The sequence below is a fragment of the Triticum aestivum genome, chromosome 4B (assembly GCF_018294505.1).
Source record: "Triticum aestivum cultivar Chinese Spring chromosome 4B, IWGSC CS RefSeq v2.1, whole genome shotgun sequence".
Taxonomy (NCBI): domain Eukaryota; kingdom Viridiplantae; phylum Streptophyta; class Magnoliopsida; order Poales; family Poaceae; genus Triticum; species Triticum aestivum.
The window spans coordinates 248653063-248725151 of record NC_057804.1 but is presented as its reverse complement, the minus strand read 5'-3'; the positions used below and the strand labels follow the sequence as shown (position 1 = coordinate 248725151).

Below are 72089 nucleotides of genomic sequence, written 5' to 3'. Positions count from 1 at the left end.
TGCAACTAGTATACTTGGTGTACTTGGGGATCACGGAAAGAGTGCTCGGCATTTTTTTCACAAGTCGGTTGTACAAAGAACCATGGAGCCAACGGGTACCAGGTTTGAGGTGGAGATGTTCGACGGAACTGAAAACTTTGGGTTATGGCAGACAAAGGTGAAAAATATTGTTGCCACAAGAAGCATGCTTGAAGGCGTTGCGGGATGTCAAGCCAGATGGACGATGAGAACTATGAGGAGTTGCAGATGGTTGCAGTCAGGAAAGTTCAGCTGGGTTGGACTAGATGGGTCTAACGGATCAACGCAAGTCGGTTGGTATAGAAGACGGTGGTGGGATCAGCAACGACGACATAGGAGTATGATGTTGATGGTGACCGACTTCTGGGGAGTGGAAACACGTGGCATGCTAAGTCTTGAGCTTGCGTTGATTTTCCTTGAAGAGGAAAGGGTGATGTAGCAAAGTAGTGTAAGTATTTCCCTCAGCTTTTGAGAACCAAGGTATCAATCCAGTAGGAGGCTCCTCAAAAGTCCCACGCACCTACACAAACAAACAAGAACTCGCAACCAACGCAATAAAGGATTTGTCAATCCCTTCACAACCACTTGCGAAAGTGAGATCTGATAGAGATAATATGATAAGATAAATATTTTTGATATTTTTATAATATAGATTGGAAAAGTAAAGATGCAAATAAACGTAGATGGTAAACTTATATGATAAAAGATAGACCCGGGGGCCATAGGTTTCACTAGTGGCTTCTCTCAAGATAGCATGAGTATTACGGTGGGTGAACAAATTATTGTCGAGCAATTGATAGAAAAGCGAATAGTTATGAGATTATCTAGGCATGATCATGTATATAGGCATCACGTCCGTGATAAGTAGACCGACTCCTGCCTGCATCTACTACTATTACTCCACACATTGACCCTATCCAGCATGCATCTAGAGTATTAAGTTCATAAAGAATAGAGTAACGCATTAAAAAAGATGACATGATGTAGAGGGATAAACTCATGCAATATGATATAAACCCCATCTTTTTATCCTCGATGGCAACAATACAATACGTGCCTTGCTGCCCCTGTTGTCACTGGGAAAGGACACCGCAAGATTGAACCCAAAGCTAAGCACTTCTCCCATTGCAAGAAAGATCAATCTAGTAGGCCAAACCAAACTGATAATTCGAAGAGACTTGCAAAGATAACTTAATCACACATAAAAGAATTCAGAGGAGATTCAAATATTTCTCATAGATAAACTTGATCATAAACCCACAATTCATCGGATCTCGACAAACACACCGCAAAAAGAGTTACATCGAATAGATCTCCAAGAAGATCAAGGATAACTTTGTATTGAGATTCAAAGAGAGAGAAGAAGCCATCTAGCTAATAACTATGGACCCGAAGGTCTGTGGTAAACTACTCACAACTCATCGGAAGGGCCTTGGAGATGATGTAGAGGCCCTCCATGGTCGATTCCCCCTCCGGCGGAGCGCCGGCGAAGGCTCCAAGATGGGATCTCGCGGATACAGAAGGTTACGGCGGTGGAAATAGTTTTTCACGGTGCTCCTCGATGGTTTCAAGGTACGTGGGTATATATAGGAGGAAGAAGTAGGTCGGTGGACGCTCGAGGGGCCCACGAGGGTGGGGGCGCGCCCACCTGTAGGGGGTGCGCCGGGCACCCTCGTGGCCGCCTCCTCTGTTGCTTGACGTCCACTCCAAGTCCCATGGATCACGTTTGTTCCAAAAAGATCGCTCCTGAAGGTTTCATTCCGTTTGGAATCCGTTTGATATTCCTTTTCTTCGAAACACTGAAATAGGCACACACACAAAAAGCAATTCGGGCTGGGCCTCCGGTTAGTAGGTTAGTCCCAAAAATGATATAAAAGTGTAAAGTAAAGCCCATAAACATCCAAAAACGGGTAATATAATAGCATGGAACAATCAAAAATTATATATACATTGGAGACGTATCATGGCACAAGCCCGAGGCTTGTGTGGCTTCGACAAGACTATGGCGCGAGGTTGATTCGAGTGTGTGCACACAATGCTTGAAGTCGACGAGGTGCGAGGGTGGATTAATCATCTATCATGGAGTCATGTTGAAGGTGGAGCTGGATTGAGGGGCTACGGTGTAAGGATCCAGAGTATTGAAGCCTATTCAACGGGAAAAAAAGTGAGTGACACGTAATTTGGGCTGGAGCCCAGTGGTCTGATGGAAGCGTGAAACTCGTCATCGGTCGGTGATGATCGGTGGTACTCTGCAGTGGGGGTTGAGTGGTTATGATGCTCGGGTAATTAAGCTACAGTGATCCTCTGCTAATGATGCCACGTCACCTCGATTACTGTTCCTAATCTCGTGTTAGTTCATAACTAATTCAAATTCAAATTCAAAATCAACCAAAGAATAAAAATTTTCGAATATTAAAACTAAAATGTTCGGAGTGAACCAAATATTGCATAGGTAATTATGGTGTGAAAAGCACACCTTTATAAAATGTTTAAATACCCTTAAATGAATAAAATAGTAACAATAGTAATTATTTAAATGCTTTCAAAATGTTAAACAATTTCAAAACTATTTTGCTTCGATGCTAAGTGGTTTGTGGCTGTGGCTTAGCTTGCAACCTCTATTTTCTTGCCACTGTAGTATTTTACTAAAATGAGAAATAAAAGAAAACAAATAAACAGAAACTATAAAAGAAAATAAGGTTTAACAAAATGGAAAGCCCCAGGCCAACTGGGCCATCCGGCCCAACTCCTCCCTGGCCCAACCGGCCTCCCATATCCCCCCACCCTAGGAAACCCTAACCCAACCACCCGCACCCCCCCCATGTCATTCCCTTCCTCCCAATCCAATCTGGATCGGGGACGACACCCCCCACTCCCCCACGATCCCCTTCTCCTCCCCCCACCGATCTGGATCGGGATCGGCCCCGATCCCGTCGACCCCGACGCCCAGCGCTCGCCGCCGCCAGGCCTCGTCGCCGCCGAACGCCGCCTCCTCGCCCTCCTCCTCGCCGGTCTTCCCCGACCGCCCCCGAGCCCACTGCCCCGTTGCCCTACTCCCCCCCCCCCCGTGAGCTCCCCCTTCGCCCTCCTCTCCCCCTAGGTCGCCTCGGCCGTCGCCGCTCGACGCGCTCCGGTGCCACCGTCGCCCGCACCGGACCGTTCCGCCCGCGGCCACCCCGCTCAGCCCCTGGTCGTGCTCCGGCACCACCGACCGCGCCCTCGACCCCGGCCCCCCTCTCTCTCCGTCTCGCGCGCACTCGCCCTGACCGGCGTGCCTCCGCCCGCGCCGGCCTCGTCTTGCCCCGGACGGCGTCGCCCTCCGCCCTGGCCGTCGCCCTGCTTGGCCTCGCCGGCGTCCGCGCTCACCGCGGCTCCCGTGCGCCGTCCCCTGCACGTCGTCGCCGGCCCTCCACCGAGTCGCCTCCACCCCGGCCCCTTCTCCCTCCGGCGACGCCGACCCCCTGAACCCTCCCCTCCTCTCTATCGCTGGCCGCCGGCGCCCGCGCCCAACTCTCCCTCGCCGCCTGGGCGGGCTACGCCGCACCCGCCGTCGCGCCCTGGTGCCCTGCTACTCCCCCCCTCGGCGATTCCCCTCCGGTGGCCGCCCGGCCATGCCCCGGTCCTCCTCGCCGCCGATTTGGGGCGAGCGCCCAGTCGGGCGCCGCAGTGCCCGACCCGCAAGCCCCCCACCCCCCGGGCCACTGACCACAGGGCCCCGCCCCAAAATGTTTAAAAAAAGGAATTAAAAAATAAAATAAAATAAATATAGTTAATAAAATAAAAATGATTTAATAAAATTAATTATTAATTAATTAATTAATTAATTAATTAATTAATTAATTAATTAATTAATGATTTAATTAATTAATAATTTAATTAATTAATTAATTAATCCGGTTTAATTAATTTAATTAACTAGTTAAGTTTAATTAAACTGTAATTAGATTAACCTAAACCCTAATTAACCTAATTAGAGGTTGACAGGTGGGTCCCCCTGGACCCACATGTCAGGTTGACCAGGTCAACGGTCAACGTTGACTGCTGACATCATGCTGATGTCATAAATCCATTTTCGAATTAATTAAATAATTAATTAAATTTCAGAAATTAATAAAATCTTTAGAAAATCATATCTTTTAATCCGTAACTCGGATTAAAATATTTTCAACATGAAAGTTGCTCAGAACAACGAGACGAATCCGGATACGCAGTCCGTTCGTCCGCCACACACCCCTAACCTATCGAACCCGCAACTTTCCCCCTCCGGCTCCTCTGCCCGAAAACACGAAACACCGGGGATATTTTCCCGAATGTTCCCCCCCCCTTAACCGGTACCACCTCATACCACGCTAGGGCACGCCTAGCATCGTTACTTGTCTTGTCATGCATTGATATGCATCTGTTTACATGGTATTTATTGTTTCTTCCCCCTCTTCTCTTCGGTAGACTACGAGACCGACGTTGCTGCTACCCAGTTCGACTACGGAGTTGACGACCCCTCTCTCTTGCCAGAGCAACCAGGAAATCCCCCCCCCCTTGATCACCAGATATCGCCTATTCTACTCTATACTGCTTGCATTAGAGTAGTGTAGCATGTTACTGCTTTCTGTTATACCTATCCTGATGCATAGCATGTCCTTGATACTACTGTTGTTACCTTTACCTGCAATCCTGTATGCTTAGTATAGGATGCTAGTATATTCATCTGTGGCCCTACATTCTTGTCCGTCAGCCGTGCTATACTATCGGGCCGTGATCACTCGGGAGGTGATCACGGGTATATACTATATACTTTATACATGATACATGTGGTAACCAAAGACGGGTCGGCTGGTGGAGCACCCGCGAGTGGATCTTTGTGGCGGAGCGACAGGGCAGGTTGAGACCGCCTAGGAGAGAGGTGGGCCTGGCCCTGTTCGGCGTTCGCCGATATTTAACACGCTTAACGAGTTCTTGGTATTTGATCTGAGTTGGCTACGAGCCTATACGCACTAACCAACTACGTGGGAAAGATATGGGCACTCGGCGTCATGGTATCAGCCGAAGCACTTCAGACGTCAGCGACGGAGCGGCGCGCGCCGGATTGGACTGGAACGCCACTAGGCTAGGTCTGCTTTCGGCCGCCCACGCAACGTGCAAGTGTGCTCAGGGCGATGGGCCCAGACCCCTGCGCGCTTAGGTTTAGACCGGCGTGCTGGCCTCTCTGTTGTGCCTAGGTGGGGCTGCGACGTGTTGATCTTCCACTGCCGGGCATGACCCAGGAAAGTGTGTCCGGCCAAATGGGATCAAGCGTGTTGGGTAAGTTGGTGCACCCCTGCAGGGAAGTTAATCTATTCGAATAGCCGTGATCTTCGGTAACAGGACGACTTGGAGTTGTACCTTGACCTTATGACAACTAGAACCGAATACTTAATAAAACACACCCTTCCAAGTTCCACAGACAACCCGGTGATCGCTTTTCCACAGGGCGACGAGGGGAGGATCGCCGGGTAGGGTTATGCTATGCGATGCGACTGGAGATGCTACCTGGAGATGCTACTTGGAGATGCTACTTGGAGGACTTCAATCTATTCTCTTCTACATGCTGCAAGACGGAGGCTGCCAGAAGCGTAGTCTTCGACAGGATTAGCTATCCCCCTTTTATTCTGGCATTCTGCAGTTCAGTCCACCGATATGGCCCTTTACACATATCCCCATGCATATGTAGTGTAGCTCCTTGCTTGCGAGTACTTTGGATGAGTACTCACGGTTGCTTTTCTCCCTCTTTTCCCCCTTTTCCCTTTTACATGGTTGTCGCAACCAGATGCTGGAGCCTTGGAGCCAGACGCCACCGTCGACGATGATTCCTACTACACTGGAGGTGCCTACTACTACGTGCAGGCTGCTGACGACGCCCAGGAGTAGTTTAGGAGGATCCCAGGCAGGAGGCATGCGCCTCTTTCGATTTGTATCCCAGTTTGTGCTAGCCTTCTTAAGGCAAACTTGTTTAACTTATGTCTGTATTCAGATATTGTTGCTTCCGCTGACTCGTCTATGATCGACCACTTGTATTCGAGCCCTCGAGGCCCTGGCTTGTATTATGATGCTTGTATGACTTATTTTATTTGTAGAGTTGTGTTGTGATATCTTTCCGTGAGTCCCTGATCTTGATCGTAGACATTTGCGTGCATGATTAGTGTACGATTGAATCGGGGGCGTCACAAGTTGGTATCAGAGCCGACTGCCTGTAGGAATCCCCTTTCCAACTCCTTGGCCGAAGTTGAGTCTAGCCATTGCAAAACTTTTACTAACTTGGCTGTGTGCCTTACGGGCCCACGTCGCCATTGGGTGGTATTAGGATCTTTTACTCCTCGTCTATACTCTGGGACTCTGATCTCTCTTCTAGTCGGGTTAAATGATTTTCTAAAATCTAACTTTAGGTTCTCGAAAACGCTTTCTCCCGGAGGGGCCCTTCAGTCCGGATGATCACCGACTGCACCAGAAGATTTTGGAGATACTCTTTGATATTCTCTCGAGACTTTGTGCCCATCACTTTTGCTATTCCCGACCACCGATAAATCCGTATGGAAAACTACTTACACTTGCCATTCATACGATCATCCCCCATTGATCTTGTTATTACAAGATACCCCGAAGTTTTCTCTATTGTTCCGAGAATACCTTGTGCCTACTGCCTAGCAGTTCTTTGCCACATGAATACCCCTTCAAATAATTTCTCGCACTTATCGAGTATCCACTCATCCCAAGTTGATTCTTGTATTTCACAAAAGTCTTCGAAATGCCATTCGATCTTCCGAAAATCCCGAGAAGCCTATTCCTCTTGAAATTCTTGCTTGCTTGCATTATGGTTAGTCCCATAAGTCTCATAGTCTTATTGACATTCCTTGTCATTATCATTTTGAGTCTGTTGACTCAATATGTTTGCGAATACCCGCAAACATCATTGATCCTTATAAATTACCTTTCCGGCTGAGCTGCCATTCTTTTAACTGGAATTGGTTCTCGACCAATCCAATTGTCGTTGATTGTACCCTAAGGCTATTCAACTTATCCATCCCTAATCATAGCATTGCTTCTGATCCCTTGATTTGGATATCATAATTCCTTTGCATTTGACAATTGAGTTAGTCAGTTGTTTCTATAATTTGATCTCCTTGCACTCTTCTTCCTCTAGTTGAGTACCGATGCTCACGTCAGATCCCTTGTGGACCATCAGGTCCATTGTTGGATTTTATCCGTCAGCATCCTTCATATTCAATAACCTTGTGAGCCTTCCCTTGGATACATAATGCCCTTGGTAATTGTATCATCTACTTTCTCAACCTTGCTCTACTTTCGAGCTTGTGATATCTACTCTTGAAACTTGTGGTATATGTTTCCAAGAAGCCCCTATAGGTTGAACCTATGCCTTCCTTAATATGTGTGAACTCGAAAGTTTTCACGAGTCATACTCTTCTGGTATTTTGCCAGATAAAATTTCAACACTACGACTTCATTGAACGCGAGAAGTGAATGAAAGGTTGTGCATTGGAGAAGTGGGAGTCGACCTTGAACTTTGTGTTCATGCCCATGGACACGATGTACATCTTCTCATCGAAGCTTCTTTTAAAATTAATTTTTCCCTTGGTATAAGTTCATCTTATAGCTGAGATCTGGCCTTTTTGCAATCGTGGTTCCGACCATGTCCTCCTTTAAATACCATTTCTTGTGCAAGTTTAAGCACTTGTCTTTTGCAGAGCAACTCCCCAGTCCAACCTCTACTTTGATTCGTCGTCGAGTATTACCCTCCTGGTATCTCGAGATTATCTTGGAATTGCATAACTTCTTATGAGTTCTTCATCAAGTACTACATTCTCACTGATTACAGTTTTTCACGGGCTCGGAGTTATTAAACACTCATGGACATCGATAACTGAATCGAGTCCGCCTCGCGATTAAACAACTCGTAGAAATCTTCTTTGCTTACGAGTTTGTACCCATTCCTAGCCTGTTGGGCTATATCATTGTCGTGATGATTCTAACTGTGCTACCTGGTCCTTATTCTCGGAGCACCGATTTGCGACGATAGCTAAGCTTACGCCGATCTCCCTCATCATTCCATTTCTCCTTGAACAACAAGCTTGATTTCAAGTTTGTGTCCTACCCATGGTTCCAATAACGTTCTGCTTCATCATTACTTTGTCCTGATGTCATCGCTGATTGAATCATCTTCATGAAATCCCTCGACAAATGTGTCGTGATCGTCATCGACCTTATGAGCTCTTCCAGGATATCAATTGAGTTCATGATGAGAAATATTATCCTTGCCCCCGATGATTTGTGTTAGTTTTGACCACTTTATTGCCTTCCGGTCGACACAAACGTGTTCGTGTTTTGTGTTATACCTTGAGTTTCCTGCTATCCAGCATTTGTTCTTCCTTACCTTGGAGTATTACCACCTTTTAAATATCAAGGATGTTGTGAGGATTGCTCCACCTCTTAAGAATTCTTGGAATAGTGATACTTCTCATCATCACCATTCTTTCTTGGTCCTCACGTTGATTCCAACCGGGGTACCAACAAGAACGGTGCTGTTTGGATTCTGCCTTTCTAGCAACCCTATTACTTTGAAGTTAATGGCCGGCCATTCCTTCTTAGACTATTGATTATTGAATCACCATTCTGACATTGGTCGTGCAGCCCAACCCATATTTCGGGCGCACCTTTCTACCAATGTTTAATTGTGTATGTTTTCCTCAAACATGCTTCATTATATCATTTGATCCGACAAATGATATTTCCTTGTTCACCTAATTGTGGAAACCCATCTTTTGTTAATCTCGATGAATTACCGCTGATTCCATCAGCTACCTCCTCATCCTCTCGTTGGTTTACTGATGAACTCATGTTTCAAAACTCACTTCCACAGTTCATTTCCTAAGAATCTTACAATGGCATCTCGTCAATTTGTGTCGCACCTTCTCTTCTTAGGCATCCTAAGTCTGAGGTATCCTGATTCCTAACATCGATCAGATCTGAATCTCGGTCAGATATGATGGTTGTGACATATTTCCAAGAGTTATAACATTGGTCCTTATATATCGGTAGGGCGATGTCATGCCTATCACACCTGGCCGGAGGACTTGTTATTATAGTTTCTTCTTTAGCAAGTTTAACCATTCTTCCTTGAGGAAATTATAAGACTTATTCTATAAGTTGTTCCTGATGGATCCTTTGTGCATCCAAATTCTGACCCTTACTTGATAACCATGTCAATGCTATCTCGAAGCATGTCTGTGGTACTCCGATTTTCAATAAGAACATTTGAAGCCCGATGCTAAATATTTCTTGCTCAATTATCTAGACAACGTTGTATGGATAATGTCATGAAATTCCTCTCCCCTTACCTAAAAGGTTTTCTAGTTTCTATCGTGTCATGGATATCATGCTCTACTTGTCCTTGGGAAGGATATAACCTTGAAATATGTGTTTAAACACATTTTCCTTTCCATTGTTCTGCTCAACCTGATAACCATATTTTCCTTTCCATTGGTTGGGTTAACGTTTCTTGTGATCTATATGATCTAAGCAGTAATAATTCACTGCTTATGCAAACACCTTGTTGTACCACTCTGTCAGTAAGACCCTGTTGCTACTGATGATGACATTTCAGTAACCACCGATGGACGAGAACTTTGCCTATTGGTCCGCCTCGTTCAACGAGCAGGAAAATGGTTCTCTTCATCCCTCGCCCTTATTACCGATGTTGTCGTCGACATAACCGATAGACTACCCTCTGGCATGCCTGGCTTACATGATCGTACAAGATGTCAGCGGCCTTCATACTTTTAACCATATGGTGGGCCCATAACCCACAGTTACACAGGATCGAAACCTGACTCTCCTGTACACCCTGTTGTCAAAGTTATTCCTCGCGCTTGACTTCTTATGTAATTCACGGGCCACCTGCCAAGTGATCTATTCTGGTATCAGACACAATACTTATTCTCGTTGCTCTAGACCCATTTCACACTTCGTTTTAGGCAATGAACGATTGCCTATCCTCTCAAAACTTCTTATTGCACCGTCTTACTTGCTCTCGGTGTTTTCTTAAATTGCAATTCGAGAGTTACTTTCCGCCACCATCCCCGATGTTATCAACTAGATAGTCAACCTTTCAGAGGTCCGTTTTTCCAAAGTTACCCCTTGTCCTTCATATGTACAATGAAAACTCAAAAAAAAAATCATCGTGAGGACCTGAAGCCGTGGTATGGAGACATCAATGTTATGGATCGACCTCTTCGAGAAGACGAACCAAGACTGAGAAGATTCGTTAGGATTTCGTAACCAGACCTTTCCCCCTTAGTCCCCCTCTTAAATCTCGGGACGAGATTTCTTGTAGTGGAGGAGAATTGTGACGCTCGGGTAATTAAGCTACAGTGATCCTCTGCTAATGATGCCACGTCACCTCGATTACTGTTCCTAATCTCGTGTTAGTTCATAACTGATTCAAATTCAAATTCAAAATCAACCAAAGAATAAAAAAATTTGAATATTAAAACTAAAATGTTCGGAGTGAACCAAATATTGCATAGGTAATTATGGTGTGGAAAGCACACCTTTATAAAATGTTTAAACACTCTAAAATGAATAAAATAGTAACAATAATAATTATTTAAATGCTTTCAAAATGTTAAACAATTTCAAAACTATTTTGCTTCGATGCTAAGTGGTTTGTGGCTGTGGCTTAGCTTGCAACCTCTATTTTCTTGCCACTGTAGTATTTTACTAAAATGAGAAATAAAAGAAAACAAATAAACAGAAACTATAAAAGAAAATAAGGTTTAAAAAAATGGAAAGCCCCAGGCCAACTGGGCCATCCGGCCCAACTCCTCCCTGGCCCAACCGGCCTCCCATATCCCCCCACCCTAGGAAACCCTAACCCAACCACCCGCACTCCCCCCCCCCATGCCGTTCCCTTCCTCCCGATCCAATCTGGATCGGGGACGACACCCCCCACTCCCCCCACAATCCCCTTCTCCTCCCCCCACCGATCTGGATCTGGATCGGCCCCGATCCCGCCGACCCCGACGCCCAGCGCTCGCCGCCGCCAGGCCTCGTCGCCGCCGAACGCCGCCTCCTCGCCCTCCTCCTCGCCGGTCTTCCCCGACCGCCCCCGAGCCCACTGCCCCGTTGCCCTACTCCCCCCCCCCCCGTGAGCTCCCCCTTCGCCCTCCTCTCCCCCTAGGTCGCCTCGGCCGTCGCCGCTCGACGCGCTCCGGCGCCACCGTCGCCCGCGCCGGACCGTTCCGCCCGCGGCCACCCCGCTCAGCCCCTGGTCGTGCTCCGGCACCACCGACCGCTCCCTCGACCCCGGCCCCCCCTCTCTCTCCGTCTCGCGCGCACTCGCCCTGACCGGCGTGCCTCCGCCCGCGCCGGCCTCGTCTTGCCCCGGACGGCGTCGCCCTCCGCCCTGGCCGTCGCCCTGCTTGGCCTCGCCGGCGCCCGCGCTCACCGCGGCTCCCGTGCGCCGTCCCCTGCACGTCGTCGCCGGCCCTCCACCGAGTCGCCTCCACCCCGGCCCCTTCTCCCTCCGGCGACGCCGACCCCCTGAACCCTCCCCTCCTCTCTATCGCTGGCCGCCGGCGCCCGCGCCCAACTCTCCCTCGCCGCCTGGGCGGGCTACGCCGCACCCGCCGTCGCGCCCTGGCGCCCTGCTGCTCCCCCCCTCGGCGATTCCCCTCCGGTGGCCGCCCGGCCATGCCCCGGTCCTCCTCGCCGCCGATTTGGGGCGAGCGCCCAGTCGGGCGCCGCAGCGCCCGACCCGCAAGCCCCCCCCCCCCCCCGGGCCACTGACCACAGGGCCCCGCCCCAAAACGTTTAAAAAAAAGGAATTAAAAAATAAAATAAATATAATTAATAAAAATAAAAATGATTTAATAAAATTAATTATTAATTAATTAATTAAGTTAAGTTAATTAATCCGGTTTAATTAATTTAATTAACTAGTTAAGTTTAATTAAACTGTAATTAGATTAACCTAAACCCTAATTAACCTAATTAGAGGTTGACAGGAGGGTCCCCCTGGACCCACATGTGAGGTTGACCAGGTCAACGGTCAACGTTGACTGCTGACATCAGCATGTCATCATGCTGATGTCATAAATCCATTTTCGAATTAATTAAATAATTAATTATATTTCAGAAATTAATAAAATATTTAGAAAATCATATCTTTTAATCCGTAACTCGGATTAAAATATTTTCAACATGAAAGTTGCTCAGAACGACGAGACGAATCCGGATACGCAGTCCTCTGCCCGAAAACATGAAACACCGGGGATATTTTCCCGAATGTTTTCCCCCTTAACCGGTACCACCTCATACCACGCTAGGGCACGCCTAGCATCGTTACTTGTCTTGTCATGCATCGATATGCATCTGTTTACATGGTATTTATTGTTTCTTCCCCCTCTTCTCTTTGGTAGACTATGAGACCGACGCTGCTGCTGCCCAGTTCGACTACGGAGTTGACGACCCCTCTCTCTTGTCAGAGCAACCAGGCAAGCCCCCCCCCCCCTTGATCACCAGATATCGCCTATTCTACTCTATACTGCTTGCATTAGAGTAGTGTAGCATGTTACTGCTTTCTGTTATACCTATCCTGATGCATAGCCTGTCCTTGATACTACTGTTGTTACCTTTACCTGCAATCCTATATGCTTAGTATAGGATGCTAGTATATTCATCTGTGGCCCTACATTCTTGTCCGTCAGCCGTGCTATACTATCGTGCCGTGATCACTCGGGAGGTGATCACGGGTATATACTATATACTTTATACATGATACATGTGGTGACCAAAGACGGGTCGGCTGGTGGAACACCCGCGAGTGGATCTTTGTGGCGGAGCGACAGGGCAGGTTGAGACCGCCTAGAAGAGAGGTGGGCCTGGCCCTGTTCGGCGTTCGCCGATATTTAACACGCTTAATGAGTTCTTGGTATTTGATCTGAGTTGGCTACGAGCCTATACGCACTAACCAACTACGTGGGAAAGATATGGGCACTCGGCGTCGTGGTATCAGCCGAAGCACTTCAAACGTCAGCGACGGAGCGGCGCGCGCCGGATTGGACTAGAACGCCACTAGGCTAGGTCTGCTTTCGGCCGCCCACGCAACGTGCAAGTGTGCTCAGGGCGATGGGCCCAGACCCCTGCGCGCTTAGGTTTAGACCGGTGTGCTGGCCTCTCTGTTGTGCCTAGGTGGGCTGCGACGTGTTGATCTTCCACGGCCGGGCATGACCCAGGAAAGTGTGTCCGGCCAAATGGGATCAAGCGTGTTGGGTAAGTTGGTGCACCCCTGCAGGGAAGTTAATCTATTCGAATAGCCGTGATCTTCGGTAACAGGACGACTTGGAGTTGTACCTTGACCTTATGACAACTAGAACCGGATACTTAATAAAACACACCCTTCCAAGTTCCACAGACAACCCGGTGATCGCTTTTCCACAGGGCGACGAGGGGAGGATCGCCGGGTAGGGTTATGCTATGCGATGCGACTGGAGATGCTACTTGGAGATGCTACTTGGAGATGCTACTTGGAGGACTTCAATCTATTCTCTTCTACATGCTGCAAGACGGAGGCTGCCAGAAGCGTAGTCTTCGACAGGATTAGCTATCCCCCTTTTATTCTGGCATTCTGCAGTTCAGTCCACCGATATGGCCCTTTACACATATCCCCATGCATATGTAGTGTAGCTCCTTGCTTGCGAGTACTTTGGATGAGTACTCAGGGTTGCTTTTCTCCCTCTTTTCCCCCTTTTCCCTTTTACCTGGTTGTCGCAACCAGATGCTGGAGCCTTGGAGCCAGACGCCACCGTCGACGATGATTCCTACTACACTGGAGGTGCCTACTACTACGTGCAGGCTGCTGACGACGCCCAGGAGTAGTTTAGGAGTATCCCAGGCAGGAGGTATGCGCCTCTTTCGATCTGTATCCCAGTTTGTGCTAGCCTTCTTAAGGCAAACTTGTTTAACTTATGTCTGTACTCAGATATTGTTGCTTCCGCTGACTCGTCTATGATCGACCACTTGTATTCGAGCCCTCGAGGCCCTGGCTTGTATTATGATGCTTGTATGACTTATTTTATTTGTAGAGTTGTGTTGTGATATCTTCCCGTGAGTCCCTGATCTTGATCGTACACATTTGTGTGCATGATTAGTGTATGATTGAATCGGGGGCGTCACAGTGGTGTGGGTACGCGACACTTGAGACTCGACCGGGATAGCAGAGGCTCGACGTGATAATAGCGGCGAGGCGTGCGGCATGCACGGGGCATGAAGACGGGCCAGGGCTCTGGTGGTCATACATGTGGTGAGACAACTACGAATTTGACTCGGGATGACTACAAGCAATGGTGAAATTCTTTCAAGTTTTGGACAGACGGTCAAGGAAGAGCGGTGATGTTGAGTTCAGGTAACTCTTATGTGTGACACCCAATATGTGAGTTGTTCACTTTCACGCAGGTCAGTGATCGGTGTGTGATAACATTGAACGGATACTCTGAAAGTTGGGAGCACAAACTAGAGTAACAAGGAACTTAATTTTGCTCGAGTGTTGACTTGGTCAAGAAAAGAAGGGACTACAAGTTGCAGGTGGAGTCACATGGAGTCTTGGAGTAGCAGCGGTGCTCATGGGGAGCTCAAATCTAATGTACATGGAAGTTTGACACATTGACGAATTCAAGGTGGTGGAGAATATTCGCCAAGTGGAGTTTGTTAGAGTTGTGTCGAATATTGTGTACATGGTAGGTTACAGTCGGACTTTGAGTAGTATTGTGTTTAGATAGGATATGGAGTTGTGTCCAAGTAGGACACTTGTATCCTGGGCCTCTCATATATAGCGAGGATAGACACACGATGTAACATATGCCAACATAATAGCACCGGATCGCAGGGGAAGCCGGCAGCATGTGCTGGCGTCCAGAGCGACCGGGTGCGGTATTGTAGCGGTGTCACGGGGAGGAGCGCCCATAGTCAGGCCCGGGGATGTAGCCATATCGATGAACCTCGTTAACAAATCTTGGTGTCGTGCTCGTGTGATTGCTTGGTCCTCGGATGATCGACGATGGCCTTAGATTTATTCTTACATCCTTCACCTCGCTGACCGCCTCGTCTCTGGTCGAATAGGTGGCCTTCTTACCCTTCTTGGGAGCAGGGGCGCTTTGACGCAGGCCGTAAGAGAACCTCCATCTCTGGGCTCAGGTCTTGGCCCGACATTGGGGCCTGCAACCGCAGTGCGATGAAATCTGCAAACTCCTGCGATGATGCAAATCATGGAGATCAGCAACAAGGGTAGACCTCCTTATTCCCCAAAACACAACCAAAAGATTCACCTCCCCCGGTAGTGCGTCACCGCTGAAGGCCTCCACCGCGACCTCCAAAGAAAACTTGTAGGCCTCTGGCCCCATCAAGAGGGAAAGACAACGGCGGATCTCCTTCTCCTCGAGGTCATCTGAAGAGGTTCGAGAAGGCTCGGACTGGCCACGGTAATCACTCATGGACGCATCGCAAGCCTGTAGAGGAAGTGCTCGATGCTCCACTCAGGTCCGCGCGATCTGAATATCCGTTAGACCTCTCTCTTTTAGGCGCGCGGTGGCCTTCATCAGCACCTCCGTACCCTTGGAAAGATCTGTCGGGGACTCCCAAGAGTTCAAATGCTCTGGGGGCTGCCAGAGAATGTCGGCAGGTCGTCCTCGAGGCCGAACACATAGAACTACTTCTTCTGCCAAGACCCCATCGACTTTTGGAGGTACATGGAGAAGAAAGGGGAATGAGGCCGCAACTGAAGGCTGGATCCTCCAATGTCACGAATGATGCAGCCACTCATCTGCCCCTTGACACTGGAGAACCGTCGGAACAGGTCGAAGTGGGGGCGGCCCCGGAAACACTCGTAGAATGTTATAAAGTTCGTGATGTGGAGAATTCTTGCGGGATTGAGATGGTGAAGCTGAATACGAAAGAAGAAGAGAAGCCCCGCACAAACAGGTGCAGGGGAAAGCCGAGGCCCCGCCCAAAGAAATAAAGGTGAAGCACGCGCGCTCGACGGTGGCGCTGGAACTTGGATAAACCCCTAGTGCGACCTCCAATCCAGGACTTCCTGGTACACTTGGACCCCTACCGAGGCATCTGATGGTATTTTTCACCGTCAGGGTGCGTGGAGGAGTGAGTAACTATTTAGTAGATCATGCATTAATGCAAGAGAGAAGTAAATTACTTAGAAGAATAAGAGGAAGAATGGTTGAACCGTCAACTCTCCCTGACTAGATCGGTACTTGATAAAGTGTTTGAATTGAGAATCCAACTATCCTCTTTCCTCTCTTAAAGTTGATACTAGGATTGGCTCCGATCACATGCCACCTTTCTGCTCTTCCGAAGAAGAGCTTCTCTGTTGCAATCCACATTTTCTTTTTGAGTTGGGTTGGCTTAAGGAGTATTTTACATATACTTGATCATCCGCTCGTAGGGAACATTGAGGGCCTATTAACGACCGATACAGTCTTTTCTATCATATTTGTCAGTTTGTGGAAGGCTGGGGGCCAACAGAGAAAGAAATTATGCCTGCTCAAGGCAGATACCCTTCATGAAATCGTGTGGCTTTGACGAACAAGCGGATTCAGGGGGTCTTTCAAACGCAGGCTAGCAGCGCATTTATGTTCTAGAGAACAAGATCATCCAAATTATATAAATGAAGAGATCTACTGGCATCAAGGGGATCTCAGACTTAACTTCTTAAGGGTAAAGCCAATACAAGTTACTTTCATGCGATTGTCTATCTTGGCGATGCTTAGTTGGCAACATTACCATGAGAATAATGTTAGACTGCTCACTAGTCATGGTAGGAAATTTAAGGGTAACATTACGCTACTTGGTGGTCATGGTATCTAACTTAACGATACCATTTTGCATCATGGAAGGCAAACCTAAGACGGAGTTGGTTCTCATTACGCCAAAGTTGATATCCATAGACCATAGCACTTAAATTGCATAAAAAAATGTTTGTCCAAACATGCTCATATGGATCTGGTTTTGAAAAACTCGTAGTGAGGACTCACGGTGAAGCAGATCTTAGTTTCAGTGTGCAGTTTGAAAGTTATAGCATTTCTGAAAAATAAAAAATAAAAAGAGCAACTAAATCATGTGCATGGAGATGGACAAAAATTTCACAACGCACATGGTATCCGTCGGATGGCTAGATATCGAGGACCGGCTTCCCTTTTTAGGACACCAAAGAAGATAGGTACTCCCTTCAATTCATATTAGATAAGGCGGGTTTAGTACAAGATCAGAGGGAGTAGGATTTTTTCCCGTCATGAATGTGTGCTTGGAAGGCCTAATTAGCAAACGTTGCTCCCTAGATCTGTCTTTTTTATTATCCTAACCCAAACTACGGTTGTTTTGTGTAATTTACTACCTAGACAAGAAAGGGGTACAATAACATGTTTTAAAATGTACCCCTTCTATAAAGAAATATAAGAGCGTTTAGATCACTAAAGTAGTGATCTAAATGCTCATATATTTCTTTACCCAGGGGGTATTACCTCCATCCCAAATTACTCGTTTTAGATTTGTCTAGATACATAAGTGATTCGGGGCAGAGAGAGTAGAAAATAACAAGTAAAATATTGTCTACAATGGTAAGAATGATTCGATTCTTTCTACAGGGTATGATACATCAGTGCACTAAACTAATGTTTATACACACTATACACTTGTTAAGTTTCTATCTATAACTTCAGCTTGATTTTGTACATCTTGATCTTCCAAAGAGAAAAAGAATGAAGGCGCCGGAAGATTCGGCCAGTAAAAAAGGATGAGCAAAATTGCAACGAATCAAAATATATATAGTCATCAAAAGAAAAGGAGTAGTTATTCCACAATAGTTCCCTGCATCTCAACGGTCCAGCAAGGATGATGATCCCGTGGAGACGAACTGATCGCTATCCTGGCCGCTGTCAGCCACTTGCTTGCTAGGGATAATTGCTGCAGGCGACCATTGATCTGGGACAACAAGAAAGTAGGCTGACATAGCTTTCCTGAAACGCTTTTTGTACTGCTTTGGTGAAATTACAGTTGGTGATACATTCTTTGGTCCACCTAATATTCCTGAAGCTTTCACCCATGTTTCTAGATGTTTGTCCCATGTATATTGCCTCATAAAATCAATGATTCCCATAACAAGCTCGTGCTTCTTCTCATCAACACCGACAAGTAAAGAGTAATCCATTACGTCAATAGACTGCAACAAAGATACCAATGTTTGTATCAGAAATTGCGCTTGCTTATTGTGCGACTAAAAGCATGACATATTAACTCATTCAGAATTCTACCAGACTAGATACTTCCTAGGCAAGGCACTACCTGTAAGCAAACATTATATCAGATCATCTTTTTTATTTGTTATAATATTCATCTTTTGACTATATGTTAATAACTTTTCCGCATTTCAAAAGGCATTACTTATTGAGAAACAAATATTTCTAGCGGGCTTGAGTTACCAATATTGAGAATGACTGAATGAGTAATAATACATTTGTCGTCTTAAACGTACCAATATCTACAACACGCATTTCTATTACTGGATCTTTCATGAAATGTAGTTTCATACTCCCTCCGTCCCATGATATAAGACGCTGACTAGCTTGCAAAAACGTCTTACATTGTGGAACGGAGGGAGTAATTTATACTCAGTTCCATTTGAAGAAACATATTTTCATTCAGATTGATGGTCAAAGTCTGACCATGCAAACCATCAGATGCAATAGGAAAATGATTATGTACACCTGCTCCTCATATACCACAGAGATGAACTGATTATATAACTCTTTATTATTTTTCATATACTTATCTAATAATTGCTGGGAACTCCAAAATGGATTTTATGAAAAAATTCATTTGAGTCCGATATGTTTCATTTTATTTGCACATATACTGTTTTTGTATGTAAAAATGGTATCTTGCATAATCTAAGGCTTCCGATGAATTTTTTTCATAAACCTTATATTGTGGTATCTTGGAATAATTCAATGTATATTGAGAATGATAAAGAGGTACACACACACACTTATATTGTGTGTGATTTCCCATGGTGGTAGAAAAGTGATCGTAGCTAACTGCTGATATACCAAATAAGGATGGACTGTGTCGAAAAGTGCAAGCAAAGGCCGGGCTCTATGGAGCCCTTTATTTTTTTCAGAGATTTCTATACCTAAATAAATTCTGAAAAAAATTATACATGTACACATATAGTTGTAGTATACACGTATAAAATTTCATAAACATACACATTCATATGTGATCTACACAAAAAAAGACAAATACACAGATTAAAATAAGTTTTTTCTTTGTTGTATTTGGGTCAGATATTTGTCTTTTTTGTGTAAAAAAAACGAGTACATGATGTGCGGTTTCAGTACTACTAGGTGAGGAGGAGGAGGTTCGCCTTGATGGGCAGGTGGTGCCTCAGAAGCGCCAAGCTTCTGACATTCTCTGTGACAAGAGAGTGCCACAAAACCTAAAGGCAAGTTCTACAGGATGGCGGTTCGACCCGCAATGTTGTATGGCACCGAGTGTTGGCCGACTAAAAGGCGACATGTTCAACAGTTAGGTGTGACGGAGATGCGTATGTTGAGATGGATGTGTGGCCACACGAGGAAGGATCAAGTCCGGAATGATGATATACAAGATAGAGACCATGGCGCCTCCCTCCCCCGCCCGCTCCCTCTCCGATCAGTGTGTCTCCTCCGGCGACAGCCGTTGGTCCAGGTCCGGGTCCGACAGCGCGGCTTCCGCTCGCTCCTACCGGGACGTCGCCCGCACTCCACCGCCTGCCACGCCCGCCCGACGTGTGGCTCCCGTGCTGGCAGCCCCCAGGCTGCCTGCCTCCGCCTGCCTCGGGCCCCGCTCCGAGGTGCACCGCATCTCGTACGGCGCCACGGTGGACGCCGACGGCTACCAACAGCCGCGTCGCCGGAACCGACACCGACCTCGCCGTGCTCAGGAGCCAAGCCCCGCGCCGCGGCGCGCGCAGCCCATCCCCTTTAGAGCTCGCCGGACTATGCTTCTGCTGCCTCGACCCCCATCATCGAGTGCGCGATTGCACCAATGACATCCGCTGCAGGCGCTGCCTCATCTTCGGCCATAATTCCCGCGAATGTGATGACTACCACCGCCGCGTTGGTCGCGACCCACCCGCTGCCCAAGGACGGCCGCGCCGCGTCGACCGCGACCCTCCCGCCGCCCCAGGCCTGCCGTACCCCAGACCCCGTCCCCTGCTCCTGCAGCGCACGTGAACGCCGCTGAACCAGCGTGGATCATCATGTCGCGCTCCGTTGAGATGGAGGATGCGGAAGAGGTGCTGAGCCGGGCCATGGTGGCCACCATCACGGGAACACGGCCCCAGGTGTCCGTCGACGACGTCGCCAAGCTCCTCTGCTCCATGTTCGGTTTTGAAGATGGTGACTTCACCACCCACCTCCACAAGCCTGAAGATTTCCTGATCATCTTCGGATCCCGCGCTTCCAAAGACCGCATGAACGGTGACCACTACATCTGCAGCCCGCGCTTCTCCCTGTCGCTACGCCCATGGTGCAAGCTTGCCCATGCTGGCTCCGGTGGGTTCAAATACCACGTCGAGCTCGAGCTCTGTGGCATCCCCGCCCAAGCCTGGCGCTTGGCGACGGCGGAGCACATCCTCGGGACCAGCGTTTGGATTGACCGCCTCCACCCACAGACGCGATCTCGCGCCGACCTGGCTACGTTCCACCTCACGGGAAGCGCGCACGACCCTGCTGCCATTCGCTGCGCCGCCACGCTGGAGATCGTCGAGGTTATTCCGGGCCGCACTGCCTCCACCGCCCCAACAGTCACCACCCTCACGTACCCCATCGCCATCGCGCTCGTCCGCTCCGAAGCTGCCCGTGCTCGCGCCCCTGCCAGCCCTGCAGCTCGCCCGGACGAGGAAGGGGGTGGAAATGGGAATGGCGCCGACGATGACGACGCCGGGGCCGACCCTGGACCCGGACGCGGCCATTCACGCCGTCGCGGTCGCAAGCGCCGCCACACTGCCGTGGCACCAGAGGGACGCGCTGACAGCATGGCAGTTGACTCTGCCGGCTGGACGCGCCTCTGTGGCCAGCAACCCGCAGATGGCGTCGCCGTCGCAGATCGCTAGTCCGGAGCATGCACCGCCGAGCGTGCACCTACGTCGCCGCCCGTGCGGCCAACAGACCGGTGCATGGACGCCTGGCCCACCTCCCATGACGGCGCCCAACCCCCTCATCACAAAGCAAAAAGAGGAAAGAGAGGAGGAAAGAAAAAGCGCGCCAGGATTGAGGCTGCGCTTGCCAAGGCTGTTGCAGCAGCGGATCCCAGGCCGACAGGATCGCCTCACCGAGCGGAAGCACACGATGCATCGCCAGCTGGCTCCATGGCATTGGTGCAAAGCCCCCCACCCCAGAGGCAGAAGCCGGGCCCGCCACTACGACGCCTCTCCTGCCGCCATGCAGCCTGACGGTTGCCACAGCTGATACAGGACCATCCTCCCCAATCGTTGCGCGTCTGTTGATCCCGACAGGCTGTCCTCGCGCAACGCGCCCCCTGACTCACAACCAGAGGTGCACCCAACCCCTTCCGCCGTCACGGCTGATCCACTGTCGGGGAAAAGCGATGCTTTGCCTACATCAGTCCCTGACGCAACTGGGCAAGCCAACCCCCACCCCACCCCATCGATGTTGCGCGGGAAGATGCGAGACAAGCCCAAGCCACCGCCCCAGATCCCCCCCCCCCCCAGCTCTCGGGAGAACTCTGGAAGCTTTTGGCACGGATCTGCTGGGCCTCCAAACCGCTACAATCCCGCTAGCCCATGGCCACGTGCAGATCCTGCCCAGGCCACAAGGCCCTAATGAACGAAGACCCTGCTCCCGGACGACCCGGCCGGCAAAGACATGCAGCCCGCGTCGCCCCCGCCCATCGTGCGCAGCACGGCCCGCTTCGCCACACCTCCAGTCACGCTCCACCGCTGTCGACCGGGCGCGGCCACGACAAGCTCCTGGACCCTGGGCGATTTCCTCGTCGCGGCCACTAGGCAGCTCAACCCCGTCCTCCCCACCCCGGGTCGCAAGCAACGTCGACAACTCTCAACTTCGCGTCGCCAAGGCAAGGGCACTCTGCTTCCATAACGAGGACCAAAGCCGCCGCGCCGTCCACTGCCGAGCGCCGCGCACAGGTTCAGCTGCTGCGCACATGGGCATCGTGGGCGTCGATCAGGCGATCACCCCAGAAGCAATGAAGGCCTACGACGACCTGTTCGCTGCGCCGATCCCCAAAACTGTCCTCGCAGCCATCACCGCCCTCGTTGGGCGCGAGCTACCTGCTTAACCATCTACGGCGCCGATCACTACTTTGATCACTGGCAGCCCGATCGAGGCCTGATCGTGTGGCCATCTCACGTCAATCACGTCTTCATGGATCACGACCCGAAGATCATAATATGGAATGTGCGCGGTCTCAACACTCGCGTCGGGCGCACCGCGATTCGTTCGCTCATTGTACCCACAAACGCGTCAATTATCTACCTCCAAGAAACTAAGATGGAGTTTAGCTACTCGTCCACTGTCCTTGAAACTCTTGGATCGGACTTTGATGACTACATATACTTTCCTGCGACCGACACCCGCGGAGGTATACTGCTGGCCTGGAAACGAAGACTGGAAACGATCAACAATCACTCGTTCCCCACTAACACGCTGTCCGCCGGGTGTCGACCACCCACAACGCCACTCCTTGGTGGCTCACCATCGTCTATGGGCCGCAACAAGACAACGACAAGATCACGTTCCTCCAGGAAATCCGCGACGCCCGCTCAAACTGTGCTGGCCCTTGGATGCTATGCGGCGATTTCAACTTGATCTATCGCGACGAGGATAAGAACAACAGAAACCTCAACCGACGCATGATGGGGCGCTTCCGACGTGTCATCAATGACCTCGCCCTCAAGGAGGTATACCTCAACGGCCGGCGCTACACCTGGTCGAATGAGCAGACGCCCCCAACCTTGGTCCACCTCGATCGCGTCCTCTGCACCGCGGACTGGGAGGAACAGCACGGCGAATGCCACCTCCAGTGCCTGGCCTCGGTCGTCTCTGACCACAGCTCCCTCCTCCTCGACTGTTCACCCCTACCCCCAGAGCGCCGACGCTTCCACTTTGAAGATTATTAGACACGGATCAAGGGATTCCAGGACGTGGTCGCGGGCGTATGGCATTCCGCGAACGGCTCGGACCCGTTCCGCTGCATCATGCGACGCATGCAAGCCACCGCACGCAAGCTCATGAGCTGGAGTGCGTGCACCGTGGGGAATATTCGCGACCAGCTCGCGATCTCGCGCGAATTACTGCTATGATTTGACACCGCCCAGGAGCATCAACATCTGACACCGCACGAGGACTGGCTACGTAGGCAGATCAAGCTCTCCTACCTTGGCCTCGCCTCGCTCGAACTAACCCTGGCACGCCAACGCGCGCGCATCGCGTCGCTCAAGGATGGGGACGCGAACACCTCCTTCCACCGCTAGTGCACCTACCGCAAGCAGAAGAACAGGATTCATACTCTGACGGTTGAGGGCGCCACTCTAACTGATCAAGCAGACTCGGCAGCGGCGGCGTTTGCGCACTTCGACTCCCTGCTAGGGACAGACCACCCCCGGGATTGCGCCCTCAACCTCGAGGACCTCATCGCACAATCCAACCTTGACGACATGGACGCCCCCTTCAGCGAAGACGAGATATGGCAAGTTGTCAAGCGACTGCCAGTGCGCAAGGCGCCCGGCCCAGACGGCTTCACCGCAGAGTTCCTGCGCTCCTGCTGGCCTATCGTGAAGCACGACCTTGTCCGCGTCTTCCAGCAGCTATATGCGCTACGAGGAAGGGGTTTTAGCTGCTTGAACCAAGCGCTGCTTACACTGATCCCTAAGCGAGCTGACGCGGCCGGGCTGGGGGATTACAGGCCCATTAGCCTAATCCATCTCGTCGCGAAGATCTTCGCAAAGGTGTTGTCCCTTCGACTAGCACCCAAGTTGAACGAGCTAGTGAAAGTGCAACTATCCCTAGGTGGTTTTGGTAATTCATAACAACATATAGCTCATTGAGCTAATGCTATTCCAAGACAAATATTTCAGGAGAGCTCAATGAATGGCATGGCATGGATGATGAAAGTGGATCCCTCAAAATATTAAGGACAAAGGATTGGCTCAAGCTCAAAAGCTCAAGACTCTACATTTTACATTTTAGTGATCCAAGATCACATTGAGTCTATAGGAAAAGTCAATACTATCAAGAAGGGATGAGGTGTTGCTTAATGAGCCTCTTGCTTCAAGTGCTTAGTGATATGCTCCAAAAACCCTCAACTACTTTCTCACATCTACATATGGCCTAAACTCAAAGTCAAACTCGGCACCACTGATTCTTTCTATCCGGCGCCACCGAGTTCAAATGTCATAGCCACTACCACAAACCCTAGGCAAATCGGTCTTACCGATAGGGATCTCGGTCTCACCGAGATGGGATTGTAATCTCTCTGTTTCCCTTCGTAACGTTTCGGTCTAACCGAAGTGAGCGATCGGTCCCACCAAGATTGCAATGTAAACTCTCTGTTTCCCCTTCGTAATGTTTCGGTCCAACCGAGATGAGCAAATCGGTCCCACCGAGTTTACCTGACCAACTCTCTGGTTAGCTAATTACCAAAATCGGTCTCACCAAGTTTGTGTAATCGGTCTCACCGAGATTACGTTATGCCCTAACCCTAACCATATCGGTCTCACCGAGTTGCATGTCGGTCCCACCAAAAATCCTAACGGTCACTAGGTTTATTAAATCTGTCCGACCGAGTTTGTTGATTCAGTCCCACCGAGTTTGATAAATTGTGTGTAACGGTTAGATTTTGTGTGGAGGCAATATATACCCCTCCACCTCTTCATTCGTGGAGAGAGCCATCAGAACAAACCTACAGTTCCAACTTACCATTTCTGAGAGAGAACCACCTACTCATGTGTTGAGGCCAAGATATTCCATTCCTACAATATGAATCTTGATCTCTAGCCTTCCCCAAGTTGTTTTCCACTCAAATCTTCTTTCCACCAGATCCAAATCCTATGAGAGAGAGTTGAGTATTGGGGAGACTATCATTTGAAGCGCGAGAGCAAGGAGTTCATCATCAACGCACCATTTGTTACTTCTTGGAGAGTGGTGTCTCCTAGATTGGCTAGGTGTCACTTGGGAGCCTCCAACAAGATTGTGGAGTTGAACCAAGGAGTTTGTAAGGGGAAGGAGATCGCCTACTTCGTGAAGATCTACCGCTAGTGAGGCAAGTCCTTCGTGGGCGACGGCCATGGTGGGATAGACAAGGTTGCTGTTAGAGTTATAATATAAGTCATGTACCCCTTTGTATTTATCCCGTTGTATGAGGGGTTTCCTGCATATGTTCCACACCTGTACATGTATATATATATCGGCCTATGGCCTCATGGAAAGACAAGTTGCTTATTCCTAACATGGTATTAGAGCTAGGTCAATTTTTTGCACGCTGCAACTCGTGCTATTGATCCCTTCTGGCTTATCTCTCTCTCCCGATCGGATCGGATCGATCTCGTCTGGGCTCCTCGATCTCCGTCCGGCTCCTCGATCTCAGCTCAGATCGCTCCCAGCCGGCCCGATCGTCCTCTCCCGCTCCTCGTTCTCCAGGCAGGAGCGATCCCAGCCGGCCCGCTCTTCCTCTCCCGCTCCTCGTTCCCAGGCAGGATCGCTCCTAGGCAGGATCGCTCCCAGCTGGCCTGATCCCAGCCGGCCTGATCCGGTGTGGACTCAGATCAGAGCCGGTCTGATCTCCTGCTCCTGGCTCCAATCAACGCAGCTGCCGCCGGCCCTTGACTCTGCGGTTCTTCAGCCGCCGATTGCCAGCTGCCTCTTCATCGATCTCTGCTTTAAAAAAAAAAAAAAAAGAAATGTCTGCTGCATCGGGCTATGTTGCTGTTCCTCGCTGTCCGGTGATCTTTGATGGTACTAACTACACCGAGTTTACTGGCTTCATGCGCATTCACATGCGTGGCATCCGTCTTTGGGGTGTTCTTTCTGGCGAGGTCTGCTGTCCGCCACGTCCAGTTCCTCCGGTGGCCCCTACTCCGCCAACTCCATCGGTTCTTCCTACGGATGCTAATCAGGCCGCCAAGGATGCGGCTAAGGTTGTTGATGATGCTGCTGATTGTGCTTATGATGAGAGGGTTTTGGCTTATGAGGAGGCTCTTCAGACGTATCATGGTGCTCTGTCTGTTTACACCCAGTGGCTTGATGATGATGCTCGTGCTGCCGCTGTTCTCACTGCTAGTGTTCTGCCTCAGTTTGCCTCTGAATTTCTGGGTCTTTCTACTGTCTTTGAGATGTGGACCCGTCTTCGTGAGCGCTATCAGCCCTCTGGTGATGCCTTATACCTCTCTGTGGTCCGTCAGGAGCATGCTCTTCAGCAGGGTGACTCTTCTGTTGATGACTTCTATGCACAGAGTTCTGCTATCTGGCGCCAGCTTGATTCTCTTCGTAGTGCTGGGTGTCGTACCTGCCCCTGTTGCCAGGCTGTCCAGGCTAATTTGGAGTTTCATCGCGTCTATGAGTTCTTGTCTCGGCTCCGTAAGGAGTTTGAGCCCCGGCGTGCTCAGTTGTTTGCTCGTGGCCGTATTTCTCTCATGGAGGCGCTTTCTGAGATTCGTGCTGAGGAGACTCGCTTACGTGGTGCTGGTTTGCTGGAGGTTCCCTCTGTGCTTACTACTCGTGCTTCTACGCCACTTGCTCCACCGACCCCTTCTCGCTCGAGTGCTCCGCCGCTCTTGCCCACTCCTTCTGGAGGCTCAGGTCGCCCCCGTCCACATTGCGCCTATTGCAACAATGATGGTCATCTTGAGTCTCAGTGCTACACGAAGAAGAAACACCTGCGCAAGGCTCGATCATCATCTTCAGGGACTTCGTCATCTACCTCGACAGCTTCAGCCATTGCTTTGACTGAGCAGGATATTCTGAGACTTAAGCGTCTGCTTGCGGCTTCAGGTTCTTCCTCGACGGGTACTGCTGGTTCTGTGACTGATGCTTCCCGCACTGAGCGATCACCCTCTACACAGTCAGGTACATCCTCATGGGTTCTGGACTCTGGAGCTTCTTTTCATATGTCTTCTCATTCTTCCATTTTGTCCTCTCTTAGATCACTCGATTCTCCTATTCATGTCCTCACTGCTGATGGTACTCCCCTTTCTGTTGCTAGTAGAGGCAATCTTACTACTCCTTCTTATTCTGTTCCTGATGTTGCTCATGTTCCTCGACTTACCATGAATTTGTTTTCTGCTGGTCAACTTACGGATTCTGGTTGTCGCGTTATCCTTGACGTTGACTCTTGTTCTGTCCAGGACCGTCATACGCACACTCTGGTTGGGGCTGGCCCTCGCCGCCGTGATTCTCAGGGTCTTTGGGAGTTGGACTGGCTTCATGTTCCTTCTGCTGCCACCACCATCGCCGGTTCTCCCGCTTCTGTTGCCTCCGTCACTGGTTCTTTCCAGCAGTGGCATCATCGACTTGGTCATCTGTGTGGTTCTCGGTTGTCTTCTTTAGTTCGTCGAGGCCTTCTGGGGTCTGTCTCAGGAGATGTCTCTTTAGAGTGTCAGGGTTGTCGTCTTGGCAAGCAGATTCAGTTACCATATTCACATAGTGAGTCCGTGTCTAAGCGTCCTTTCGATTTAGTCCATTCTGATGTATGGGGTCCGGCCCCTTTCGCTTCGAAAGGTGGTCATAAATACTATATTATTTTCATAGATGATTTCTCTCGTTACACATGGCTTTATTTCATGACTTCTCGTTCTGAGGTGTTGTCTATTTATAAGCGTTTTGCTGCCATGGTTCATACTCAGTTCTCTTCACCCATTCGTGTTTTTCGTGCTGACTCTGCTGGCGAGTATATCTCTAAGATGTTGCGTGGTGTTCTTGCTGAGCACGGGACTCTCTCTCAATTCTCTTGTCCTGGTGCTCATGCTCAGAATGGTGTGGCTGAGCGAAAGCATCGACATCTTCTTGAGACGGCTCGTGCATTGATGATTGCTGCCTCTCTCCCGCCTCATTTTTGGGCTGAGGCCGTCTCCACATCCACCTATCTTATCAATATACAGCCTTCCGCTGCTCTACAGGGTGGTGTTCCTTTCGAGCGACTTTTTGATCGTTCTCCCGATTATTCGATGCTTCGCTCGTTTGGTTGTGTTTGCTATGTTCTTCTTGCCCCTCGCGAACGCACCAAACTGACCGCTCAGTCTGTTGAGTGTGTCTTCTTAGGCTACAGTGATGAGCATAAGGGCTATCGTTGTTGGGATCCTAGTGGTCGTCGGATGCGTATCTCTCGAGATGTGACTTTTGAAGAGTCTCGTCCCTTCTACCCACGCCCATCTTCCTCGACTTTTTCAGTGCAGGATATCTCTTTCCTCACTTTTCCTGACTCACTTATCACCCCTGCCGACACTGTACCTCTCTGTTCCACTTCCTCTTCACATCTAGTTGACTTGCAACCACCATCCTCCCCGGTTTCCTCGCCTAGCATGTCACCTGGTTCTCCACCCTCATCTCCGGTGACTTCCTCCCCGGTTTCCTCTCCCAGTTTGTCACCGGATTCTACACCTTCATCTCCGGTGACTTCTTCGTCGCCACCCCCTGATTCTACCTTGTCGATTCCTCCTTCTATTATTCCATCTCTTCCTCAGCATTACACTCGTCGTCCACGACCAGTTGATGCCTCTGTGGATGGGTCGTCATCTTCCTCTCAGCCTACTTATGGCTTGCGTTCTCGTCCTCGTCCGCCTGTTGATCGCTTTGGATTTCCCACCGCTGGTGCTGCTGTTCTTGAGCCGACTTCTTACCGTCAGGCTGTTGTTCATCCTGAATGGCAGTTTGCGATGGCAGAGGAGATTGCTGCTCTTGAACGCACTGGTACTTGGGATCTTGTTTCTCTTCCTCCCGGAGTCCGTCCGATCACTTGTAAGTGGGTCTACAAGGTTAAGACTCGCTCCGATGGTTCTCTTGAGCGTCACAAAGCTCGTCTTGTGGCTCGTGGTTTTCAGCAGGAGCATGGTCGTGATTATGACGAGACTTTTGCTCCTGTGGCTCATATGACCACTGTTCGTACCCTTCTTGCCGTTGCCTCTGCACGCCACTGGTCTATATCTCAGCTTGATGTTAAGAATGCCTTTCTTAATGGTGAGCTGCGTGAGGAGGTGTACATGCAGCCACCACCTGGGTATTCTGTTCCTGATGGCATGGTATGTCGTCTTCGTCGCTCTCTCTATGGCCTTAAGCAAGCCCCCCGCGCCTGGTTTGAGCGCTTTGCCTCTGTGATCACTGCTGCTGGTTTTTTAGCAAGTGCTCATGATCCCGCATTGTTTATTCACCTTTCTCCTCGTGGTCGGACCCTTCTTCTTCTTTATGTTGATGACATGATCATCACGGGAGATGATCCCGAGTATATTGCCTTTGTAAAGGCCCGTCTTAGTGAGCAGTTTCTTATGTCTGATCTTGGACCTCTTCGCTACTTTCTTGGGATTGAAGTCTCTTCTACCTCTGATGGCTTTTTTATATCCCAGGAAAAGTATATCCAGGATCTTCTTGCTCGTGCTGCTCTTACTGACGAGCGCGTTGTTGAGACTCCTATGGAGCTCAATGTTCACCTCCGTGCTACTGATGGTGATCCTCTCCCTGATCCGACGCGTTATCGTCATCTTGTTGGCAGTCTTGTCTATCTAGCTGTCACTCGTCCGGACATATCTTATCCGGTTCATATTCTGAGTCAGTTTGTCTCTGCCCCCACCTCGGTTCACTATAGTCATCTCCTTCGTGTTCTTCGATATCTTCGAGGCACGATCTCTCACCGTCTATTCTTTCCTCGCTCCAGTTCTTTACAGCTCCAGGCCTATTCGGATGCTACGTGGGCTAGTGATCCTTCCGATCGCCGTTCACTTTCTGCTTACTGTGTTTTTCTTGGTGGTTCTCTCATTGCCTGGAAGACGAAGAAACAGCTTGCAGTTTCCCGTTCGAGTGCCGAGGCTGAGTTGCGAGCAATGGCTCTTTTGACGGCAGAGGTGACTTGGTTACAGTGGTTACTTCAGGATTTTGGTGTTTCTGTCACTACACCGACTCTGCTTCTATCTGACAGTACAGGTGCTATCAGCATTGCACGCGATCCTGTGAAGCATGAGCTCACCAAGCATATTGGTGTTGATGCTTTCTATGTGCGTGCTGCTGTGCAGGATCAGGTTATTGCTCTTCAGTATGTGCCTTCCGAGTTACAGTTGGCGGATTTCCTGACAAAGGCTCAGACTAGAGCACAACATGGCTTTTATCTCTCCAAACTCAGTGTTGTTCATCCACCATGAGTTTGAGGGGGGGTGTTAGAGTTATAATATAAGTCATGTACCCCTTTGTATTTATCCCGTTGTATGAGGGGTTTCCTGCATATGTTCCACACCTGTACATGTATATATATATCGGCCTATGGCCTCATGGAAAGACAAGTTGCTTATTCCTAACAGTTGCTTCTTTGTGGACCCTTCGTGGGTGGAGCCCTTCGTGGACTCGCGCAACCATTACCCTTCGTGGGTTGAAGTCTCCATCAACGTGGATGTACGATAGCACCACCTATCGGAACCACAACAAAAACATCCGTGTCTCCAATTGCGTTTGAATCCTCCAAACCCTTCCCTTTACATTCTTGCAAGTTGCATGCTTTAATTTCCGTTGCTCAGATACTCTTTGCATGCTTGCTTGAATTATGTGAAGATTGCTTGACTTGTCCAAAGATAGCTAAAATCGGCCAAACTCTAAAATTGGAAAAAGGTTAAGTTTTTAATTGGTCAAGTAGTCTAATCATCCCCCTCTAGACATACTTCAAGGTCCTACAAGTGGTATCAGAGCTTTGGTCTCAATTTGCTTTGATTTCCATAGCTTTTGGTGATCATAGCCTTGGTTTCACAACCTAGGAGAGTATGGCGTCTAGCGAGGGAAATTATCACCGTAGAGGTCCTTACTTTGATGGTACTAATTTTGCTAGTTGGAAGCATAAGATGAAAATGCATATTCTCGGATATAACCCCGCCGTTTGGGCTATTGTGTGTATTGGCTTACAAGGTAAATTCTTTGATGGGAGAGAACCGAACCGTGAAGCTAGCGCGGAAGAATTGAAGATGCTGCAATACAACGCTCAAGCTTGTGATATCCTCTTCAATGGCTTGTGCCCCGAAGAATTCAACAAAATCAGCCGTCTTGAGAATGCAAAGGAAATTTGGGATACTTTGATTGATATGCATGAAGGTACCGACTCCGTCAAGGAATCCAAGTTGGATGTGCTCCAAAGTCAGCTTGACAAGTTCAAAATGAAGGATGGTGAAGGTGTCGCTGAAATGTACTCTAGGCTTGCTCTTATCACAAATGAGATTGCCGGCTTAGGAAGTGAAGAGATGACCGACAGATTCATCATCAAGAAGATCTTAAAAGCATTGGATGGAAAGTATGATACCGTGTGCACATTGATCCAAATGATGCCAAATTACAAAGATCTCAAGCCAACGGAAGTCATTGAAAGAATTGTTGCTCATGAGATGTCACTCAAGGATAAGGAGGAACTTCACAACAAGTCAAGTGGTGCTTACAAAGCCTCATGTGAAGCCCCCACATCATCAAGTGAGAAACAAACCTTTAATGAAGAATTGAGCTTAATGGTGAAGAGCTTCAACAAATTCTACAAGAGTAGAAGCAAAGAAAGAAGCTCTAAGTCAAGGTCCTATAATGACAAAAGATCTTCTAGTCGAGAGCGCAATTGCTACAATTATGGGAGACCCGGACACTATTCCAATGAGTGTACGGCACCCTACAAAAGAAGAGAAGATTCTCCAAAAAAAAGAAGTAGAAGAGAAGAATCACCACCAAGAGAGAGAAGGAGTAGAGATGATCGTTATGAACGAAGACCCTCACGGAGGAGTAAGGATTCGGAAAGGAAGGACAAGTCATCAAAGAGCTACACAAAACGAAGACATCAAGCTCATGTTGGTGAATGGGTATCCGGCTCCGACTCTGACAATCACTCCGAGAGAAGCTATCACTCCGACTCCGAATATACTCAAGATGAAGGTGTTGCCGGTCTACCACTTGTGTCAACCAACTCCTACGACATATTCGATTCACCAAATGAACGAATTGGAAGATGCTTCATGGCCAAAGGTCCAAAGGTAACACACCCCGAGTATGTTGATTTCAATAGTGATGAAGATGACTTGCTAGGTGATGATGATTTACTTGTTGACAACTCTAGTGATGAATACTATGATGAATAGTCAATTAATCATGCTAATCAAGATAAAACGAATGACAATGATATGGAGAAGATTGAGCTTCTAACTAAAGAACTAAACACTCTTAAGTTAGCTCATGAAATTATCTTCGAAGATCATCGAAAACTTTTAAGGGCTCATGAGAAGTTACGCTTTGAAAAGCTCAATCTTGAGCAAGAGCATGAGTTCTTAAAGGCAATCAATGATGATCTCCGTAAGAAAAGTTCTTCTTACATTGCCAAGCGTTTACTCTTATCTACTTACATGCCTCAAGTCAAGTTAGTAACAAGTACAAGAAAGATCCTTCCTCTAGTAGTAACAATAATAATATCAAATCCAATATTGTTGCTTCTAGTAGTTCTCTTGATTCCACTAATGATTCTCTTAGCCAAGTTACACTTGAGCAAGAAAATAGCTTATTGAAGGAAATTATAGAGAAAGGTGTATACAAGAGCCTTGCCGGGAGTAAGCAATTCGAGAAAATTATACGCAAGCAAGGAAGGCACCGAAAGAATCAAGGTGTTGGTTTTAAACGAAAGTTCAATGCCAATGGAGTTGAGTGGGAAGAAGATCAATACCCCAAGACAAAATTTGTTCCTCAACAAGAGAAGTATGATCCTACTTCCTTCAAGGGAACACAAGCACAAGATGATCTTCCACCACAAGACCACAAGAACAAAGGCAAGGACAAGCTTCAAGAGGAGATTGATGCATTTGAAGAAGCACCTAAGGCCTTGGTCAAGTGGGTTCCCAAGACTACGTCAAGTTCTACTTCATCAAGTACAGCTACAACTCCAAGGATTCCCATCAAGATGATGTGGATTCCGAAGAAAAAGAACTAGAGTGTTCTTGAGGGTGACTCCGTCAACATTCTTCACTCATATCATTATGGCAAGGACAAGTGCAATCAACTTCCATATCTTGCACTAGTTCAAGGAGTCACAAACCTCATGTTGGTAAGGCAAGGGACAAGGTAACCTAATGTTTTCATGGACATCATCTTGTGTGTGCATCACTCTATGCCTATGGATATTCTTGTTTGTTCCTTGTGGGACTAACCCATGTAGGTATTGAAAGTGCAACTCACTCCAAAGAATTGCTCCAAATGATCTACATCAACATTGAGCATCCACATCTTCAACACCTACATGAAGTCATCATCGACAAAACCCAAGGTTAGTTCATCCCTCTAAGGGGGGATCTCACATCTAGGGGGAGCTTAACTTTAAGAATTGAGTCAAAGCAACTCTAATGATGTGAACACATCAATGCATTATGTAAAAGTGGTAACCCCACTTGAGCTTAAACGATGAGTATGACCTATGATCAAATGTTCTCATTTGACTCCTAAGTTAATATACTCATATATAAATGACCTAGTCATCGCCAATTGTTTGATAGATGCTAGAATTGGTTGTGCATGCTTTGCCACATATTTCATTTGCCATTTTATTGTGTGAGCATGTTGGTTGCATATTTTACTCATTTGAGGACATCCACTTGTTGTTTTGATTGATTGGCTTCCTTTTCTTTGGCCAAGTGGATGGACAAGAATGCCTAAGAACCTTCTCTAGCTATCTATGCTTTTCTCGTCTCAAACCCTATTCATGCTACATCACAAAATTTGATCAAGTCCGATTCGAACCACTCTGTGTGAGAAGCACTCGGAGTCCCCAATTCGTCATAGACTTAAACTTTCAAAATTTCTTTGTGCTTTTCGGTCTGACCGATTCCTTCATTTCGGTCATACCGAGATCACTAAGTCGATCTAGATTTTCAATCTCGGTGCAACCGATTTGAACTTTTTGGTCACACCGAGTTGCTGTAACTGTCAACAGTTATGCATCTCGGTGCCACCGAGTCGTTTCACTCGGTCACACCGACAGGTCAGGCTATATATTCACACGGGCAAAAATTCGGAAAACTTTCCCAAACCTCTTCGCCCGCACATAGCTCGCTCTGCCTTCTAGGTCTCCGGATCGTCGACTTCGTCGCCAGCCGCCTCCTGTCGCTGGTCTCCGCCGCCGTCAACGGATTTCACCTCCGCCGTTGCCGCCGTAGCGAGTTCATCGCCGAACTAGGGTATGAACTCGATCACAGTGCTATCCTCGACTGATTCTCAGCACATTGTGTTCATTATGATTCTTGCCACGACTGAAACACCTCTATCCAGTCAAAACAATCCTTAGAATAGATGCGATTTGAAAATTTAGGGTTAGGTTTCCGCCGAAACCATCTCGGACCCACCGAGTTGAAAAACTCGGTCCCACCGATTCGGCTAACGCCATTGCACTAGTAACTCTCGATCTGACCGAGAATTGCTAATCGGTGTGACCGATTTTAGAACTTTGTGAAACCCTAGCAGTCTCGGTGCCACCGAACTGTGACTCGGTCTAACCGAGTTCATTAGTTTAGGTTCCAAAACTGCTTCGGTATCACCGAGTTTGAAAATTGGTTGATCCGAAATGCTTTCTGTGGAAAACTAAAACTAAGTTTTTGAATCATTCTTTTGCAAAAATCTCTGCATTTTATGATGCTCATCCACTCTATCTCATTTATAACTATTCACAGGGTCAGACCAAAGTGATAGTCAGAACAGGGAAGAAGAGCAGATTCACATGAGTGAGGGCACTAGTCCCTCTAGCACTTCAGATGATGGCAGCAGGAGCACCCCAAGCAATCTGCCTAAGGCTGCCACCAGGACAAGGAAGAAAAGAACCTCAGAATCTGAGGATGAGGACTATGTGGCTGCTGAAGATGAGGCCACTTCCAAAAAGAAAGTGCTCAAAAAGGAGTTTGTCACAGCTACATCCATTAAGCCTGGAATGAAGATCAAAGTGCCTGCAAAGAGAACTCTTATGTCTAAAGCCAGAGCTTCTACTCAAGTTTCTTTGAAATCTCAACCCAAAGAAGCTGCTGCAGAAGGGCAGAAGGAGAGAAAGAGAGGAAGATGATGCAAGAAAGTTGATCACATGGCAGAATTTAAGAAGCATTCTTCTGATGAGGAAGAGGAAGAAGAGGTTGCTGCACCAGCACCCAAGGCACAAAAGCTGATGGGTGATGCTAATAAGTCAGGGGTTGCATCATCAAAGCCCAAAAAAGCACCCAAAGCTACCCCCAAGCCCAAGAATGCACAAAGAGGAATACCAGAAGTATACCAGCTGCTGAGAAGAACAAGGCCCCAGTGCCTGAAGTTGCTGCTGAGGAAGATGATGAAGGACAAGTCCTGAGGAAGCTGAAGCCAAAGATTCCAGACCATAATGATGCTCATCCTGTGGCTGAGAACATGAAGCTAAGAAAGGATGCAGGACTCAGACAGTGGTGGTTGTCTGATCCCTATGCTATCAGGAAAAGGACTGCTGTTGATTACAGATTCCACACAAAGGAACAGCAGGATTTCTATGAGACAGTATTGTTGGACAAGAAGCTTATAGTGTGTGATATGAGGTGGGTCGACTGGACCTACATGAAGGAGAATGAAGAACACTATCCTAGAATGCAAGACAGTTTCATTGCTTGTGGAGTTGCAGACTTTGTTGGGCAGAAGCTCACAAAGTGAAATGATGAGCTCATTATGCAATTCTACTCCACAACACATTTCTATCCAGATGGCAGGATATTTGGATGTCTGAAGGTACAAGGTATCAATCAACCATTAAGAAATGGGCCAATCTGATCAATGCACCAAAAAAGAGTGAAGATGACTTAGATGTCTATGCCAAGAAGAAAATGGACCACAATACCATGACTCATATGTACAAGGAGATCTCAGATGCTGCAGTTGAGACACATAAGTTTGGGTCAGTCCATTTTCTTCTGTCAAGGCTGCCAACGATCAACTGGATCCTAAGGCATACTCTATTGCCCAAGTCAGGTGACCACAACATGATAAGAGGCCATGCTATAAACTTGCTACACTTGTTTGATGTGCCATAAAAATTCAAGATCATGAGCCTCATGGTTGAGACTATCAAGAGGACAGCAGCAGACCAAAAGAGAAGTTGTGGATATGCCCCACAAATTCAGGGGTTGATTAACTCAAAGATGGGCACAGACACATACTTGCTGGACAAGGAACATTTTGCTATCTATCCAGAATTTGAGGACAATCAAGTTGTGATGAATAAGAATGAACTATCATCAGTACAAGCTCAAGAGAAGAAGGAGAAACCAAAGAAAAAGAAGGCTGCCAAGATGTCAACTCAAGAGGAGGCATCTGAGTATTTTTTGAAGAACAAGCAGGAGCAGCTTGGTTACTTGATAGCATCGACTCTGAGGATTGAGAAGGGATTGGCCACCCTAACTCAAAACCAGGAGAGCCTGGAAAGAATCATGGAACAAAAATTCTATGATTTAGATGTCAAAGTAATTGAGATTCAGTCAGTTATGGAGCAGCTACAGGATAACATGCAGGAGAGGAAGGGTAAGACAACCACTGATGCATTTACCAGAGTGCCTAGAGCTCAGAGATCAGCTGCAGTGCCTGTGACAGACACCAGAGCCACTTCATCTGCACCAGCTACAGCTCCTACAGCTCCAGTGCAACCAGCTCCAGCACCAACTCCTCCAGCTCCATCCACATCAACTGAAGCCTTCGTCCAAGGAGCTATCTCTACACCACCACCTGAAGATCAAGCCTGAGAGACGATCTAGTACTATGCATTTTCTATGAACTTTTTGGTAACTTGTTGCCAAAGGGGGAGAAAAATGTATAGATCATAGGCTTCGAGAGAGAGTATGTTGCTTTTTGTTCTCTCTTGCTTTGGTGGTTAAACTTTGTTTGCTTTTGATTGCTTGAGATACTATGCTATTATCTGTGAGACATTGATGATCATGTGTTTGATCATAAGCTACACTTATACTTGTTAGATGATATTATCTTACTTATCCTTATATGATCATTCACTTTGCTTGGTGATGAGTGCATGTATTCAATCTTTATTATTTTGAGCGCTCCACCGAGATGTATGTGACATGGAAGAGTAACCCATGAGCCTAATTCCTTGTGCATTTGCAGTCCGAAGCAAATCTTAAACTATGCACAAATTTAAGGGGAGCTCTTGCTTATCACATACTTCTCAAAGCAACGATGTTTTTCAATTTTATTATCATTTGTCGAAGCTTTGATCTATATGTTGTCATCAATTACCAAAAAGGGGGAGATTGAAAGTGCAACTATCCCTAGGTGGTTTTGGTAATTCATAACAACATATAGCTCATTGAGCTAATGCTATTCCAAGACAAATATTTCAGGAAAGCTCAATGAATGGCATGGCATGGATGCTGAAAGTGGATCCCTCAAAATATTAAGGACAAAGGATTGGCTCAATCTCAAAAGCTCAAGACTCTACATTTTACATTTTAGTGATCCAAGATCACATTGAGTCTATAGGAAAAGCCAATACTATCAAGAAGGGATGAGGTGTTGCTTAATGAGCCTCTTGCTTCAAGTGCTTAGTGACATGCTCCAAAAACCCTCAACTACTTTCTCACATCTACATATGACCTAAACTCAAAGTCAAACTCGGCCCCACCGATTCTTTCTATCCGGCGTCACCGAGTTCAAATGTCATAGCCACTGCCACAAACCCTAGGCAAATCGGTCTTACCGATAAGGATCTCGGTCTCACCAAGATGGGATTGTAATCTCTCTGTTTCCCTTCGTAACATTTCGGTCTAATCGAAGTGAGCGATCGGTCCCACCGAGATTGCAATTTAAACTCTCTGTTTTTCCTTCGTAACGTTTCGGTCCAACCGAGATGAGCGAATCGGTCCCACCGAGTTTACCTGACCAACTCTCTGGTTAGCTAATTACCAAAATCGGTCTCACCGAGTTTGTGTAATCGATCTCACCGAGATTACGTTATGCCCTAACCCTAACCATATCGGTCTCACCGAGTTGCATGTCGGTCCCATCGAAAATCCTAACGGTCACTAGGTTTATTAAATCGGTCCAACCGAGTTTGTTGATTCGGTCCCACCGAGTTTGGTAAATTATGTGTAACGGTTAGATTTTGTGTGGAGGCTATATATACCCCTCCACCTCCTCTTCATTCGTAAAGAGAGCCATCAGAACAAACCTACACTTCCAACTTACCATTTCTGAGAGAGAACCACTTACTCATGTGTTGAGGCTAAGATATTCCATTCCTACCATATGAATCTTGATCTCTAGCCTTCCCCAAGTTGTTTTCCACTCAAATCTTCTTTCCACCAGATTCAAATCCTATGAGAGAGAGTTGAGTGTTGGGAAGACTATCATTTGAAGCACGAGAGCAAGGAGTTCATCATCAACGCACCATTTGTTACTTCTTGAAGAGTGGTGTCTCCTAGATTGGCTAGGTGTCACTTGGGAGCCTCCAACAAGATTGTGGAGTTAAACCAAGGAGTTTGTAAGGGGAAGGAGATCGCTTACTTCATGAAGATCTACCGCTAGTGAGGCAAGTCCTTCGTGGGCGACGGCCATGGTGGGATAGACAAGGTTGCTTCTTCGTGGACCCTTCGTGAGTGGAGCCCTCCGTGGACTCGCGCAAACGTTACCCTTCGTGGGTTGAAGTCTCCATCAACGTGGATGTACGATAGCACCACCTATCGGAACCACGACAAAAACATCCGTGTCTCCAATTGCGTTTGAATCCTCCAAACCCTTCCCTTTACATTCTTGCAAGTTGCATGGTTTAATTTCCGCTGCTCATATACTCTTTGCATGCTTGCTTGAATTGTGTGAAGATTGCTTGACTTGTCCAAAGATAGCTAAAATATGTCAAACTCTAAAATTAGGAAAAGGTTAAGTTTTTAATTGGTCAAGTAGTCTAATCACCCCCCCTCTAGACATACTTCAAGGTCCTACAGCTAGTCAGCCCCATCCAGAATGCTTTCATCCCGGGACAAAGCCTTCACGACAATTTCATGCTTGTCCGGCAATCGGCGCGCCTTCTTCATCAACTGGGCGCCTCGCGCATCCTCCTGAAGCTGGACCTTGCGCAAGCATTTGACTCCGTGTCATGGCCGTTTCTATTCGAGGACTTGCGCCGGTATGGCTTCAGCGATCGCTTCCTTGGTTGGCTTGCTACTCTCCTGTCGTCGGCAAGCACAAGCGTTCTCCTCAACGGCGTGCCGGGACCCGCGATTTGGCACCGCTGCGGGCTTCGTCAAGGCGAGACCCTGTGTCACCACAACTCTTTGTGCTTGTCGTCGACACATTGGGGCGCCTCTTCCGTCACACGGCCAAGCTCAAAGTCCTGCAGCAACTACACCCTCGCCGCGCGCTCCCCGTCCTCTCGCTGTACGCGGACGATGTCATTCTCTTCAGCCACCCCACGACGCACGACACACTCGCCGTCCGAGAAATCCTGCAGCTATTTGGCCGGGCATCAGGCCTTCGGGTCAACTTCCTGAAGAACACGGCTACGATGATCAGATGCGACGGAGACATAGCTGCTCCGGCCATCACCAACCTTGGCTGCCCAATCGCGGCGCTGCCCATCACCTACCTGGGGATCCCACTCACCCTTGGACGCCCATCCGCTGCACAGCTGCAGCCCCTCGTCAACAAGGCCGCTGGCAAGCTCCCCACCTGGAAGGCGCACCTTATGAACAAGGCCGGACGCCTTGCCTTTGTGAAATCGGTGCTGAGCGCGATCCCCATTCACCAACTTCTGGTGCTCGCGCCGCCAAAAAAGATCCTCAAACTCCTCAAAAAAATCCAACGAGGATTCCTATGGGCTGGGCCGCGCCGAGGCGCACGGCGGCAACTATCACGTCAACTGGCAACGCGTCTGCCGCCCGACCCGGCTTGGTGGGCTCTGGGTGCACGACCTGGAGCGCACGGGCTTGGCCTTGCGCACCAGATGGCTTTGGTTCGCCCGCACGAATGACAACAAGGCATGGTCTGGCCTCGACCTTCAATTCACTGCTGCCGAGCACGCCTTCTTCGCATCCACCACCATGATCCTCGGCGACGGCCAGCGTGCGCTGTTCTGGGAAGACTGTTGGCTCAACGGGCGCGCCATCTCGAAAATAGCGCCACAACTGCACACCCTCATCCCCAAACACTGCCGGAAGAGCAAGACGGTGGCAGACGGTCTGAATGCGCAACAATGGGCATCGGACATTTAGGGCACCCTTGGCATCTGCGAGATCGACCAATACCTGCTTATGTGCATGCGATCGAGCACATCACACTCACTTCCGAGCCGGGTCGCCTGCATTGGAAGTGGAACGTGGCAGGTACCTACACAGCCCAGTCGGCCTACCTCGCCACCTTCCATGGCACGACCTCCTGCCCTGCTTGGAAGCTCACCTGAAAAGGCTGTGATGAGGAACAATAAATGAGGAACATGAAAATATAATCATATGTCAAATATGTTTGGCTACTTCTAGATACTTCTGTTGTGGTCTAGTATTTCTTTTCTTTTCTTTATCCTACCTACTGTTTTCTAGAGTCTTCTAGTTGTGAGTAGCTATGAGTAGAATGGTGAACCTTAAATAATGTTTTTAGAGTATTCCAGCTATAAGTAGAAGTTATGTGAAGGCTTCCCAAAGCCCTATAAATAGAGGTCCTCACCACTACTTTGTACCCAGACTATGTACCCCTACCTATAATAGAACTTGTTCTTATTTAAGATCTTGGAGTAGATCTTGTGCCCTAGGAGTTCTAGATTGAACTCTTACTGCCATATCAGCCTACATTCGCCTCTAGAGCAATATCTAGCGCAGCATGTTGAAGCTGTTCCTTCAACACTTGTGTTGTACACATTGTAGCAGCAAGGTGGAGTTGCTCCTCCACAACCTTTGTGCTGCTTCAGGTGGCATCAGAGCCTCGTTGACCCATACTAGTTCTTGATGTCCTCTTCAAGAGCAAGCTGCAGCAAGCAATGGAGCAATTGAAGAAGAGGATGGATGCTGCAGAACAACAAATCAAAGAGCTGCGTGAAGATCTTAATCGGAGATTTGATCAGCTGGTTGAGATGATAAGAAAGGGTGTTCCCCCTGCTACCAATGAAGGAGATTCATCTAAAGAAGAAGAAGATGTTCATCAAAGAAGGAGAGGTAATCTTGGAGCAAGACCGCCACAACAACGTGCTTCAAGAAGGCCAATTTATGTTGAAACTTCTGAAGGTGAAGAATATGATGAAGCAAATTAGAGGCAAGGGTAAGTCCAATGAAGGCCCAAAATGCTATAAATATGGTGAAGAGGGACACATATCCAGCGGCTGCCCACTAAGGAAATTTGTTAAACAACTATTCTTGATGGAGAAGACGATGAGGAAGAATACGAATCTGAAGATGTAGAGGGGCAAGAGATTTGTCAAGAAGGTGAAGAGGTGGTATGTGTGATCTAGCGTCTTCTATGTTCCACACCACAACCTGACAACACACAACGGAAGAAAATATTTGAGAGCAAATGCACGGTGAATGGCAACGTATGCAAATTAGTGATTGATAGTTGCAGTTGCGAGAATCTTACCTCCCAGAAGTTGGTGAACCATTTAAAGCTTGATATTCATGATCATCCAAACCCCTACACTATTGGGTGGATCAAGAAAGAAGTGGATATGAGGATCACCAAACAATGCAACCTGCCACTTTCTTTGGGCAAGCATTATCGCTCAAATGTGTTGTGTGATGTGGTTTACATGGATGCCAGCCATGTTCTTCTTGGGAGACCTTGGCAATTTGATGTGGATACTACACACAAGGGCAAGGAAAATTCTTACTCTTTCATTTGGAACAAGAGAAAGATCATTATCTTACCAAACAAAACCGAAGGTAATACCTCAGAGGAGGGGAAAACTATGTTAACTATCTCCCATACCTCTCATGAGTTTATGGAAGACTTGAAGGAGGCAGATTTGTGTGCTGCACTTGTTGTAAAAGGAGAAGAGCACCTGACTGTTGAAATTCCGGCAAAGGTACGTGGTCTATTGGCAGAATTTCAGAACATACTTGGAGAGCCACAAGGCTTGCCACCGATGAGAGGAATTCAACATAGAATTGACTTAATTCCGGGAGCAAGTCTTCCTAATCTTTCACACTATCGAATGAGTCCAAAGGAGCATGATATATTGAAGGAGAAAGTTGAGGAATTGTTGCAAAAGGGGCACATTCGAGAAAGTATTAGCCCATGTGTTGTACCAGCCCTGCTCGCGCCTAAGAAAGATGGATCTTGGCGCATGTGTACGAACAGTAGAGCCATTAACAAGATCACTGTAAGGTATAGATTCCCTATTCCCCGTCTGGATGATATGTTGGATCAGCTTAGTGAAGCAAGAGTGTTCACAAAGCTGAATTTAAGAAGTGGATATCATCAAATCCGTATCAGACCCGGGGATGAATGAAAAACAGCCTTCAAGACAAAAGAAGGGTTGTTTGAATGGCTAGTCATGCCATTTGGACTCTCAAATGCACCAAGTACCTTTATGTGCTTAATGAATCAAGTCCTTCGACCCTTCTTGTCCCACTTTGTTGTGGTCTATTTTGATGACATCTTGATCTATAGCAAGGATGAGGACGAACACTTTGATCACATTCGGAAGGTGCTAGAAGTACTACGGGAAAATGAGCTCTACATCAACTTGAAAAAATGTGTTTTCTTGCAAACACAACTTTTTTTCCTAGGATTCGTCAAAACATGTGATGGTATTTGTGTTGATGATTCTAAGGTTGAAGCAATCCGAGAATGGCCAACTCCAAAGACCATTTCTGAGGTAAGAAGTTTTCATGGCCTCGCAACTTTCTATAGGTGATTTGTGAAGAATTTCAGCACTATCATGGCACCTATTACTGAGTGTTTGGAAAAAGGAAAGTTCCAATGGACAGAAGCAGTTGAAGCTAGTTTCAATGAGATTAAACAAAAACTATCACAAGCTCCTGTCTTGGTGCTACCTGATTTCAACAAGACTTTTGACTTGGAGTGTGATGCAAGTGGAGTAGGCATTGGAGCTGTCCTATCTCAAGAAAGGAAGCCCATTGCTTTCTTTAGTGAGAAGTTAAGTGAAGCTAGACAGAAGTGGAATACCTATCAGCAAGAATTATATGTCGTTTCAGAGCGTTGAAAACTTGGGAAGTCTATTTGCTGCCTAAAGAGTTCATTGTTTATAGCGACCATCAATCCTTGAAGCATTTTAGAAATCAAAAGCATGTTGACCGCATGCTAGCAAGATGGGCAGCATATTTGGAGAGGTTTAACTATCTCATCGTGCATAAATCTGGAATAACTAACAGAGTGGCCGATGCTTTGAGTCGTCGTACATGCCTCTTGACTTCTTTTGAAGCTGAACTTCCGAGAGTGGATCAAATAAAGGAGTTGTATGAGGGTGACGAAGACTTTGGCCATGTTTGGGTAAAGCACGCAAGGGGCCAACCATTAGGTGATGACTATTTGATGCAAGATGGATAGCTCTTCAAAAATGATCGTTTGTGCATTCCAAGAAGTTCTCTACGTGACAAGCTGGTTAGAGAGCTCCATTCAAGTGATCTTAGTGGCCATGTTGGACGGGACAAGACTATCGCTAGCCTGGAAGCTCGCTACTTTTGGACACAACTAAAAAAGAGATGTTGGAAAGTTTGTTCAGCGATGCCCAATATGTCAAACATGCAAAGGCCAAGTCCAGAACACAGGGTTATACATGCCTTTGCCTGTTCCTGTCGCTCCATGGGAGGACATCTCTATGGACTTTGTCTTGGGCTTGCCAAGAACAAGACGAGGAAGTGATGTTGTATTCGTGGTCGTGGATAGATTCTCTAAGATGGCTCATTTCATCCCATGCCGCAAAACAACGGATGCTCATCATGTGGCAAACCTATTCTTTCGAGAAGTGGTCAGGCTTCATGGAGTACCAAGGTCCATCGTCTCAGACCGTGATAGCAAGTTTCTTGCTGCATTTTGGCTCACTTTGTGGAAGCAATTCAACACTGAATTAAAATTTTCTAGCACTGCTCATCCACAAACAGATGGACAAACGGAAGTGGTGAAGAAGTTTTTGGGTAATCTGATCCGTTGCATTTGTGGAGAAAGAAAGGAACAATGGGATTTGGCTCTATCTCTTGCAGAATTCTTCTACAATAACTCCAAGCATAGATCCACAGGAAGGAGTCCTTTTTCCATTGTCTACACTAAAGTTCCATCACATGTGGTGGACCTGGTGAAGCTACCATCAAGGGGAAACTCAAAATCAGCATTGTCCTTTGCTGATAATTACACCGAGTTATTTGAAGAGATTCGCGGTGCTTTGGAAGCACAAAATCAGAAATATAAACAACTTGCTGATTGCAAAAGGAGGCCAAAATCATTCCAAGTCGATGATAAGGTGATGGTCTACCTCCGAAAAGAGAGGTTGCCTTTAGGTGTTAAAGGGAAACTTAGGCAGCGAAGGTATGGGCCCTTCTCTATCGTGAGGAAGATAAATGATAATGCGTATGTGATAGATCTTCCAAGCGATATGGGTATCTCCAACACTTTCAATGTTGCGGACTTGACTCTCTACCATCCAGAAAAAGCGCTCTATGAAGATAACTCGAGGGCAAGTTCCAAACAACCAGGGGAGAATGATGAGGAACAATAGATGAGGAACAATCATATGTCAAATCTGTTTGGCTACTTCTAGATACTTCTGTTCTGGTCTAGTATTTCTTTTTTTTTTCTTTATCCTACCTACTGTTTTCTAGAGTCTTATAGTTGTGAGTAGCTATGAGTAGAATGGTGAACCTTAAATAATGTTTCTAGAGTATTCCAGCTATAAGTATTAGTATGTGAAGGCTTTCCAAAGCCCTATAAATAGAGGTCCTCACCTCTACTTTGTACCCAAACTATGTACCCCTACCTATAATAGAACTTGTTGTTCTTATCTAAGATCTTGGAGTAGATCTTGTGCCCTAGGAGTTCTGGATTGAACTCTTGCTGCCCTATCAACCTACATTCGCCTCTAGAGCGATATCTAGCGCAGCACGTTGAAGTTGTTCCTTCAACACTTGTGTTGTACACATTGTAGCAGCAAGGTGGAGTTGCTTCTCCACAACCTTTGTGCTGCTTCAGGCTAGGCGCCCCCGCGTGTGAAATTCTTCCACTGGCTTGCCCACCTGGGACGTTGCTGGACGGCCGACCACCTTGCGCGCCGCGGACTGCCGCACCCTCCTCGCTGCCCGCTTTGCGACCAAGCGTCTGAATCAATCCAACACCTAATCCTGGAATGCCCCTTCTCCAAGCAAGTGTGGCACGAGATATTGTCCTGGTTGCGCTTGACATGCAGCGTGCCCTCCAGCGAGGGATCCCTATCCGAGTGGTGGCGCTCGGCGCGGTGAAACACGCCGAACCCCATGCAGAAAGGCCTCACCACCGCAACCCTGCTGATCCCTTGGATGACCTGGAAGCATCGCAACGATTGCGTGTTCAACGGCGCAACCCCATCGACCAACTCACTGATCGCTCGGATCAAAGAAGAAGCCAAACTCTGGGCAAGAGCTGGAGCCCGTGGCCTGCGTGCCGTCCTCCCTCAAACCTGGGACGTCCACTGATTTATGACTTAATCGTTCCTCTTAGGAGGCTGTAACAAACTCTACTTTTCAATACAAAGAAACGCAAGCCTTTTGTGTTTTCTCAAAAAAAAAAAGATATACAAGATAGAGTTGGGGTAGCACCAATCGAAGAGAAGCTTGTCCAACATCATCTGAGATGGTTTGGGCATATTCAGCGCAGGCCTCCAGAAGCTCCAGTGCATAGCGGACGGCTAAAGCACACGGAGAATGAGGTCGGGTAGACCGAATTTGACATGGTAGGAGTTCGTTAAGAGAGACATGAAGGATTGGAGTATCATCAAAGAACTAGCTATGGACAGCCGTGCGTGGAAGCTTGCTATCCATGTGCCAGAGCCATGAGTTGGTCGCGAGATCTTATGGGTTTCACCTCTAGCCGACCCCAACTTGTTTGAGACTAAGATTTTGTTGTTGTTGTTGTTGTGGTTGTATTTGTCTTTTTTTGTGTAGCATGCAAATAATCAAATTAGTTGATGAAATTTTATACATACTTTGAAGAATATACATACGTATCTGTAGAAATTTTTTGACATTTTTTGAAACTTCTAAATATATTTTTATTTTTATTTTTTTGAAAAACGAGTTCCATGGAGCTTGGTCTTTGCAACGCCCCTCTCTGGACTATATACTATATTATACAGAGGTAAAAATACATGGCAATCAAGTATGCAAATAAGTTGTACTTACAGCAAGGAATGCAGTATCGTTCCAAACAGCTCTCTCCAGAAGCCGCTTTGCCTTATTCCCGACAAAAATAGGGGAAGTAGGCATCGCTTCAAGCAAGTTCTCGTCAAGAAGTACTTTATCGCTACCATTTGAATCAGGGTTATATCTTGATCTTGTTGAGCCCTTCAAATCATATAATCTTGTCACACGACGTTCAAATAAAAGATTTTCCATGGCCAGAACATCCATCCTCACCTCCTTTCCACCTTTCAGGCTCTTAACCTATTCATTCCCAAAGGATAATATTGAGTAAAGAGTTCAAAAAATAAACACTTCTGAAGATTACATATACAAATCAAAATTTCCCACTCAAAAAACCCAAAATGAGGTTGTGACTTTGCAAAGCAAAATATAGCTTCGTCCGCTACTTTCTGAACAGAATGTTAGTAAAGCATTATATCTGAAATTACATGTAATGCAAAATGTAGAGGTTCATTTTCTACATGGCTAACCACCCGAAGTTGGGAAAATATGACTACGTAAATAACATCAGTATAGAAGGAGGGCTAGTTCCCTCCAATACATTCACTCACTAATAGTTCTCCGGAAAAGACTACTAATATAAATAGAATATTCAGTTCCATCCGGAAAAATAACAATCAGATATAGGCTTTTCCAATATAAGCAATCCTTAACAAAATAATGTCACTTAAACTATGGTAATATGACCATCAGAAAATTATATCCGAAAGGCAGACCAAATAAATTTTATTGTTCAGTCAGTGGAAAAGGCGCAAAGGAATTCATGCAGAAAACAGTAATGGGAACTACCTGATAAATACCAAGAATTTTTGCAATGCAAGTAGGACTGCCAGTGCAAATTGACTCGGACAGATATTTAAAATAGTCTGGAGCAAATTTCATGAAAGACTCCAATTCCGTTTTGGTAACCTGTTTAATTATGAACCTGTCATCCAGTGATTTTGCAAAGAAAACATTACTCTTGCCTCCTTGAGCACCCCATTTCTTGCAACGACTTAGTGACCTGACAAAGTCACGCTCTGATGGACAGCATATTCTCCTCAATGCATCGAATTGTTTCGCATAGTAACAAATTACTGTGTACTTCACTTGTTCTAGAGGACCTTCATCTCCAAAATTAACCTTTATGTGAGTTACTTTACCATATACAAGTGGATCCGAAGTGGATGGGTTCTTGCTTCCTGGAATGGAGACAATATTGTCGTCTGTTGACACAACAGTTCTTAGAAGTTCAGAAGTAGTTTCATCCACTGATTCAGTTAAGGACACACTTCTTGAATCACAAAGTGGGGGTGAAGTATCTGTTGCTTCTCTTTCCAGCTCATCTGACAGCTGAAGATGGTATTCATGAGAGGCAAGTGCATACGAGATGATGCTAGTAGGTTCATCATCGTATACTCCAATAACAGTGTCATTGATCCCTATAGGAAAGAGAAATTTGGGCCCAATCTGTCGCTCCACTGCCCTTAAGAAAGAAATATAAACAGGTGTATATTCAATGAGCGCATCAAACCTTTTTGAACGACTCCACTTCTTGTTAAGAGAACGGTACAATTGTAAAAAAGGCATTCCTATCCAATTGGAATGGTCCTCTGCACTATCCCCTAGCTTATTCAGCAATACAGAGGCATACGAAGGTGTAGTATCGCTGATATGTTCTTCTGAGTCCTCTGACGATGCCATAGAATCTGGCAATGTTACCTTGCTAGTGACAGGATCATTCTCACCAGTCCATTTTGCATCCAGTGCATTTGACACATCCAATAAACTGGGAAACTGCCCTTCTGAAAGGGTTCGTCGAGCAACAAGATCAGGCTCAAAAGGAACTGAATCCCCATTCACACTGACGCTGCTGTACAAAGGTGTTTGGATATTTGTTTGGAGGAAATCCGACTCACTTGTCGGTATCCGCTGGTCAAGATTACAGTAACTATTACTTGGATCAACTCCGCTGCAATTCTGTCCACAAATGCTTACCTGGAGGTTTTCAGCATATTTAACATCTTTATTAGCAGCCACACTGCCACTATTTTCTCTTTGAGGCTGTTCTGTGACATTTGGATCAGCACCACCATCCACGGAATGGATTGTCTCCTTATCGCCTTGCCTGGTATTAGATAGTTCATGGCGATTCCTATCTGATCTTGCAGCAAATAACAGCCTTTGATCCCACAAGTATGAATGGAAGAGTAACTGTCTCCTCAGCCTATTAATCTCGAGAATGTCTGGTTGACATTTCGGCACTTCCTTTTTAAAAACTTTATTCAGACATCCCTAATTAGTAGAATTAGAAAACAATCAACTGACCTCATAAAAGTACAGACATCCAGGACTAGAAGAAAGGAATGGAATCTTTTATGGTGCTCAAATCATTTCAAGGACCACTTACACAAATGTTCTGGAAATTTCTAGTTGATTTCATGTTCTAACAAAAAAGGCGGACATGGTAGCACCTTTGTCTTTGTGTTTGTTATCACTAGATCTGTCCGCTACTTAATATGTGTTGAAGTATGAGGATTGCCCAACCTTCTCCATCAGTTCGGTCCTTTGGTTCAACTGGTTGGTGCATATGATATCAAAGCCAAGAGGTCTTGGGTTCAAGTCTCGGCTTTCACAATTCAAATAAAAATCGTTTGCTCTCTTTCTGTTCACATGTAGGCCTTATCGGGACACACGTGAGTGTGAGTGTTTTAAGTATATGTGGATTTACCTAACCTTCTCCATCAGTTCTAACTTTTGGTATATGAAACTTAGTATGGATAAGACTTAAACATGGACAGAAAGAGGGTGAGTAATGTTTTAATTCAAATTACAGAAGCACTCACACTCACGTGAGTAAATCCACATTGGAAGTTTCATATACTTGACACTGAAAGATTCATATTTGGTATTTGCATCTGACTCATATTTGTAGACCCAAGATTTCTTGGCTCTGATACCATATTAAGTTCCTTGCACCAACCAGTAGAAGCAAAAGTCCAAACTGATGGAGATGGTTGTGCAATCCAAACATACTTCAACAATATGCAGAAACTTACTAGTCATAAATATACCATTACCCGAAAGATTCATATTTGCATCTATGCACATGAAAGTTGAAAACAAATGAGTTGGGTCTTATTCTCTACAAAGCAAAATGAGTTGGGGCTTTAATGGTCACAGTTATATTTTGCTGAGTTGTGCATCGACAGATGCTAGATTTTCTCAGTTCTAACCTCGTCCTTGTAATCAACGGATCTAACAATCAAAATCATCCTGATGTTTAGCATCAACAACGCGTGGTTAGCGTACGGTTATCCCACTAAATTTTTCTAAACGCTGGATCCCACGCCGACCGCTCAATCCTTCCTCTGCCCGCTACATATCCCACGTGCCGGGCCGCCCCTGCTCCTCATCCAGCACAGCGCCCCTCCGCACCCGGCGGCCATTGCTCCTTCGCCAGCACACCTCCACGATGGGCCGCCGCTGCTCCGCTGCCAGAGCCATGGTAGCAGAGATTATGCCTGTTTGTTTCATATACGTTGTAGCAGAGATTGGTTCAGTACTTATGAGTTATTGCAAAGTGGAGATGTTGTGCGTATGCGAGATGACAACCCACGTGAGATTGTGGGCATTGGTTCTGTCCAGATCAGGACGCATGACGGCATGATACAAACGTTGACAGATATGAGACACATACCAGGCATGGCCAGAAAACTGAGTACTCTTGACGTCAAAGGGTACAAACACTTCGGTTCAGGTGGAGTTCTGAAGGTAACAAAAGGTTCCCTTGTTCATATGATAGGTGACATGAATTCTGCTAAGTTATATGTTCTTAGAGGAAGCACAATTACTGGTACTGTTGTTACTTCTGATAAATCCAGTAAAAGTAATATTTGGCATATGCGCCTTGGGCATATGAGTAAACTTGGCATGGAAGAATTAACAAGGAGAGAACTTCTGGATGGGTGCAACTTAAGTGAGTTGGAGTATTGTGAGCACTGCATTTTTGGTAAGCACAAGAAGGTAAAGTTCAATGTTGTTGTTCATACAACAGAAGGTATATTAGATTGTGTACATGCTGATTTGTGGGGACCATCCCATAAACCCTCGCTCCCTGGTGCTCGTTATATGCTTACAATTATTGATGATTACTCCAGAAAAGTGTGGCTTTGTTTTCTGAAAAATAAATATGATGCGTTTGATGCTTTTACGGATTAGAAAGTTATGGTAGAAAGGCAAACTGAGAACAAGGTAAAAATACTTCGTACTGACAATGGTATGGAATTCTGTTCAAAAGCTTTTAACAGTTATTGCAGAAACTTGGGCATCGTCAGGCACCACACCGTCCCGTACACTCAACATAATGGTGTGGCTGAGCGCATGAACAGAACCTTCATCTCCAGGGCTCGCTGCATGTTGTCCAATGCTCGCATGGGCAAACGTTTTTGGGCTGAAGCCGCCTCCACTGCCTGCCACCTCATCAACAGGTCACCATCTATTACACTTAATAAGAAAACTCCCATTGAGGTATGGTCTGGTACACCGGCTGATTATTCATAGTTGAGAGTTTTTGGTTGCACTGCATATGCACACATTGCTAATGGAAAACTTGAGCCTAGAGCTATTAAGTGTGTGTTTGTTGGTTACGGTTCAAGAGTATAAGGATAAAGGTTATGGAATCCTGAAACTAATAAGGTTTTCGTGAGCAGGAGTGTTGTTCTCAATGAATATGTTATGTATCATGATGATCTGTCCACACTCCACAGATACTTTTGATGTAGAGCCACAACGAGTTACTGTGCAGGTGGAGCACCTTGATGAGAAAAATGTAATTGTTGATAATGATGATGTTGCTCCAGATGCACAGGTTGATGATAATGTTGATGATGCTCCATATACAGAGGTTCATGATGATGATGTTGTGCAGCACTCACCCCTGTTTTGCAGCGATAAGTTCAGTCTCTTGCAGTCGTCAGAACAAAGAGTCATTAAGAAACCTAAACGCCTAATTGAAGAGTGTGACATTGTTCATTATGCTTTCAGTTGTGCAGAACAGGTTGAGAACATCCATGAGCTGTCCACATACACTGAAGCAGTTGCTTCCGGTGACCGCGAGAACTGGATTGCTGCTATGCAGGAAGAGATGTCCCGCTATTTAGAACATTGCGTTTGCCTAAACAAAAGAACACCATTCGCTGCAAATGGACCTTCAAAAGAAAGGAGGGTTTGCCTCCTAGTGAGCCCGCGAGGTTTAAGGCAAGGTTAGTGGCCAAGGGCTTCCTTGAGATACCAGGTATTGATTACAATGATGTGTTCTCTCCAGTTGTGAAGCATAGTTCCATTCGTGCATTTTTTGGTATTGTTGCTATGCATGATCTTGAGCTTGAGCAGTTAGATGTTAAGACTACTTTTCTGCATGGAGAACTGGAGGAGATTTACATGGACCAACCAGAAGGATTCATAGTGCCTGGTAAGGAGAAATTTGTTCGCAAATTAAAGAGGTCCCAATATGGTTTGAAACAGTCTCCGAGACAGTGGTACAAAAGGTTTGATTCATTTATGATAGCACATGGATTTAAGAGGTATGCATATGATAGTTGTGTTTACATTAAATTTGTTGATGGATCACCTATATACTTATTGTTATATGTCGATGATATGTTGATTGCTGCCAAGGGCAATAAAGAGATCACTGCTTTAAAAGCACAGTTAAATAGTGAGTTTGAGATGACGGATCTTCGTGCTGCTAAAAAAATTCTAGGTATGGAGATTATGAAGGATAGAAACTCTGGTTTGTTATTTCTTAGTCAGCAGAGTTGCATTGAGAAAGTTCTTCATCGTTTTAACATGCATGATGCTAAGTTAGTAAGCACTCCCATTGCTCCTCATTTCAAATTATCATCTTCTCAATGTCCTAGTACGGATGAAGATTTTGAGTATATGCCAAGAGTTCCATATTCTAGTGTTGACGATTCTTTAATGTATGGCATGGTGTGTTCTAGGCCTGATTTGTCATTTGCAATGAGTTTGGTCAGTAGATACCTGGCTAACCCTGGTAAAGAACATTGGAAGGTTGTTCGGTGGATTTTCAGGTACCTTCGTGGCACTTCAATGCTTGTTTGAAATTCGACAGGACTGGTGAGGGGCTAGCTGGCTATGTGGATTCAGATGTTGCTTCCAGCTATTTGGACAAGAGGAGGTCCCTTACAGGTTATGTGTTCACTGTTGGTGGTTGTGCCATGAGTTGGAGGGCAACGTTGCAGCCAGTAGTTGTCCAATCTACTACTGAAGCACAATACATGGCTATTGCAGAAGCATTAAAAAATCAGTTTGGCTGAAAGGTTAGTATGTTGAGCTTTTGTGGAGATAATTCTTGCATTAATCTGTTTTGTGACAGTCAGGGTGCCATATACCTCACTAAGGATCAGATGTTCCATGAGAGAACAACACGTTGATGTCGAATATCATTATGTTCGAGACATTGTTGAGCAAGGTAAACTAAAGGTATGCAAGATTAGTACTCATGATAATCCTGCTGATATGTTGACAAAGCCAGTTCCTGTTGCTAAGTTTGAGCTTTGCTCAGACTTAGTTGGTATAACACATTAGCCCTAGTGGCTGTTTGGCGCCGAAAGTGTTTTCTTTGTTGTTCAGGGAGGAGGTTCTCGTTCATGCTACAAGATGAAATTTGTCTCAAGGTGGAGTTTTTGTTATGTTGTGATCCAAATTCAAGTATAAAGAGAAAAGCTAACTTCTGACAAGCGAGCTAAGCGAGGCCCGTCATCTGTAGGCTTGGGGCGTAGTGAGTTTGAAGTTAGCCCATGTGGGCGGGGTGAAGCCCCCCCCCCCCCCCCCCCCCCCCCCCGCGCCCGTGGTTTTCTCCCCTTCGTGTTGGAGGGGTTTCCAATGTTAAATCTTGTATCTCCTGCTTGTTTTTCGTTCTTCGTCGTGTTGATTTGTCTGTCGTATCTCTAACAAGAGGAGAGAGGAGAGAGCAACCTCCCTCGATATAGTGAAGATTTGCTGGCTCGCGCCCTTGGTTTTCTCCCCTTCGTGTTGGAGGGGTTTCCAATGTTAAATCTTGTATCTCCTGCTTGTTTTTCGTTCTTCGTCGTGTTGATTTGTCTGTCGTATCTCTAACAAGAGGAGAGAGGAGAGAGCAACCTCCCTCGATATAGTGAAGATTTGCTGGCTCGCGCCCGTGGTTTTCTCCCCTTCGTGTTGGAGGGGTTTCCAATGTTAAATCTTGTATCTCCTGCTTGTTTTTCGCTCTTCGTCGTGTTGATTTGTCTGTCGTATCTCTAACAAGAGGAGAGAGGAGAGAGCAGAAAGCCTGGGCACGCATGTGGTTTTGATTCTCTTTTTCTTTCCCCTCCTGTAACTGTTTCACATGTGACCCAGTTTTCCCGCCCTTGTGTTCCCACCCAGTCCAGTTTTCCCGCCTGAAATTTCTGTGCCCCCGCCGGGCTAGTCTAAGGTGTCTGCTCTGCACTAAAGCGCCAACCAGGATGCCTAAGCAGGCGCTTCAGACGCTCTAATGTCTAAGGTGGACGCACCTGCCTAAGGCGAGTTGAATGCCTTGAGCCTGGAGGGCGCTCTAACGCTTAAGCGTCGCTTTACAAACAGTGGTTGCCGCCATCCTCGCTGCCACCGCCGGACACGAAACTTGGTGGTAAGCCTCTTCTCCCCCCCCCCCCCCCCCTCTCAGTTCTTCCCCTTTGCTTTCGACAATCTATGTTCATGTTATTACTGTTTATAAGTATCTTCCGTTGTTCTACCTGATAATCTTAACTTTTCCGTTGTTCTATGCTGTAGTCGACAAGGAGGCCTACCTGTGATGCCCGTGCAGTTGAAGATATTTGCAGGCCAGCCTATGATGTCAGGTTGGAGGCCTACCTATGATGTCAGGTGGTTGTACATGGAAATTTTGTGGGATAGTTTGCAGATTGGGAGTTTATGTTTTTCTCCGTTAGCTTTTAAGATTGTTGTAGTTAAAACATGAGATGGAAGCCTCAAATTGAATACTGTGAGCTATGTTACAAATTAATAGTAGTGGCTATCTTCTACATCAGCCTCTGTTCAAATAGTCTATTTTGTATGTTTGTTCAGGGAAGTTGATTATCCTCGCATACAACTACCCTCCGCTCAGAAAGCCTCAGATTGAATACAGAGCTATGTTGTCAAAGATTAGAATGCATTATTTCCATAGAAGTAGGATTATTTGATCCTATTCTGATATATTTTAATGATTATATTTGGATGGGCACGATGTGGTGCAGGTCCCGCCGATTCTGGAAACATGTTCAATTCTGCAGCTATAGCATCCTATATTTCGTGATACATGTTCAATTCAGTGATGACAGCTATATCATCCTATATATTCTTTCGCTTGCATGGTTCCCTTCCATTGATGTTGTAGCTGGTAAGTATAGGTATGAGTGGACTAAGTGAGAAGAGTATATGATTGTAGGTTGCAACTTGCTAATTATGCGGACGTGTTCATGTGCGCGTGTCATTATTAGCTAACATCTCTTCTTTTTTCTCATAGTTGCATCACTGGAAGGTGGATCAGGGTGCACTGTTGATTTTGATTGGCCCGAGAGAAATCAGGACACTGCGACAGGCAACCTTTTGCTTACTAACCTCAAAAATATTTGAAGCATAAGTTTCTAACTACAAAAACGATCTCATAACCTTGCCTGTGACATTGCACCTATGATGAGGAGTACGGCAAATATTACAAAAAGAACAAATATAATTTGTGGTAGCAGAATTACATTTAGTACTGAATATTTGATTGATGCTCCTTGTTCCGTATGGAGCGAAGTCTACAACCTTTATATCTAAAGCAGTTTAACTTTGATACTAGGCAATGGGTATGCTGAGCTTTGCCACTTTTCTGAAGTGCGTTGAAATAGGAGTTCCAGTTCTTGATTTTCAGTTAACTGAAGATGAGCGTTTGAGGAAAGAGGAGAGGGAGGCACGGGAAGCAAAGAAGGGGAGAAGGGAGAGGGAAAAGGAGAAGTTGCTCAAGAAGAAGAATATTAGAAACGCCTTGCCAGTAGGAATTTCGTTGCAATGTTCTCATGGATTATTGGATGACAGTCTTCCTCTTGATTATTTTTGTTTTAGGTAAGTTCACGATCACATGAAAAATATGTGATGGATACATGGAGTTTTGTGGGTAACCTGAATTATTGTACCTTTTTCAGATTTTTGTTTGGAATTAATATTCAGTACAACCATTGCCAAAGTATACTGATCAACAGATCAGCTTCTAAATCATTCGTCCTTTGTCAATGCTTTGTATGACGGGTTCAGTAAGATGATGGCATGCGATTAATATCTTGTTGTTCAGGAGGTTTTGACCACATGAAAAATATTATTTCTTGCCAATGAAGATTTGCATGTTTGTACGCCTACTTTGTAGTAAGTTGCCATATTCAGATTAATTGTTGGACTACCAGGGGCGTGAACTGCTAACAGATAGTGATGATCCCTGAGTCTATTATAAGTATAATTTTCGTTTGGTATCTTTTTTATTGATTTTTCTTTATGATAATAATTGAGAAATAAAGAAGCATTGTAGCATATCAAAATATTACCATACTACCAGATATATCTATTATATTTAGTCATTTCCTTTTTGGGTAGACATGTGTTATGTTTCTTAACATTTTTTTATTTGGACTTAATTTGAACATGCAAAGAGGGGACTTGGATGTCTGTCCACTCTAATTTGACTCTGTGAAGTTTCGATTTGGATATTTGTATTTTCATTGAGACTTATAATACATTCATCGAGCTACATGAAAAACTAAGGGAACTTATAACATGACTACAAAAGAATGCTAATAAGTGATCCCTAGGTAGTAGCTCCATATGTTATGTATAAATGGGTTGATCTTTCATCTTGTTTGCACCTTCTTCATTTGTTCATGTCAGTTATTTTGCCTCCACATGAGAAACATTATTATTGGCGATATATCATGTATATGGATGAAAAACTGTGTAAATATCAAATCATATTTTGATAATTATTTGATGATAAGTGAGACGTGCGTTGCACATGCAAGCTTACTAGTGTGGTATAGTTCAAGCCATCTGTCCATGCCGTTGGAGCTGTCTATAGTGGTGTGACTTTTCCATGTGTTGGAATTACAATTAAGCTCTACTTTAATGGATATGTTACAAGAATGCGGTATCAAAAGGCAGCGCACCTCAAATTCTAACTTTTCCTTCCGAAACATGCTTTCAAGTTCAGCAATGTAATTGGTACATTCCACATTGAGAGAACTGCAGTGAGCCTTTTTCTCGGAGATCAGGTGTAAAGTACGTGATACTTCATCAAACAGAACCTTTGCCCGGTCAATAACCTGTCAAATTTGATCAAATGTCAGCCATTGAGCTGAAAACCAAACAGTTCTATGATAGCAAACTATTAAAAATGAAGAAATAACTTTAACATGTTTGACGAAGGCAGAAACAGACGCATTTTTTATGCAAACCAAGCCTACTATTGCTATACGGTACACACCTCGTTTACTTCTTTCTGTATCCAGTCCAAAGGCTGGTGAGTAAAATAAAGTTTATGAGGTGGTACATGGACTGAATGAACATTAATAGGTGCATATCGGAAGCAAGCCACCATTTTTCCAAACCTATATAGAGAAGCAGATTATCAGAAACCAAGATGCCCAATCTGTTATAATGTATGGTGCCTACTCACTATGAAAGTAAACTGAGATTAATTCAGTTTGGAAAGGCAATCATCTGAACACAGCTTACCCATAGAACCGAAGGCAGTCCCTATGGAGAGAATGACCACAACTGGCTACCCTACTTGCAGCTGCATGATTTGAGAAGCTAAGCTCCAAAAATTTACCAAGTGACAAACCCCAAGCAGCATCAGACATGACAATCCTATGAGTAGCTGGTGGAAATCCATCACTCCAGGGGCACTTTAGACACCTATGCCACATCCAAATTTTTCCATCCCGTTCTCCTGGCAAAACAACATCTGCAAGTTTTCTAACTGATATTGTTAGACTCCCCTGGCGATGAGTGTAGCAATGGACATGAGCTTCAGGTGGCTTATCACAGGATCGGCACTGATAGCCCTGTATAAATCATTGTAACTACTGTGAGACATGTGAAGAATAGAAACGAAGAAGTTAATGAGATTACACATACAGGAAATGAAAAGGAAAGGGAGAAAACCTGATCAAACAGGTAGTCACGCAAAAACCTTCCTAGAGGCTTGTCAAAGTTACCATAATACTTGATGCGTAACAACTGGGAACGCTCACAAATAGATCTTTTCCATACACAACGTATGGACAAAGAGACTAAGATGCTCTGATGGTCAGAAGGCACAATTTCTGTCTTATTTGATGTGGCATCATGTCCTTGACTGGTTTCTTGATTTTGCACTGCAGGACTAGACATTGGTTGCACTACCAACAAATTATTAGCATTGACCATTCTCACATTAGGCAAAGCATTTGAACCCTCTAATGGCTCCTTGAGATTAGAATAATTAGTAATATTTGTGCTGACTGCAGATGTGCTCTGATGATGGTTTGTGTTGATTGAATCTGCTCTCACTGTCTTACCATCTGAACTGGTTGGATAATCAGCATGGTAATCACTAGAATACACACACTTTTTTTCTACAGTAGAATATATATGTGAAGGATCCGTGGGTACATGCGTAGTGATTGAAGACATGGATACAGAATCTGCAATTGCAGTCACCTTCTCTAATTTATCACCATTACTGCTGTTAGAGCTACAACCACTGGTACACAATTGTCCAAAAGAATGAGAGTTGGCCTTTTGAGAAGTAAGGCAATCACTGTCTACTGGTGGTTCAACCACAGCTGTTCCACCTGGGTCAGTTGATATAACAATGTCTGTGTCCAGGTGCTCAAATCTATCAGTTGCCTGTTGGCTGTTGGAAATATTAATTGTGAAACCTGGCACCGTTGAAATAGAGTTGTCTACAGTAGATCGCTTATGTGGTAAGGTTACAGTCAGTGGAGACCTCAAGGGAAGTTCTGGCAGAGTGGCACCTTCATCTGCAAGGAAAGATGTTTCTAAGGCCAAGTGATATGCTGCAAATATGCCATACTGGACAACATGCTTAATTTTCTTTAGCTCATCCATGCTGCCACCTTTCAACAGAACCTGCAGGTCACATAGGGTAAATGATATTTTCAGGAAGATATTATGTTCCAATGTTTCATGCAAACAAACTGGAGGATGACAGAAAAAAAATGTACAGATATTTTATGTATCTTGCTGAAAAATAAAAATAAAATGCTCTGAAAGCCACCATCTCAAATAGGATGACCTTTTTTTAGAGAGAAAAATGTTAATGTTTTTTTTACACTATTTGGTTTGCAATACACAAGCAATGGTGATAAGCAAACAAGTTATTGTTACGACTTATGATCACCCTAATCCTAAGTAGCACTATGTCTCTTTCTGTAAATAAAATAGTAAATACACTTTTGGAGCTCAAGTGTCCAAGAAAAAATAACAGGAAGTAGTTATATCACTTACAGTGCAACCTAATGGCTTTGCGCATCCTTCAAAAAACATCATGTTCTTCAGCATTTTCTTAGTCTTATTACCCAAAGTCACGGAATGTTCAATATGTTTGTCTACATGAAACAACTCACAATAACCAAGTTTCTGAGATGGCAAGAGATCAATGGAAGGAACTATCTGAGCACCTGTGCAACGAGCTATACGCTGCAAGAGGGATTGCTTAATATTTAAAACTAGTGATATGTTCTTTTCTAGAAGCAAATCTTGAGCATAGCGAGAAACAGTATTCTCGACCAAAAGTAGGTTAGGTTTTTGAGCTACAATCTTCGCAACCGCCATTTTAAGGTGATCTGTTTCCTGTATATCATAGAAAAATACATGTAAGACCAATGCAAGCTTAAGATTGCATAACAAGAAGCATGAAAAGATTCATGAACCTGCTGGAGCAATGTGTCAATACTTGACAGCTGATTTGTAACTCGATGATACTCAAGAGCTCCAGCAAGTAGAAGAAGGCGAGGTTTTTCTATTCTGGAAGTCATGCGCCTATGTGCGACATTCTTCTTACAGACTACTCCTTTCACAACAGTGCTGAAAGAAAACGGAGACATGTTTCAGATAATATTCAAACTGTTATGTCTCGATGTAGCATCAAAGTCAACACTGTCCAATGCTAATTGACAGGATGAACAGGATCACCATTTATTGAATGTAGACCCCGTAAGGGGGGAAATATTTACAGATAGAGCTTCATGAAGTGCCAACCAGGATCTCAATTGTAGCTACTTGAGTCTAATGTATAAACAAGAGATATCTCACCTTTCACTGCGGTGTCCACTTGCTAAACACTTAACTTTGACATATCCACCAGGATCCATGCCACCACCTTGGCTAGTGTCTGGTCTGAGGAAGTTTGCAGCTTCCCATGATACCGAAGTAACAATCTCCAACCAACCCATGTCATCACCTTCCTCTAATGTGATATTCTCCACCTGCAACAACTGAGAAATCAAAGCCCTGAAATGTCCGTCAACAACATTCTTCATTACTTTCTTGTGTTCTTCAGTTGAGCGGTCTCTACTTCGAAATTCTCCACTACCGAAGCTACTTGATGATTGAAGGTAACACCGTCCACCATCAGATACAGGCTCATCATCGTCATCGTCGTCATCAAACAAATCAGTTTCTAGCTCATCTTCTTTATCTTCTGGTTCTGGAGGAATCCAAAAATAATCATTCTTCTCAAAATCCACTGAATTTGTATCGGCAGTTTCCAGAGCATAAATGGACGACGCAGCCCCGCAGTCTGAACTATTATCAAGTTCTGGTTCATCCTCCACTTTGGTGACTGGCAATGTACTGGGGAATCCGTGGTCAGCAGCACAAGCTGATAACTCTTTTGGAATTACATTTACTTCAATAGTCTTTGATATTGTTGTATTGTACGATGCACTGAACTCATCAAACTCAACTGAGCGGAAGTATTGGTTATTATGCTGTTCATGTTGCACCTGCCTGTCAGAGAAGTAAGCACCAAACTCTTCATCTTCGTCGTCACTCCTGAAGAAGAATGTGACACCACATGATGAGGCAGGAGTTTTTCAAGCAAAATAACTTGTTAATTAGTCAAGTACCACACAAGTACAATTTCATCTTTAAATCTTAAGTAAACTAATTTTATTCCTTTTCTGAAGCTACACTCATGGTATAAGAAAAACATAGTGCATAATATGATATAGCGGGGTATTTAAGGAGAACAGACAATACTACACTACAATTTAACTGGGTAATGTTATAAGATATGAGGTCTTATTCAGAATACCTGTTCGTGTAATAGCCAAACTGCATCAAGGTAGAGTCATCTCTGTTTGAAATAGTGGACATACTTATCTCAGGCACATGGCTGTCTTGCATACTGTGGGAAACTTTGTCTTGGGAAAATTTGGGAGGGACAGGACCAATGCTGGAAGCATGAGCCACATGCTGATAATTTCCAGTAGAGTAAGATGCAGCTGGTGTGCTAACACTATTAATGGTGATAGTTGACTTTGTACTGAACAGGCTCGCCTCAGACAGGGAAGGACTGAGCACCGGCAGTATCTGTTTGACAGCAGCAATTTGCTCTTGCTCCCATTGCTTAAAGCAAAAGTTGCAGACACGAATCCTGTCCCCCTCATCATCGCTTTTATCAGGGCCACTTGGAACTGGGACGGAATTCCCTGTGCACTTACCACAGAATATGCGCCCACAACGACGACAATGGTGCCTTCGGTTGAATATGGTGAATTGTGCATCACAGTCATAACACACTCGGCAACTATGATCAGGCATCCAGAAGTCCCTCGAGACATTGTCTGGTTTCGACCGTCGAGGCAGCCATGATGTCAAAAGCTTAACTACATCAGCAAAAGTTTTATCCGAGGCCTCCATGGGTGGCTGCAATGGTACCACCTTGAAGAAATCCTCATAGTTGCATCCTCATCTGCTGCAAAATAATAAATGTAATCAGAAATGCACTCAATATGACATAATCCCTGACAAAGAAAAGAGTTTTGCTCAACAACACATGCAGTCAAACTATTTGAACTTGGTGGTAAAAAATTTGAAAATATTATAATTATTGTTAGGTAGTGCATGAAGGGGAGCCTTGGCGCAGTGGTAAAGCTACTGCCTTGTGACCATGAGGTCATGGGTTCAAGTCCTGGAAACAGCCTCTTACAGAAATGTAGGGAAAGGCTGCGTACTATAGACCCAAAGTGGTCGGACCCTTCCCTGGACCCTGCGCAAGCGGGAGCTACATGCACCAGGTTGCCCTTTTTCCTGGAAACAGCCTCTTACAGAAATGTAGGGAAAGGCTGCGTACTATAGACCCAAAGTGGTCGGACCCTTCCCCGGACCCTGCACAAGCGGGAGCTACATGCACCGGGCTGCCCTTTTAATAAGAAGGGGAGCCTTGGCGCAGTGGTAAAGCTGCTGCCTTGTGACCATGAGGTCATGGGTTCAAGTCCTGGAAACAGCCTCTTACAGAAATGTAGGGAAAGGCTGCGTACTATAGACCCAAAGTGGTCGGACCCTTCCCTGGACCCTGCGCAAGCGGGAGCTACATGCACCAGGTTGCCCTTTTTTTTTATTGTTAGGTAGTGCATATAAAGTGCAATAGAAATTGGTCGTCGAAAAGTATTGTTTTGTATAACATGTAGATAATGCTGCAAAGACCCATTCAATCCTGTAGACAGTGAGTTCATTCACGTATTGGTTAAGTCTGGCTGTAATGTCTATTGTGGGAGTCCAGACGCAGTGTAGCGCCGACATTTATTCTAGACACTTTATCTAAGCCTATTTTCTATTAAATTAATAAAATGAATCTAGGCTTTCCCTAAGAAAGATCTTGCAGGGAGAACTATCTAAGAGCATCTACAGCCGAACCTAGCAAAATCCCCCCCCCCCAAACATCCGCGGATGCGCCCAGGCGCGTCCACGAACAATGATCGGTCAGCACTCATTTTTGGTCCGTTGCAACCACATACCTCAAACTTCACTCCTCAAATCCATACTACATCAAGCAACACACAAAAGCTACGTAAATACATGCTATGTAGATAAACCTAGCCTATCATCCGAGATGTACACGACGTCCGTGCCGGCAGTGCCGAACGGACCTGCCACCTAGCGGATCGCCACCTCCCGCGGTGGCTATGGCTCCTTGTCAGACTCCATGTCCGCGAAGTTGCGTCCACCTCCGCCCGTCAGTCGTGTATGTAGCGGCGGTTTGCCTCCACCTCCGCCTCCGAGCAGATGGAGTCTAGGATGACCTCAAACTCGCTCGGCCATGCCGAATCAGGCTTGGACAACCGAAAGCGCCGGCTCCGCCTCGCCCTCCTCCTCTTCCTCCTCCATCGCAGCGTCCAACGCCTGCTCCTCCTCCTCCTTCTCATGCTTCAGAGAGTCCGGAGGCAGGCCGGCTGCAAACCGAGCGGGGCGGCATGCCTGTATCTGCTCTAGGAGCAGCAGTCGGCATTCCGGAGTGAGCATAGCGTAGGTGGTTATCCACTGGTGGGCGATAGCTACGGATGGCGAGCTGCGAGCGGATGGGAGGGAAATGGGATGCGGCTAGGGTTGGGGGTTGCTGTCCGGCTTAAATAGCCGGACTTGGGCCCTCAGGCGGCGTGCTGGGGCGGCGCCACGCGGTGCCATAAATGTGTCCTCACCGCCCTCATCGAAAATCGGACGAGATGCCCGTCGGACTGATGGGTTTTGGGGTGTTTCCGCATGGGTCCCTGCAATCAGTCCAACGTGGCGGACGCGCGGCCTCCCCCTATCCGCCCCAGATATGGGCTGGATATGAGGAGTGCTGGTCAGCCCGGCCATATGGGACCTGTATGGGGTTTTTTGACCGATCAGTGACCGGGTCGTCCGCCCGGGCGTAAAGGGGGGGTTGGGGGAGCCCAGCTGTAGATGCTCTAACACAAATGTTCTATTAAAACTAAATTATAATGTGTGCCTTGTCCACAATATAGTACGGACACCCACCACCAAAAATATGTTTGCATTTGTAATGCAAAAAGATTTTTTCACAATGGACAAAATAGCAGGAGCATGATAAACTAAAACTGCTGTAAGTTATCGTATGGCTAACATGGTATTTTACCTCCAGTTTTAGAATTCCATTACTAAGTTGTCTAAAGATACATGCTCTATTCCACGGGCATACAAGGAATCAACAATACATACAGAGCACAACAGTATAAGCACCTAGGAAGAATCGACAGGTTTCAGTATACAGTATCTAATTTGTTAAGATATGGCACTAACAATCTAGGATATCATGCCTCGCTGCACTTAGGCTGTGTTTGGCATTGCGGTAGATTAGCCAAATCCTGTTTCCCCACCGGCTTTTGCCTATTTTAGAGCAACCGCAACTTCAGCCTTAATTTAACCCAAAAAATTAAGCAAGTGAGATACTGAATCAATAATACTGCCGGGGGGCTATACCTCATTAAGACTACAAAACTGATCAGAACTAGCACCACCAGGGCCGTGGCAAAAATTGCACCGGAATCCGCAGAAGGGCCTCCAAGAGAACCAAGATCAATCAGGTGCCGCCTACGAGAAAACAAAGTATGATATCACCACAATATGTCGCGCCCCGCGCCCGTGTTGCGTTGAGGCGGCGGGGCCCGGGCGGCAGCGCTGCTCGCGCCGGGCATTGGCGCCGGCGACGCCGGGGCCACACGGCACGAGACGGCGCGCCGCGCGATGCAATCGGGAGCCCGTTTAGCTGCGGTGCCGTGTAAAGGGCGGTGCCAGAATCTGATCGGGATGGGACCAGAAGATCGATCTTTTGGTTCGCGAATCCGCGGAGGAGAGGAAGAGAGACGAACGGGGAGAGAGAGAAGGTGGGGAGAGAGTTAATTTATATTTCTATATTTTCTGTGATATTTCTTCAATTTTGTGGTTTTGTTTTTCGCATGTGGGGCGTGAGGGCGACAGGGCCGGGAGACGAGGAAGTCGCGGAGGGCCCACAAGGGGCTCTTGCGAGTTGCGAATCTGGCTATTTTTTTTAAATAATACCCCTCCTTCTCGTCTATACTACCTACTAATCTTTACCTTATCTCTCCCTAATAATAAAGCACGGATTGGGTCTCCGGATTCACCGTCACAATGCGCTTTCTTCTTCCCATGAATTTACGCTTTCAGTTTTTTCACCTAATATTATTTTCCACATCCAAGGTGGTACTATTTTAACTGTGTATACTAAATTCAACATGCAGTCCGTTCGTAGAGCCTCGCTCGATCTTTTCGCACGCAGCCTGGTCCTCGCTTTACTGGGCCCAGTGGGCTTCCACAATCAGCCTAATAAAAATAAAAAAGGTGCTCATGTGTGATTCGAACACAGGACCTCCAGTTCCATCAAAAAGAATGCAACCAGCCGAACTCCGTCCTGTTTGCGTTAAAAACCAAGGTTTCTTATCAAATAGTTAGTCCCACCTCGCTTCTTTGCACTAATCCTCACCAATTTAAATATGGACGAGTTAAACAAATCAATAAGTAGCCTTGAGACTTATACAAAGAGATAATGTCGAAGAAGAAGGGCCCTGCGGAGGGAGAGGACGAGGAGGGCTGGGTGATGAAAGCACGGGGAACAAACACATGGTTGGCGACCATGTTCATGGAGACGGCGAGGAGGACCATGTCACCCTGCAAGCACAGCAATATACATGGCTGGCGACCATGTTCATGGAGACGGCGAGGAGGACCATGTCACCCTGCAAGCACAGCAATATACATAGAGCAATGGAAGCTACCTCCTAGCTGGAACCACGGCGGTCGGGGTAGGGTTTGCGGCAGCGCACCATGGGAGGCGGTCGTGGGGTGTGGAGGTGGGAGGCGGTCGAGCAACAGAGGAGGAGCAAGGGAGCCATCAGAAGAGGGAGTCGGAGAGACACCATGGGCAGAGGCAAACAGGAGCTGCGTGGCCGGGAAGAGAATGAGAGGAGGAGCATGGAAGGAGACGGCAGTCGGAGGAGAGTGGAGGTCGGAGGGGCAGCGGCCTCGCCGGAGTGGCGGACGCGCGAAGCGAGGGGCACTGGGCACTGCCCGCCCTCTGTGTGTGTGTGTGACGGCACTGGGGTGGAGATGGGGGATCGAGAGGCTGGAGGGGATCGGACTAGGTTTAGAGACTAGAGTACCGGGGTGGCTAGGAGTTAGGTGGGCTTTCCTGCGAGGGGTTAGTCAGGCCCAAGTAGTTGGCCGGTAACACATCAAGTGTATTCAAATTTTGTGGTTGAATTTCTAGAGTATGCACATGGTATTCCTTCTCAAAAAAAAAGTTAACATGACTGAAGTTTGATTAGTAAAAGAATCTAAATCTAAAAATTGTCAGTGGATCAAAATTTAACAACTTAAATTTATGTTTCAGAGTAAATAATAATGGTATGAGTAATAAAACATTAATTTAATTATGTGTTATATAAATATAATTTTTAAATCATGCAAACATTAATTCTTTATTTTAAAAATGTCCATAAGTTCTTAATGTTTTCAATTGTATACATCCGTGGACCAAAAGGATGTAATTTTAAAAATAATATCAAAGTGATTTTGTTAGCCAGACAAAAAAGTTACATAATATTGAAGGTTGTAAAATTTGATGGTATGCACTATGAATTACCTGTGAGCTATTTATTATTTTTGGAATGAAGTTATGTGGGAAAACACACTCTGCTTAGTTTTATCAGTATCTGTGTTGCTCGCGTGCATTGTCTTGGACACGGCGCCCACTGTCGATGAGAGGGGAAGGGAGGTTAAAAGGTGACATAGGTGGGCATCAGGTTAAAAAAGAGGTGTGGACCTACGAAGGCCTTAAGCCATACTTTTTGGAATACACACATGTGATTGTCTCCCATTGCAACGCACGGGCATTTTTTTGCTAGTAATAATAAAGAGAATTGGGTTTCTGTCATACGTCATTGGCATTTTTACAGAAAAGCCCCTTTATTTCGAAGAATTCAACCCGCAATCCCTGTTTAAGTGAATCTGATGAAACCGTTTTCACAAAAAACAACCTGCATCTGCCGGCGTCCGCCGCCCGACCGCACACAGCGCCTCCACGCGCGGGCTCGCGCTCAAGCCTCCCCTCGCTGGCCGGCCACCGGAGCGCCGCAGCTATACCAAACACCTTCTCAATCTACAATGTACTTTCCAAATCAAACAATGGAGTGTCCGACACGGATTTGAGTTGTCTACAGCATGGAGGATGAGAGAGTTGACAGAGAGAGAACCGAGGTTGCTTGAAGACCTGCGGCAGGAGTGGAGCCAGCTGCGTAGCCCACGTTGTTGGGGAACGTAGCAGAAATTCAAAAAATTTCCTACGTGTCACCAAGATCTATCTATGGAGAAACCAACAATGAGGGGAAGGAGAGTGCATCTACATACCCTTGTAGATCGCTAAGCGGAAGCGTTCAAGAGAACGAGGTTGATGGAGTCGTACTCATCGTGATTCAGATCACCGATGATCCTAGTGCCGAACGGACGGCACCTCCGCGTTCAACACACGTACAGCCCGATGACGTCTCCCACGCCTTGATCCAGCAAGGAGAGAGGGAGAGGCTGAGGAAGACTCCATCCAGCAGCAGCACAACGGCGTGGTGGTGGTGGAGGAGCGTGGCAATCCTGCAGGGCTTTGCCAAGCACCTACGGGAGAGGAGGAGGTGTCACGGGAGGGAGGGAGGCGCCAGGGCTTCAGGTATGGATGCCCTCCCTCCCCTCCACTATATATAGGGGCAAGGGAGAGGGGGGAGGCGCAGCCTTGCTCCTTCCTCCAAGGAAGGGGTGCGGCCAAGAGGGGGGAGGAGTCCATCCTCCCCAAGGCACCTCGGAGGTGCTTCCCCCTTGAGGACTCTTCCCTCCCCAAGTTTCCTTGGCGCATGGGCCTCTTGGGGCTGGTGCCCTTGGCCCATATAGGCCAAGGCGCACCCCCTACAGCCCATGTGGCCCCCCGGGGCAGGTGGACCCCCCCGGTGGACCCCCGGACCCCTTTCGGCACTCCCGGTACAATACCGATAAAGTGCGAAACTTTTCCGGCGACCAAAACAGGACTTGCCATATATATATCTTTACCTCCGGACCATTCCGGAACTCCTCGTGACGTCCGGGATCTCATCCGGGACTCCGAACAACATTCGGTAACCACATACAAACTTCCTTTATAACCCTAGCGTCATCGAACCTTAAGTGTGTAGACCCTACGGGTTCGGGAATCATGCAGACATGACCGAGACGTTCTCCGGTCAATAACCAACAGCGGGATCTGGATACCCATGTTGGCTCCCACATGTTCCACGATGATCTCATCGGATGAACCACGATGTCAAGGACTCAATCGATCCCGTATTCAATTCCCTTTGTCTAGCGGTATTTTACTTGCCCGAGATTCGATCGTCGGTATACCGATACCTTGTTCAATCTCGTTACTGGCAAGTCTCTTTACTCGTTCCGTAACACATCATCCCGTGATCAACCCCTTGGTCACATTGTGCACATTATGATGATGTCCTACCGAGTGGGCCCAGAGATACCTCTCCATTTACACGGAGTGACAAATCCCAGTCTCGATTCGTGCCAACCCAACAGATACTTTCGGAGATACCTGTAATGCACCTTTATAGCCACCCAGTTACGTTGTGACGTTTGGTACACCCAAAGCATTCCTACGGTATCCGGGAGTTGCACAATCTCATGGTCTAAGGAAAAGATACTTGACATTAGAAAAGCTTTAGCATACGAACTACACGATCTTTGTGCTAGGCTTAGGATTGGGTCTTGTCCATCACATCATTCTCCTAATGATGTGATCCCGTTATCAACGACATCCAATGTCCATAGCCAGGAAACCATGAATATCTGTTGATCACAACGAGCTAGTCAACTAGAGGCTCACTAGGGACATATTGTGGTCTATGTATTCACACGTGTATTACGATTTCCAGATAATACAGTTATAGCATGAATAAAAGACTATTATCATGAACAAAGAAATATAATAATAACACTTTTATTATTGCCTCTAGGGCATATTTCCAACAGTCTCCCACTTGCACTAGAGTCAATAATCTAGTTCACATCACCATGTGATTAACACTGACAGGTCACATCACCATGTGACCAACATCCTAAGAGTTTACTAGTGTCATTAAACTAGTTCACATCATCATGTGATTAAGACTCAATGAGATCTTGGGTTTGGTCATGTTCTGCTTGTGAGAGAGGTTTTAGTCAACGGGTCTGCAACATTCAGATCCGTATGTACTTCGCAAATCTCTAGGTCATATTGTAAATGCTGCTTCCACGCTCCACTTGGAGCTATTCCAAATGGTTGCTCCACTATACGTATCCGGTTTGCTACTCAGAGTCATTCAGATAGGTGTTAAAGCTTGCATCAACGTAACCCTTTACGCCGAACTCTTTATCACCTCCATAATCGAGAAACATATCCTTATTCCTCTAAGGATAACTTTGACCGCTATCTGATGATCCACTCCTTGATCACCTTTGTACTCTCTTGCCAGACATGTGGCAAGGCACACATCAGGTGCGGTACTTAGCATAGCATACTGTAGAGCCTACGTCTAAAGCATAGGGGACGACCTTCGTCCTTTCTCTCTTTTCTGCCGAGGTCGAGCTTTAAGTCTTAACTTCGTACCTTACAACTCAGGCAAGAACTTCTTCTTTGACTGATCCATCTTGAATACCTTCAAGATCATGTCAAGGTATGTGCTCATTTGAAAGTATTATTAAGCATTTTGATCTATCCTTATAGATCTTGATGCTCAATGTTCAAGTAGCTTAATCCAGGTTTTCTATTGAAAAACACCTTTCAAATAACCCTATATGCATTCCAGAAATTCTACATCATATCTGATCATCAATATGTCAACAACATATACTCATCAGAAAGTCTATAGTGCTCCCACTCACTTCTTTGGAAATACAAGTTTCTCATAAACTTTGTATAAACCCAAAATCTTTGATCATCTTATCAAAGTGCACATTCCAACTCCGAGATGCTTACTCCAGTCCATGGAAGGATCGCTAGAGCTAGCATACCTTTTAGCATCCTTAGGATCGACAAAACCTTTCTGATTGTATTACATACAACCTTTCCTTACGAAAACTGGTAAGGAAACTCGTTTTGACATCCATCTGCCAGATTTCATAAATGCAGCTAATGCTAACATGAATCCGACGGACTTAGGCATCGCTACGGATGAGAAAATCTCATCGTAGTCAACTCCTTGAACTTGTGAAAAAACTCTTCGCCACAAGTCGAGCTTCATAGACGGTGACATTACCGTCCACGTCCGTCTTCTTCTTAAAGATCCATTTATCTTAATGGCTTGCCGATCATTGGGCAAGTCCACCAAAGTCCATGCTTTGTTCTGATACATGGATCCTATCTCGGATTTCATGGTTTCTTAACCATTTGTCGGAATTTGGGCCCACCATCGCTTCTCCATAGCTCGTAGGTTCATTGTTGTCTAGCAACATGACTTCCAAGACAGATTACGTACCACTCTGAAGTAGTACGCATCCTTGTCATCCCACGAGGTTTGATAGTGACTTGATCCGAAGTCTCATGATCAATATCATAAGCTTCCACTTCAATTGGTGTGGGTGCCACAGGAACAACTTCCTGTGCCCTGCCACACACTAGTTGAAGAGACGGTTCAATAACCTCATCAAGTCTCCACCATCCTCCCACTCAATTCTTTCGAGAGAAACTTTTCCTCGAGAAAGGACCTGATTCAAGAAACAATCCCTTATTGCTTTCGGATCTGAGACAGGAGGTATACCCAACTGTTTTGGGTGTCCATGAAGATGCATTTATCCGCTTTGGGTTCGAGCTTATCAGCCTGAAACTTTTTCGCATAAGCGTCGCAGCCCCAAACTTTTAAGAAACGACAACTTAGGTTTCTCTAAACCATAATTCATACGGTGTCATCTCAACGGAATTACGTGGTGCCCTATTTAAAGTGAATGTGGTTGTCTCTAATGCCTAACCCATGAACAATAGTGGTAATTCGATAAGAGACATCATGGTACGCACCATATCCAATAGGGTGCAACTATGATGTTCGGACACACCATCAAACTATGGTGTTCCAGGCGGTATTAATTGTGAAACAATTTCCACAATGTCTTAATTGCGTGCCAAAGCTCGTAACTCAGATACTCATCTCTATGATCTTATCATAGACATTTTATTCTCTTGTCACGATGATCTTCAACTTCACTCTGAAATTACTTGAACCATTCAATAATTCAGACTTGTGTTTCATCAAGTAAATATATTCAACATCTACTCGAATCATCTGTGAAGTAAGAACATAACGATATTCACTGCATGCCTCAGCACTCATTGGACTACACACATCAAAATGTGTTACTTCCAACAAGTTGCTATCTTGTTCCATCTTACTGAAACCGAGGCTTTTCAGTCATCTTGCCCATGTGGTATGATTTGCATATCTCAAGTGATTCAAAATCAAGTGAGTCCAAACGATCCATCTGCATGGAGTTTCTTTATGCGTATACACCAATAGACATGGTTCGCATGTCTCAAACTTTTCAAAAATGAGTGAGTCCAAAGATCCATCAACATGGAGCTTCTTCATGCGTTTTATACCATTATGACTTACATGGCAGTGCCACAAGTAAGTGGTACTATCATTACTATCTTATATCTTTTGGCATGAAAATGTGTATCACTACGATCGAGATTCAATAAACCATTCCTTTAGGTGCAAGACCATTGAAGGTATTATTCAAATAAATAGAGTAACCATTATTCTCTTTAAATGAATAACCGTATTGCGATAGACATAATCCAATCATGTCTATGCTCAACGCAAACACCAAATAACAATTATTTAGGTTTAACACTAGTCTCGATGGTAGAGGGTGCGTGCGATGCTTGATCATATCAACATTGGAAACACTTCCAACACATATCGTCAACTCACCTTTAGCTAGTCTCCGTTTATTCCGTAGCTTTTATTTCGAGTTACTAACACTTAGCAACCGAACCGATATCTAATACCCTGGTGCTACTAGGAGTACTAGTAAAGTACACATTAACATAATGTATATCCAATATACTTCTATCGACCTTGCCAGCCTTCTCATCTACCAAGTATCTAGGGTAATTCTGCTCCAGTGGCTGTTCCCCTTATTACAGAAGCACTCAGTCTCGGGTTTGGGTTCAACCTTGGGTTTCTTCACTAGAGCAGCAGCTGAATTGCCGTTTCATGAAGTATCCCTTTGTTCCCTTGCCCTTCTTGAAACTAGTGGTTTCACCAACCATCAACAA

The 72089-nt window shown here is 46.1% G+C and overlaps 1 protein-coding gene across 6 annotated transcripts; it reads right to left on the bottom strand.

Moving 5' to 3' along the window:
• Positions 1-17664: 17664 nt before the first annotated feature.
• Positions 17665-64636, bottom strand: LOC123091924 (1-phosphatidylinositol-3-phosphate 5-kinase FAB1B). Of its 6 annotated transcripts, none has more exons than XM_044513543.1 (14): positions 64214-64636; positions 64034-64120; positions 61044-61706; positions 60041-60781; positions 59659-59812; positions 59234-59578; positions 57887-58855; positions 57455-57786; positions 57204-57327; positions 56887-57042; positions 47474-48958; positions 46664-46924; positions 33531-33587; positions 17665-18292 (listed from the first exon to the last, which is right to left on the bottom strand). In XM_044513543.1, the coding sequence occupies exons 3-14, from the start codon at positions 61649-61651 to the stop codon at positions 17948-17950; spliced, it is 5577 nt and encodes a 1858-aa protein (XP_044369478.1). In that variant the 5' UTR covers positions 61652-61706; positions 64034-64120; positions 64214-64636; the 3' UTR covers positions 17665-17947. The 6 variants fall into 6 exon arrangements, 5 of the variants coding, with proteins under 5 accessions (XP_044369478.1, XP_044369479.1, XP_044369475.1 ...); XM_044513544.1 differs by having other exon boundaries at positions 61044-61703; XM_044513540.1 differs by lacking the exon at positions 64034-64120.
• Positions 64637-72089: the final 7453 nt, after the last annotated feature.

Coding starts and splice junctions, on each gene's coding strand:
- LOC123091924 (XM_044513543.1), bottom strand. CDS start 61,651: ATGGAGGCCTCGGATAAAACTTTTGCTGATGTAGTTAAGCTTTTGACA. Junction 58,856..59,233: donor CAAAGCCATTAGGTTGCACT/GTAAGTGATATA, acceptor TGTGACCTGCAG/GTTCTGTTGAAAGGTGGCAG. Junction 33,588..46,663: donor ACGATACTGCATTCCTTGCT/GTAAGTACAACT, acceptor GACTTCATGTAG/GTGTTGAAGATGTGGATGCT.